We start from the raw sequence: 72,089 nt of genomic DNA, 5'->3' as shown, positions 1-72,089 counted from the left end.
CTATGTTTATATCAATTTCTCCCTGGTCGTTTGTTCTAAATTGCAATTTAGTCATCACATCTGTTAAAAAGGATAAAAGAAGTGATAGTGATGATTGTGTACTAAAAAAAAAGGAGAGGAATTGTTAATTTACTGCATTCATTGCCTGGCTAACTTGTAAATATTCCCTTTTTCCTAAGTTTTGTCTTTAAATTTCTGAACAATTTTGAATTTTACCTTAATGATTGTGTCTTGAAAAGGCTGGTAAACAGTCTAAATATTTGAAAAATCAGGTGCTACTTTTATCTTTGAGTGTCAACAGTCATATATAACAACAAGAGGCTTTTCAAACTGTTGGCCAAATCTTCAAGCACCATGCTAAATCAGGTAAGCCTCTTTGTGTCTGGACAACAAATGCTTATTAGCATATAGGTACCTAAGTCTTTCCAGTGAACACAAAAGAGAAGACACAAATAATTTCAGTGTGTAAATTATTACTGTTTATATTATTTAAAGTTGTGATTCATAGTTTGCAAATAAAATCAAAATACAGAATCTATACCAAATAGTTATCCATGCACTCTGTACTAATTAGCTGTCCATGTACCCAGACGCTGTGGATGTCTATTACTGCAAATGTTCAAAGAATGTCTGGATGGGATTTTAATAACCTCATCTAATGGAAAGTGTCCCTGGCCATGGCAGGGGGATTAGATTAGCATTAAAGGTCCTTTTCAGCTCAAACTGTTCTGTGATTCTGTGATTCTATGGTGATTCATCTGCTTTACAGGTAATGTACATGTTTCCAAAAACTGTGGAATTGCAGTATAATTTTAAAATGCATTTCATTAAAACAAAAAATCAAAAAACCCCAGCAATGATCAATTTACTGGAATGATGCAAATTATATCATTATCTTGAATATTTTGAGAGTTTTCTTCCCTCACTTAAGATGCAGCTAGAATTCTAGTACTATATAAAAAGCATATGGTATAGCAACACACCAAATGCCCTGATGGTGGTTACTAAAGAGTAGGAAAAAGAATAGGCACTGTCAGTGCCCCAGGGAGATCTCATGCTGTACACTCATGGAATTTTTCATGGTATTTACCTTTGGGATTTAGCAAGTCTATAATTTTTTACTCATCTAGCACATTTGTACCTCACTATCCCTCAACATTAAGTTCTATAGCTCGATAACTGCTTGTGCAAAATATCCTTCTTTAGTTTGTTTAAATTAACTCCCTCCTAGCTTTATCTGATGACCCACAGATCTGACATTGGCACTGAAAGTTCTTCCCCTTTTACCACTCCTGTCCTTTTCATGATCTATCAAACTCCCTATCACATTCCCCTCTCAACCATCTTTTCCAGACTATATGCCTACATAATGTCTTTTTGTTTTAGAAGCCCGACCACCCTTCCGTCTTGCTTATTTTTTATCTTATCAAATCTTAATATGTCTTTTGGAGGTAAGGAGTGGAGAAAACGGAATATTGATGCACCTATAGCACTCTAATTATAAACTGCACTGAGTCCTTACAGCGTAACCTAGTTTTCTGGTTTGTTCTCTACTCTTTTCCTAATCATTTTTACTACTAAATATTATTTTGCATTAGCACCTGCAAGTTTCAGTTTCCATCCATTCTCAGTATGAATTCTAATATATAACAATGGCTTGCTGTGTTACAAGGCAATCTACACACTGTTTAAACATCTATGTTAATCCTTGTTCCCTAAACACATATATGCATAGGTGTACTTAGAAATCCAAGTAATGCATGACTGTAAGAACAAAGATGCATAAATTATTATTTGAATAGACTCTAAATATCTGAAAGGGACTGTCTTATCATGTTTCTGATAGCGGCATTGCATTTCATTGTAGTATATAAAAAAGTATTGTCTTGTACATTGAAATTAATGCATTTTTGTTTCCCTTAGCATATGGCTCACAAAGATGACTAAAAACCAGACATCTCAGCTAAAACCCTTCCCATTGTCAGAGCTTTGACAAAACTCATTCCCTCCTAGATTCCTTCAATTATGTTCACATGCAAACTCCAATGTTCCCTTTTCTTTTTATTAAAATTCTGGCATGGTCTTTTGCTCTACCCAGTATTCGTTTTAGGAAATTAATAGTTTGAGACTCGTAGGTCCCTGATGGAATCAGTTGAAATTCACCACTTTATAACATAATCCAAACACTTGAAAATGATGTCTCAAAGAAGCTTATTTTTATGGAGTGTTTACAGTTTCCTCTTGAGCTTGGGGGGTTAGAGTTTTCTTCTTCATGCTGCAGTTCTTGAATTGGGACACAAAAACCTTTTGTTTACCTGTAGGTTGCCAGCTAAGTGCTTACACAGAAACAGAAGACAACACACTTTTTAAAGTATGACCCAAGGGGCCAATTCTCATTAAAACAAACCACATCTTATATGTCTGTGTAACTGGGGCAGAAATCTACTTTTTGGCTGTGCGCACTTTTACAAAGATTGAGTGTTTGAACAAGTTGGAAGCATGTTTCAGATGAAAACTGATGTGCAGAGCAGCTATCCAGATGAAAAAACCCTGGACAAGTCTGGGAACTGAGCAGGTCACCTTTGCTCTCAGTTAGATAATTTGGAAGAATAAGTGGTTTTCACAAAACAACAGCATAGAGGTTATAACTTCCCTAAAATAAGAGGGATATGCCCTTCCAGAAGAGGTGATAACAGATCCTGATTTCTAAGCAATGCTTTCTATCTCTACGAGCAACATATGTCCATGGGAATTGCTGTTTTCTTTTGTAGCACGTATTTACCCTGGGCGTTGCAAACTGTTTGTTTTGAGATATTTTTGAAGCCTTTTGTGGCTGGTAAAATCCTTATGCCTTCTTCACATGTACTATCCTTTTCCTGATTTTTATTACTTTTGCAGAGGTCTCATCACTTCTTGTAATGTTCAAATAGCCTTAAATACTAAAATTTTATCTTTATTTGTGACTTATGACAAGTTTGTTTAGATTTATTCTTTCAAAGAAAAATAACTAACATAATTAAGAAGCAAAAGAAACATGGCTGCTTTACGCAGGATTACTTTTGAGCAAGCCTGATTGTACTTGTTGTACTGGAAGAAACACTGAAACTTTCAAAAGAAGAAGAAAAATTTTAGAACACTAATATTTCAGGTCAGACACCACACACACACATCTTGGCAATATTTGCTACGAGTTTTGAATAATTTGGGTTTGATTTTCATTCAGATATGTTTTAATATTGGAGTTTTCTTATTTTTCTATTGAGATCTGAAGACAGCCTAAAAGCCAGCACTTCTCTCTTTATGTCAGCTGCCTTGGGTAGAAATCTCGTATGGTGATACAGTTACTGTGTTGCTCTCAGCTTTAGTTTGTTTTGTAAAATTTTTAGTTTGCAGTTTTACATACCTCAGGTAGTAATTTACTTCTGACAATAGTTACATATCTGTGCCTAAACAGACAGAGCCAAGACAGTGTAATATGTGGACCTACTCTACTACACAAACTGTTTTCTGTCATCAAATACTCCTTGAAGCAGCCTGCCTAGGTCTGTACTCACAGCCACAGAATAATCAGTCACAAAAATTGGTAAAAACGTGACTTTATGGGGAAAAAAAGAAGAAAAAATGGTGACACAGATGCAAATCTTTCTTGCTTCTTCTGTATCTCATCATGACACCATAGGCTCATTTAATAATGCTTAGAACAAGAATGGGAAAAACAAGAGGAAAAGATACGTGAAATCTTCTTGCTGTCAGTGTTACAACAGCTCACATTAAACTCCTGAAAGCAGGAAGATAATCTAATAAAGATATAGTAAGCAATCTGGGAATTGTGTCACTTCAGAAGTTATTTTCTTTCATCCAGAGCCATGATATACATTTGAATATTAGGTCAAAGGATCTGAAGATTTTTTAAAATTATTTTTCAGCTTTGATACTAGTATTACCTACTTTTTACAGATCTCTTCTGCAAAAGCAGCTTTTACCAACTATGGCTAGTTTCTTTTCAAAACATTTATTATTTTCTACCTCCAGAATAAATATGTCCCACACCAGTCCTCGGTGATACAAAAAGGGCAGCTATTGAGCACGTGTAAATTGATAGGATATTTTTATCTGCTAATACTATTGTCAAAACATACTCTTCTAGTATGTAATATCTAAATAGATTTCTGCTTTCTCTGATTACACTTGCTGGTTTTTGATGAGCAGTCCAAGCTGCATCTTTTGCCTTGGTGCTGTCCTGAGCTGCAGAAGATGCTTGTCCTTCTTACTCAGTAGGACTCTTTTTCTCTTGTCCATGTCTTGATCACACAGGCTATGGCTCAGAAAACAGAAAGAAAGATTGACATTAACAACAGTGAACTCAAGGTTTGAGAGGTATTTAGTAGGCGGTTGATGGGGAAATGGCACAACCTGTTCCATGTTCACTGTTCCACCCAAACCACCCATTGCCTACAAGAAAGCTCTCTAAAGGGCAAGAGAAAAAGACAAAAGCAATCATGAAACATGCTTTAAGAAAACCATTGCCAAGGACATCAGATACCATCAGAACAAAAGAAAATTTAAAAAAAAAAAAAAATTTTAAAAAAATAAAAAATTCTAAGCAAGCATATAAAAAATTAGATTGTGCATGAAACAGTCTAGAAGAACCTATTTCCTCTACACTTACGACCCAGTGATAAGAAAAAATGCTAGCAAATTAAAAATTACTTTGCTATTTTAACTGTGACTTTAAACACCAATGACAAAGTGACATTTTAGACGCCAATAATATTATACAGTGGTTCTAGTGTATTGCACTATCAGATACTGAGAGATCGGAGATAAATTCTCTATCTTTTCACCAGTTAGGAGGCAAGCCTCTGTGTATTCTTTACCTACTTTAAGTCAAGTTAAAATGAGTACATTTTGCCTCTTGCTGAACTTCTCACATTCAAAACCCCAAGGTTTTTCCATTATCTCGATTACAGAGCTGTTCTTTCAATCACCCACCCATCCCCACCCCACCTCTTTCAAGGACAGTTGCAAATATGTTTTACCTGTTGTTGCATTTTAAATTTAAAAACCTAAATGGCTTCCAACAATGGTCCAATATAAAACTAAATAGATGTCTCTCTCTCGCTCTATTTCCTCAGAATGAGTCATCTAAATTGTTAAAACAGCAGTGACATACACAAGTAAGAGTAGTAATGTCCTTGTTGGTGACAATTCAATAAAACAAGCAAATTATTGGGGGTGAGTGAAGTGTTTTATATTTCCTTTTCCTTTTAGGCATTTTTTTAAAATTTGATGGCTCCCCTTTTTTTCATTTCATTAGCCTGATTATAATAATTTTGAGTCAAAAATTTCAAGTACTGAGTTGGCATTTGCAGATAGACATATGATCAGAAAAATCTGTAATTTAGTGTTCATAGGACAGTTATTCCCTCTCAGTGTTTGTACAAAACTATTCTGGTAGAATGAGTCTATAAAAACCTAAGTAAGGCACCAGAGTAAGCTGTAGAAACACATTGACTTGACACAGGCCTTCCACTGCATTAATCTCACCTTTCACTAATGATTTAGCTAAATGCCTACTGCATGTAATAAGCAGTTAGGTTGAAAAGGTTTTCCTGGGTTTGCCCTTCTTTGAAGTGCTTCCTTTTCACTCGTTTCCTCTGTGCATGTGTGCTTGCATGCATGTCCCTGACAGCTTCTGAGTTGAGCAGGTGATTTCAGTCCAAGTTTGTCCAAATAAGGATGGCAAACATTTCATTTGGTGACTCACAACTCCTTTCTTCCGTACAGCTCCTTAACTTGACCTATAAAGTGGCTCATGTTGCTGGTTTAGCTCCCAGACAGATGCTCTTGCTGGGATGGTTTAAGTGTGCACTGGTTCCCTGAGCTTGTTTAATGCCCCATGCTGTCCTTGCCTGTAGCTGAACTAGCACAACTAGTCTTGAATGAGTAGTAAGGAATTGTATAAAAGAGTGGAGGGCAGCTCCAAATTTCTGCATTGTTAATGAAAGCAGGTAGCTGGGTAGAAGATACAGGCCCTTTCAATGCTCTGAACAAAGGAAACAACTCCACATGTGAACACTTTTCACTGGACATGAGAAGTGAAGAAACACAGTTTGTTTCTCAGCCTAGGTATTAGTATGGGGTTTTACCTATTCTGAGTTTCTGCACTCAAATTGTTGTCTGCCTGTTAGGACATTCTTTCAGGTACATTGCAACTAGAAAACTGAACATGAATTGGCTGGGTAAATGGGCTGGAAAGGATACTAAAGGTCTTCTGTAAAATTTAAAAAATAATAATTGTTTCTCTTATACATGCTCAGAAGTTCTGCTGAAAGTTTTCTCAAATACAGAATAATGTGGAGCATCAGATCCAAGTGAGATTCTGTGTTGTTACCTCAGGTTGGCAGTGAAGTGGTAAAGAGTGGCAAACAGAGCAGCAATCAGAGCTTACACTTAACACATTTCTTTCAAACACCGAGGATTTCCATGCACTGGATGCTTCCTTCCTAGGTGTTGCTGCTATTCTCAGCCATGTAGAGGAACCTAGAAAGAACCAACAATGGAGCTGAATCCTGCAGTACCTGACCCAAGGATAAGTATAGCCTTGCTTAATTTCTGCAGGTCTAAAGGAGGGGTTTTGTCATGCCATTACCCATTCTTTAGCCTGGCCAAAATACGAATGACTGAGTTTGAATTTACATTTCGTAGGCAAAATGGCTTTCTGGATTCCCTTTTCTTACAGATGTATTTGAGACATATGCAATGCTGAGAAAGAGAGTTTGGAAACAAATGAGGAGAAAGACCTTTGAATCTCTGCTGTTGGAAGAGCACTTAACACACTTCTACCTCAGGCTGGCAGCTGCCAGAATCTTGGAGGCATCACTGGAGCTCTGGGTGTTTGATTCTTCCCATGTTCAAGCAGACAGGACTGTGTGCACACTTGTGAAGAACAGAAATATAGAGAATAGCCTAACCAAATTGCCATATTTTTCTTCTATTAGGAATACCCTGCAAGACTCTGGGTTTTCCACATTTATTCAATCAAAAATAAACAAATTCCAAAGAATAAAGTGATTCTATGGTTGTCATGCCATGTTGTTTATGGGCAGCCACTGGTCAGCAAATGTCAGTCTTGTTACAAGGAAGCTAATAGGAGAGTCCAATATTCCTACCAAAACATAGGAAAGGAAAGTTTCTTGTTTTTATGGTCAAAAAGGTGAGACAACAAAGAGATCTCTTTTCAAAGGTATATTTTTAGGGGAAGAACAATAAGGCAGTGAGGCTGTCTTAGCCACTGCAATTATGAAGCAATTGGGTTTGAGAGAAAAGGCTCAGATCTAGAGAAACCACACATAGCTGTTGGCTGAAACTTTCCAATTCACCCAAAATTGCCTTCAAAAGTCCCCTCATGATAAGGAGTACATTTGTAAGTCAACATTGAGTTGATTAATAATAACCACTGTGCTCTATAGTTTCATAATTCTCCCATCTGAATTTTTTTTGTTATCTTTCTGTTTGTTTTGTGATGGAGGAAGCTTACCAGGACGTGCAGCATATGAAATGAGTTTTCAGACTTCAGTATATACACATCACTCTGGCGTGGTAGAGGTTTGGCACACAGCCAGACTGGAAGTTTACTGAATGGCAGGCTGCATGTATGACCACAGTTGCCACTGAATGTGTTACTTAAGGAGAAAAAAAAGCATTGGGAACCCTAGTTTATGGTGTGCTAATGCTATCAAACTATGTGTCTGCAAGACACGTTTTTTTCTGTTTCCAAAAGAAAGAAATACAGTGTACAGGAACCTAATGAGTTGCTGTTTAGCAGTTGTTTGGCATATCCTACACAACGACAGGCGCTAGATAGTTTCCAATAGGTTACTCCATAGTGACAAATAGAGAAACTTCCTTATTTTTATCATTAAGTAAGGAAGGATCTGTATCACAAGGTTTGACAGGACGTAAATTCACACATTATTTATCCCACTATAATTTGTGATGTTGACAGTAAGTTTGGACATAGCAACAGAAGTTAAGGTTTTATTTTTCTCCTTTTAGAATGAGTTTGAAATATTTACAGAGTCAAGGGAGATCTTGATTTCTGGTAAACTATTCAGAATGCCTCTAATTGCATTCAATTTTAGTATCAGATCAGCTCACAAAGGAACACTGCACTTTGATTTAGCAGAATGAATGCTGGTAGATGGCCAGAATTTGAATTTTGTGAAATATCATTAGCTATCCTCAGAAGTGCTGTCTTTGTGCTATTCTGAGGTCTGAATATTTAGATGAATTAGAAGGAGATCTCAATTTGCCAAAAGAATATGCAGCTGGAGAGCGACTTGCTCATCATTGCCAAAAGACAGAGCAGAGCATGGCTCTTTATATAATAACATGGGGTTTTAATGAGATATACAGAGTTTGGTGATAACATTTTCTAAAATGGGTGCTATCAGCTCAACTTGTGACAAGAGAGCAGCTGATGGCAACTTCCAGATACTATATAGGCTGCCTGAGCCTGTCATCATTAGACTTAACCACAAGCATTTTGATTGGAAGCAGTGATGTGCATACAGTTGACTCACAGTGAACTCTGTATGTTAGCTTTGCATTATGGTTGCTATCTGTGACATCCAGTCAGGCTTTGACTTTGCTTAGGAGACAGACAACTGGAATTTTCCAGCGCCTTCTGTGTCTCAACCCTGTATAAAGAGAAAATTACAACTACAGATGACTCAGCCGTCTTCCTGACCCCCAAGTATTCCTGAAAGAATAGATCTCAGGCAGATTGTAGCAGGAGAACAGATCATCATTTTCCCAAAATTCCGGATATTCATATCAGTGATACTATGGGACATGGCTGCCCAGGGTCTGTAGGGTCAGGAGGCAGACAGACAGTAGAGGATATCCAGTACTTGCTATAGTCAAAGCACAGAGACTGGAAAAAGTAGTTACTGAAGTGGATAACTGAAAAGTTATGGGCAGATGGATTATGTTCTCTTTGTGGAGGTTTTTTTCTTTCCAGGGAAACAACAAGTCTCTGTTCTTAGCATGGTACCAATATAGAGCTCATCTCAAGGAGATCACTCAAGCAAATGCTAGCTTTGCAGTGAGAAACCTCTGAGGAAGAAGTGAACTTTCTAACCCTGGAATCATGCAAATGTTCAGCTAACTGTTGAGAAAGGTCAGAGTCTCAGAGGTCTGAAGTCACAGGCTCGGCTTCTCTTGAATCTGCCAAATCATACTTCCCCACTACTCAGCACCTGTTGTGGAGCTAGCACACAAGTGTCTGAATCAGAGGAATTCAGCTGAAATTTTATTCTCAAAGGGAAATTGTAATGAAGGAAATTTGTTTGAGCACACAGCTGCACTGGCAGAACTTTACTTCAAATGCTATGCTTCAACTCACAGTTCTTATTTGTGTTTTAAAATCTATGTGCCCTGACCTATAGTCAGGTGAGACTAGTCCTCAGGTCTGACTTCTGCTCTTGAAGGAGGACCATGGGATATAGAGAAGAAATAATTTCTCTGTAGGTAGTATTATAAAAAAACCCCACATGCTACCAAAACGTGGGTCAGATGAGATGACCCATTGTGCTTAGAGGCAAATCAACGCAGAACAGTCCCTCAGAAAGTACCAAGCAGTGTTCCTACAAAGGGTTATAGGGATGCTTTTTATTGTACCCGTCTCATTATAGAATGGAAAGTTTAAATCCCACTCACTATTGTCACTGAGCAGCTCACTGCAATACCTATAGAACTGACCCAGAACAATATGGACAGTCCTGAAAACATCAGTGATATAGAGGAATCACAAGAAGTTAAAGATAGTCTTCATAACCAAAACTTTAGTGAGATTGAGAAAACATCAAGCTCAAGAACTTGACAGCTGTAAGACCTGGGATATTTATCTAAATTACTTATGGGTGACATTTACTTAGAGAAAAGCAATGCTGGGACAATCAGCCAAGACAATTACTTGGGAACTAGCCACAAAAAATAAATTTCTGAGATGAAATCTGCATGTACAGAAGTTTGTGGTGCAGCAGTATGGCACCTCACACCTTATGTTTTGCCCTGGGTTGCATATTTGAAGCCTATTTGCCCCAGATGAGCCATGCAGTGGGACTTCTGTGTGAGAAGGGTCATCTGTCTTTGTGATCAGTCCCCACTTCAAGTGTTGGCCATTCAGGTTTTGTGAGCTGCGTTGCTACAACTTCACTGCCCATCTGGTACAAGTTGAATAGGATCCTTATGATTCAAATTAAAGTTTATTTCAGTGCTTAAGTACTGCCATCCACATTGCTCAGTGGTATGTCAGTGAGAAATAGCCCTCTGGAACAAGACACCTACCAGCAGGTGGAAAGCCTTGGTTCACTCACAAAAACCCAACTAATATCCTGCCAAAACCCTGTGCATTTCCAGCCCTGCTACTCAACAGATAAATGTTGATAAGCATATTATTCAGAATTGCTTAGTACTCGATTAACACAGAAGGTAATAGCAGTCCTGACAAAATTAAATCCCCATTTACAAATTTTAATTTTCAAAAGCTGTTCTTTTAAACAAATAACCATTAGTACAACAATACAATGTGAAGGCTCCCCACACAATGTGCTGCTCAGCACTCACAAAGCCCCCACAAAGCTCTCCAGGCTCCCAGCTGACCTGGTAGGGCAGTATTGTCTGGGCAGCCACTGCAGCAGCCCACTGGCACTAGAGTGGCACGCACATACATTTAATAACCAGCAAAGGTCCCCATCCTTTTCAGTGCACACCACTGTGCCTGCTTTGACTCAGCAGTGTGCTGAAGAAATTATTTATGTATTGTAAAATGCTCTTCTGTATGTAACCTTCCTACCACCAGTGGCAAAGAAAAAAGGAGAGAGATCAGTAAGATTATGTGGGAGAAACTGCAAACAGCAGGAAGAAACTGCAAACAAAGAATGAAAATATTATTCTGAATTTCTGAGCAATGCTGGGAAGAGTTAAGACCCCTACTTCTCCTACACTTCTGGGAACCACAGGCTGTTATCACGCATGTGCCTATGGAAAATTGATTTTCTGTACAATTATGGCACAACGTTCATGTCCAGTATGCAACTCCAGTGCTCTGACCATTTGACTGCTTGGTGCCTGCAGCTTTCATAGTGTTTCCCCAACCGGCAACATAATTGCAAGGCAGTCAAGACCCTTTGTCCTCCTTTTGTGATCTCCCTTAAGACTTCAGGATTTCCTTCGCAGAGCAGGCATTTACTTCTTTGCATTGTTTTGGTTTATCATTTTTCTTTAACAACGCATTAATCTGCAAAATTGCTCTCTGTTTTTCAGGCAGCAGGTCCTGACTGTTTGATGGCAATGACTGAAGTAGCTGTTTTCTCTCTATACAGAGGAAGCACTGTAATTTTCTTTCCTCTTCACCCCCAGAGGTGTGAGGGAGCGTGCTGCCCCAGCCCCTGCCCCTCAGCTGTCCTCGCAGCCCCCAGCCAAACACACCAATGCAGTCTGGGAGACAGGACCAGAACCCCATTAAGGACCTTCAGAGCAAGGGCATGATGCTCCCCTTGGCTCTGCTGGCTCCTCTGCCCTCTACCCCTGGGAAAGGCCAGGGCCAGGTGTGCCTTCCCCAGCTTGGCTGGATTTTCTGACACCCAGAGGAAGATCTTCATGTGGTTTGGATTCCGCCTCTGGGTTTTAAAAAAGGTATAGCTCAGATACTCTGATGTATGGATTCATTCATATGGCCTTGCTACCAAGAAGATAATTTATGAGCACTTTGATTTTGTTAGCTATAAGCTAATGGCAGTGTCATCTTATCTTTCCAAATTCAGTCTTCCAGGGAATCCTAAAGGAGTGTGCCAAGCTGCTAAGGTTATGGCTCTTCTCCAGAGGAAGCAAACCTCTGCTGATTGCCTTGTCAGCACCAGAGGGTGCAAAAAGAGGGGCATGGCTGCAGGGCCAGGCAGAGGAAAGCCACTCTGCTCCCCAGGAGTCACAGGGAGACACCTCAAAAAAAGCAATGACTGTCATCTTTGTTCAGGGACACCTCAGTGAAAGTGCAAAGCAGCAGGAAAACACATCACTACTGCAGCTTTTAGAGGATCATATGTTACACCGAGGCAAAGGAAGAAAATGTTAGCAAAAACTGTCAGCTTGTGTCAACCCTTGGCACTTGTGTCAACTAAAGGTAGCTCTCAGATGCGGTGTGACAAAGCTGTTGGAACGCTAGGACACATCGGTTGTTTGATTTTTAAGCCTATTTCTTTGTGGCCATCAGCCTGGACATAATTAATTACACCACCTGCAGTACACCTCCTCATCAAGGGAAGCTGCTCACCACAGGTCACCCTGCCAGGCCCCTCTGGCACGGGGCTGCACTGCTGCAAGCTGCAGCTAACCAGCAGGAGCCCTGCTCTGAGCTCCTCGCCTCCCAGCCCGGCTGCAGCAGCCAGTGGTGCTGCCGAGGAGTGTGATGATAGCAACCACACTGCTCTGCTCAAGGGTTTGTGCTATTGCATCTCTTGAGCCACCAGTTCTGCAGCCCCCTTCGCTTTTTCTTTGTCTCAGAGGCTGTGTGATAAAAACAACCTCCTCAAGGTTACACAGCTCACTGGTGATGGAGTCAGAGAAATAAATTAGTTTTTTGCAATTGCTGGCAATACTGGTCCCTGGCCTCTTAGCTGTTCTCCAACTTCCTCTCAAATTTCACTAAGTCTCCCTTCAGTGAACCTAAAGGTTTGCAACTACTGGAAAGGGCAAGCAAGAGCAAGCCAGAGATAAGCAAAAGGCAAAACAGAGGGGTGTCGTTAGCATTCCTCCTCCCCACTGATATTCCCGTGTTAACACTGCAATGCAAAAATCTGAAGGCCCCAAGTTCTCCTGCAGAGTAGCTGGAACAGCCCCTGGAGGTGGAGAAAAGCCTACAGGGAAAGGCCAGCAGGCAGTTTGGTTGATAATAGAGCAGAGGAACAGCAAAACACAAGTCTGCATGGACTGTAAAGGCAGGCATCAGCAAGCATTGCTCTCATCACTTGCAAATACCCCATGACTCTGCTGAGCAGTTCATATGAATCAGTCCATCTTCTTGTAAAGTGTGGAGAAAAGCAATCCCATCATCATCTTTTCAAAGGAGAGTGAAAAGCAGCTTTATCTAAATACAAATATTTTACCAGTGATTCGAGTTATGATTACACTCATAAACTCTTCATATATACATTTGCATAATGAACCAAGATTACTCTTTTATAGTTTACTCTGCAAGACAAATTAAGAATATTGTAATAACTAATATATACCAGTCATTCTTAACACCAGCATGAAAATGAGAACACATTCAGACTATGTCTACTGCTAATACAATCTGTGAATACACCCTGCTACCGTAGTATTTTTCTAAATTCACATCTTCTCTTAATCCCCTGTAGCTGTGCAGAGTTGACTGAGGTGATCTGTGAGCCAAATAAATGTGTTGCATTACAAAACCTGCTAACATCCAGGGCATTATTTACAAAATGGTTTTGGTTTCTTGCTTTTTTTTCTTCTGACACTAAAATAGCACAGTGACATTAGGGCTAAAATATTACATCATATATATATATATATATATATATATATATGTATGTATGTATGTATTACCATATTTTCTTTGTATCTGTGATATACAGTGTATATGCTTGTATTACATATGCACTATTTTTGGTATATTAACTGGTTTTCAACCTATCTGCACACTGAGAAATATTCTATAGCAACATACATGACCTTGCCTTTCAAAGATAAGGGTCATGCTTCTGTCACACTCACTTTCGCCTTTGGCAACTCAGCCCTAATTAGCTCACTATGAGATTCTCAGCCAAGTTCAGAATGCTTAAAAAAACACCACATATACCATGGGCACTCTAATTAATTTCAATAATACAGATTTTAAAATTATTCCCTTCCAGGTGTACTGTATCATCTTTGTGAGGTTTCATTAAAAACTTTGTCTTGGCCACTCACTTCATAAACAATGAAAATAAAACTAGATTGAATCTCAATTCTAAAAAGAATTTTTCAGGTCAATGTTGTGCCTTAAGAAATTTAGCATCTTTTCTACAGATGGTTATAAATATATACAAAGAGATGGTTTACTACGAATGAGAGCTAATTATTAAAAAAAATAATAAGTTTCTCTGAAACTTTAATCTGAGAAAAACATGGTACTTGGTACCTTGCAGGTATGCCTGTTATTTATGTTTCCGGTGTGATGATGAAAAAAATTGTCTTTTTATTTGGTTTGTGGTTTTCTTTGACCTTACTATGCACTGCTTAACACTCAGGGAATTCTTCAGTTGTATATAGTACATGCATTGCTGTTGTGATATATGATGCAGCTTCAACACAGCTGACATTAGGAATTGTGGCATCCTTTATCATTCAAACACTCCCTTCATATGTCTCTACAGCTTGAACTAAGGAAACAAGCTTCTCAATGAGTGGACTCATATTCGAGATACATCAAGCACATGTCCAACAAATAAATTAGGTAAGTACAATGTTAGGGAATCTAAACTAGTAAGAGCTTGTGGTATATCACTTTCATATTTGTTCACCCATTGCCAAGCAACTAGCAATACCAATGAGAACTGATGAGAGACAATCCACTGCATCCTATGCAACTGAGCCTCCAGCTCCTTTGAGCTCCTGTCAAATTGTTGTCCCTTCTGGTCCTAAAAATAGCCTTTGACTGTGTGGTAGGTCCTGACAAGCAGACGGAAAGGGCTGAAATTATTCTACAAACACTCAGGGCTTTCTTGTCAATAAATCTAATCAAACTGAGAAACAGTAATATGTCTACAGGAAGTAAGTGCTATTATCCAGACAGAAAAGCACCCTGACTGTGGAAGGCCTGAGCCCAGAGATTTTGGCAACGGGTGAAAAGCCCTCAGCAGCATGGCCTAACAAGGCATGCGACACATTGTGGCAGGTAGCTATGCAACCTAATACTTGTCCTGGTTTCAGCTACAATATTTCTCTCAGTAGCTACTACAGTGCTGTGTTTTGGATTCAGAATGAGAATGATTACTCAAAGATTTTTTGGTATTTTGTTAAGTCATGTTTATCCAAAGTCAAGGACTCTTTTTTTCCCCCCCTTGTCTCATGCTCAGCCAGTGAGGAAGTATGCAAAAAACCCAACAAAATGGAAAGGAGTTTAACCAGGACTGGTGACCCAAACTGGCTAAAGGATATTGCACATCACAGAATGTCACGCCTAGTACATAAACTGGGGCGAGTCACCTAGAAGCTCGGCCAGTCTGGGTTCATGAGGTGAGAGGGGGTTCTGGCATCTGTCAATGGGCAGTGAACAATTGCATTGTATATCACTTGTTTTTTTCCATTATTATTACTATTACTATTACTATTACTATTATCCCTTATTATTATATTTAATTTTTAATTTTTAAATTGTTATTTTCTCAACATACAAGTTTTACGTTTATTCTCCTTCCCATTCCATTGGGATGGTGGGGAAGAGATAGAGGAACATGAGTAGTGGCTGCATGGTGTTTCTTTTCCAGCTGGGCTTAAAACCACAGCAATACTTAAGATGAGTCTACCTACCTACTAACCTGAAAAGCATGTTTTTGGAAAGGATGTGGACTTGGAATATTGTTATTAGCAAAATGTCCCTGGCCATATAGAATCATAGTGAAGGACAACTGAACCTCAGGGAGCCTGAAATATCCCCCTTTGCTCCAAAAAACAAAGACTGAAAATGGGCATGAGAAAGAGAAAAGAAAATTAAAATACATGTGAAATCCACTGCACTGAAAACCAGCAAAGATCATAAAGATTTCTGGTGCTTTAAAGGTACCTTCTGTTTGTGTGGTGCTGCTGGCAGTACCTCATTACAAGCAGAATAATGAAACTTTTGGTCCTTGAGAAAATAGGTTACTGCCATTATCCTTGCATCCTCTTCCAGGGCTTTTTTTTTTTTTAGTGCATCAACTGATGACTGTAGCAGACATCCTGCAGCTGAATATAACCTTGCTGGCTGGAAAAAACCCATTTTTATAATCACAGTCCAGCTCAGAAGTTAAGAAGAACTTCCACTGCAGAATGACTTTTACCAGACCTTCGGCTTCCACTTTGTTCCTAAGGAAAATGTCATTAACAAGGTCTAAGGAAAAAAATTATTTCATATTTCATGTGCTTACATTTCCAGAACTTTAGTACACCTAATCAGCAGCATCATTTTCTAAAATCTTCTTTAAGGTGTTTTTTTATAAGTTGCCTATAACTACCTGTGCTTAATCTCAGTATATCAGTTTAAATAGGGGTGATCACCAGTTGTTTAACAAGAGGCAAATTCCCAAGGCACAGAACACATTTTCTTCAATTCTTTCTCTTTTCTAGTTCACCCCCTCTAGTGGTTTTACAAATGGTCCTCAGTTTTGTTCTTTTGGGCAAGAAAGGTGAGTGCTAAAAATACCTTTTTTGTTGGTTTATCTCTTCAAGAGGTCACAGTAGTGGAGAGGATTCTTCTTGATACCAGCTTGAACAAATAAATGGACTCAAGTGCCCTCTTGTGTTTCTCTGCCTAAAGCTTTGAGAGGCTTAACAAAATACATATTATTTCAATAGTGAATAAAAAAAAAAAAAAAAACTCTTAAGAAAATATTTAATAGCATGTAGATCTTAAAACACGAAAGAGATATTCAGAAAATATTTTTGCCTAATCTTTCATGCAAGCACGATCTCATTTCACAGCATGAAAATTATGCTGAAATACTTCTTGTCTTTGGTGATCCTTTGTCAATCCTTTGTCCTGTACTGTACTGCTCAGCACTGCTGCATCCATATCTAAGTTACATCATAAATCAAGAAAGCATCAGCAGAACAGAGTTACAAAAATATACACTCGTAAAACAGTCCAAAATAGGACATTTTTGCTTTAGTCCATTTCCTAAAGTAGCACCTTTTAAAATGGCAAAAAGCAGGATTTTATGCAAAAAAAAAACTTTTAAGAAGCAAATATTTAGTAGTAAATGGACATTCTTTTTGTCAGGTGAATGGGATTACTTCTATTAGGAAGGCTTAGGACCTTTTTATCAAGACTGAGGGGTCAGGCCTGATATGTTTCTGTAGCTGGCTATGTTTCACAGTAGGATATGTGTGTTATATGCAAATGTTAATGTGTATACTGTTTTAGTGTCCTTTGCTTGGGAGAAACAATATGAATGATAACAACAAACTTATCGTTCATTTTTGAAGGAAAATACTTAAAAAACAAATTCACTTTCAAAAAATCAATCACAGTTTGAATGCAATAGCTTGCAAAAAAAACTCTCAAATTTTCATTTGTCTTTTACTAGGCATATTCCTGACACATTCGGCTTAGTGAGAAGTGTTGTGGTTTAGGAATGGTGTTCTCCAATTTCATGCTCCCACTAAAACAATGCTGCCACCCATTTGCTCCCCCTCTCTCTTCCACTCCCTCCATGGGTGGCTGTGGAGGAGAACTGGAGGCACAAAAGGCAAAGATCACAGGTTGAGATAAGAACAATTTACTGAAAACAACGAGATAAGAGCACAACTAGTAACAGCAGCAATATTAATAACAAAAGCATTAAATAAAAGAGCGAATGATTCACATGAAAAATGCTCACTTTGGAGCTGGCTGTCAGGAACCCCTTCTCAAAACATACTCCCTTTCCCCTGCCTCTGACAATGATGTGAGGGGGTAAAGAATAACTAAAGAATAACCTCCAGGTCCTGGCCATGCCCTCTCCTGGCTATTGCAGAAATAAACCCTGTTGAGGTCAGAACCAGGATAATAAGATAAAAATCAAAAGCTGTATACAAAGTCCATGGAGTAAATTCAGATAACTACAGCAGGAACAGGCATCTGCCACCTGGAGTGGCAGAGACAGTGCTCATCACCTGGGTTTTTCATCTCACAGCACAGCATTCCTGTTCAATTACTGCTTTGCTTTCTACCCACATTTTTAACAGGCAGGTCTCTGAAGATACCTTTTTTAATATATAACAGCTATAATGGAGCAGTTGTTTGGGGAAAGATGTAGAGGTTCTAGGATCTTGGAAATTTTGCCTGGAGATGAATGAGTGTCTCATTGAAGTAGATGGCTTACACTTGCAAAGATTTAAATGTTCATTTTTAGGTTGCAGTTTTGGTCTTTTCTTTCCGCCAACTACAAAGTCGCACTCTGAAATGAAAGATAGAGTTCTGTTACAAGGCACCTATTTGATGTCCATCAAATTTTAAGTTAAATGGGCCTCTAACCACAAATAGGAATCTAAAGCAGACAATGGGATGGGATTGGGCTGGTTTTGGATCTGTCAAAATTCAAGGCCTGATATGAGTGCAGAACTGGGCTATCTGTGGAGCATTGCTGTTTGATTTCCCACAACTATAATTTGTCACATATATGTTTTAGGCACAATCTAAGGCAGATTCCTGCTTGCCTGAGCTGCTCCACACAGACACACACTGACACAGCCTCCGCTGAGGAGAGTGGAGCAATTTTTTTGGCTGTCAAATCTCCCAGAGGACTCTGAGCTCTGCAGCAATCTACACGGGGTGCCTCAAAACCCACAGTCCTGTCCCATCCCCTCCTTCCTCCCTCTCTCCCTCCCTCTGCTCTAATGGATGTTTTTTGAAAGCTCAGATTTTCACAGCCTGTTATTTTTCTCCTTCCCCCTGTAATACCACTTTTATAAGCCAAGACCTGGCAAATCAATATGTGTTTCACCACGACCAGGTAAAAATTCAGGAACCCTGAGGAGCGTTCACTGGTTTTGTCTCACCGATTCCACCCTACAATCTCTGAATACTGATTTAGACTTTGATGACAGAAATCCCTTTCTAAAAGATGGCCTGGCTTACAGATGCAGGTGTTTGGGTTTATTAATATTCATAACTACAGCCATGAATAATAGCAGTGAATTACTGCCTCTGCTATAATAGTATTAATCTAGTATTTTTCACTTATTGTTTTATTATAGTCCTATCTATTTGGATGTCTTTTTTATTTTATTTGTTAGATTTTGTCTTTATTTTTTTCAGCTGCTCATGAATTGTGCATACACCCTAGATAAAAAGCTGTATGAAACTCCAGAAAGCATGAAAGAGCAATTCACATCAGATAGTTGACTAGCATGACCTAGTAACCTGCTTTCTTCACTCAAAATTAGAACTAGTATGCCATTTCTCTTCTCTTTTCTTGCCATTCCCCGCACTGAAGATTCAATTCAAAGACTTCAGCAGAGTTGTTCCCAGTGGCGTTTTTTCCTCTGGGCTGTCCATCAGGAACCTGACTGTGATACACAAGTAGATCACCGACCACTGCAAGTTCTTTTAACAGCTTTGAAGAAATAAAACATGCCTGTGAACTAAGCATTGAACTCACTGGCTGAAAGACCAGGATTGCCAGCCATGAAAAGCAGGCAACTGTGTTTTCAAGAGAAAAGAGCACAGAAGCCATAAGCAATCACTCTGTCAGGTACTGAATGATAAATCTCTGCTATTTGTGGTGTCTTTTTCTCTTTGTAAACACAGCCACTGATTTGAATAGGTAGATATTATAGCTATTCACAAAAAGTGCTCAAATACAAAATATGTTATGAGTTAGAAAATTACCGTACTGAAATCAGGCAGTCTCCTGAGTACAATGAATGAAGATGCATCTTGCAAGATTGACTAGTGATAATACATGTGATGATCTTAGAAGTGCGTAATATTATCTTCTTTAAAGTAAACTATTACCAAATTTTATGATAGTGTGATTATGCAGAATTTTCTACTTTTGATTGTCATTTTGTTTAGAGAAATGAATATGCATTTTGCGTATCTACTCAATACAGGTAAAAAATTCAGACTATGACTTATTAAACACATTCAGCTATCTGTTCTATTTTACTGCAGTATAAGATGACAGGGAGTAAGAATAAGAAAGGATTTAGAGATGCTGAACAGAGGACTGTGTTATGGTAAGTCACAGGATTTTTCACATAGTATTTTGCTATGGATGCAATACCAGCAAAAATCTTATAGGCCCTCGATTTAATTGGCTCTTTCTATTCAGGTAAGTTTTCAAATAAATTTGAAATCAGAAAAATTTCTGGGTATGTGCTTATTTCTTACAGTCTTGAAAATTGTAGTCAATATATTAGTTCTATCAGTATCTATAGGAATCTCACTGAAATACAGCACTTTTCATGCTCTAGATAGATGTTGCAGGTTGCACTTCCAAAGGGATTATTCTTTCAAATAGTTGCATCTTCTGTGTGTTTGTACTCCTCTGTCTGTATCAAATATTGCAGAGTTGACAGAACAGCTGACTGTCCTCTCATATCTTTGTTTCTATTTTATACTAAAACATTAGGTACAGTCAAAGTATTAGCTTAAAAAATGCTTTGGATGATTAGAGCATAACAAAGGGCCAATTATTTATTTCTCTTTCGTCATGTTTGGATTTGAACATTGAATTACAGGGGCACATGACTAATAAATGTAGTCAGCCATGTTGTGAAACAATAATTGAATAGTTACTGAAGTTAGAGGGAGTCAAGGATTCTTTTTGTTCCCCAGAGATGACAATCTTTAAAAAAAATTTTCATTTGATGCTCAATATAGATAACAGAGATAAGTGAATTTCAAATGCTTGCCTTGAAATGACATGAATTGGCTTCTCATAAGCAAAATCAAACTGGTGTTAATGACTGTAGCAAAGACATGGTGATAAAGACATGGTGGTAGTGCTAAATAAAACCTTAACAGCTGAGGATCTAACGTAATGCATGCCTTAGTATGAGCTTAGGCATGTCACTCAAGAATCAGACTTGAGAAGATCAGTACTTCTGTAATTATTGGTGGATGCTTACTGCTGTAGGTTTGATCAGTTCATGAGTGTATTCAAGTCAAAAATAGCAGAAGCTATGAAAGGACACCAAGTATCTTGTGCCGGAAACCTAAAAATTGAGGCCAATCTACATATATCCTGTAGAAAAACACCAGCCAGCTGGCGTACTCCTCATAAAATACTGACCTTTTATTTACTTTAGCTTTTGATAGGATTATTCAAGGCATACATTTTCTCATTCACTTTTATGCTCTCTCATGATGATTTTCATGAGTAGATTATAAAAACATAAACAGTTAGATACAATACCCCAGAAAGGACTTTTATATTATGAAAGAAAGCTAGAGACCAAGCTGATAAATCTCCCTTGGCAGGGCCATTGATCAAACTCCAAAACATTCTCATGGTGCTTTCCTAACCTCACACACTTTCACCATCCATTTCATTGTGAGAGCACCTATATTCAGTGTAACCTGAGTCACCAGAACAATCAATATGAGTAACTGCATCCATGCTACCTGACAGAAGAATATATCGCAATTTCATGAATAATAGTTGCTAAAGGAAAATTTGCTGTGATTTGCTGTACTCTAAATGGCTGCCTAGCTAGCTGGGGTTCTCAGGGAAGGCATCTGTGGCTTACAGGCAAGGCTGCCCTCTCAGCTGCATGCCAAGGCTCAGGCAGCTACAAATAAAGGCTACCAAACTACAGACAATACCTGAAATCTCCACACAATCCTAAAGCAGACAATGTCAAGGCTGGGGAAGCAACATAGCAAACTGTCATTTGTCCAAAAAAGTCAAGTCCAAGAAAACCAGTATATTTCTAATCAATTAAACCCATTATCTAAAGCAATTAAATTAAGTACATTTGGCAAATCCTATTTTATTTTAAGCCCTATTGTCTGTCATTAATTCTGCTTCAATCTTTTAAACATTCCATCTTATGGCCACAAATCAATGCAAGATTGACCTAAAATTACTCAGATCGTTTCACTTACCTTTCTAAAAATACTGTCATGACTTTCATACTCTCCCTTGTCCCTTGGAACACACCCAATTATAACTTTACAAGAAATTGTAGACACAGCTCAGTCTACTACAAATACAAGCATTTTCTTGTCATCTTGGTACCCTTGTTGAACAGAAGAGACTCAGAACTCAGACCTCCAAGCTGTGTTGTCTGATGCAGATGGAGGTGGTATCTCATTAATCCCTACTATTCTCATACACCTCACTTGGGCATTCTCTCCTCAAAACCTTGATGCATATTTGGGAACAGTCAGTCCTGTGCTAAGGAATTTGCAACCTGTACTTCTGCAAAATTCCTCAGACTAGTCACTTGTCCCTGTGAAGAAGAGTGTGAACACCAGGAAAGCAGTATGAATTAATATTCCCAGCTGGAGGAAGAGGATTTGTCCCTGAGGATGTGCTGTGGATTAGGAGAAATGTAATACTGCTGAGTAAAACAAGCAAGTCACTCTCAAATATAATTGGCCATGACTCTGGATTATATACTGCTTGCATCATATTACTCTTCTAAACCAACACTTGAATCTTAACATCTTTTGGCATTATCAGGCTGTTTGTTCTTGAATTCATCCCTCTCCACACACCTTCCTTCTGGCTGAAGTAGTCCTAAATTTCTGACTTCTTCTAAGATTATTTTCCTTTCAGGACCCTGGGCTTTGTCTTCACTTGATTTTGAACACCATCTCATTGCTTTCTCAAGAGCCTTTCTTATTACAAATACCTCAACAACTGCAGCCATCAAAACCATCCTTTTTCCAGATTTAACAGTGCTGACAGCATTAATAGGAAAAAAATCAGTGTATCAGGAAGAGTATTGGGAAGGGGAAAACAAACTGGGGTAGCAACTAGTCTCTATAAAATAGTTAGCACTTATGATAAAATGCATGTCAGAAGGCTTCAAAATCTCAACCATTAAAAGAAAGTGAGATACATAGGTATATACTCAGGTATGCCTAGCTACTATGTTTCCCTGTGTAGTGATTCCTCATGCTAGACTTAACTTTCAGGACAGCCCAGAAAACTGAGCATGCTACTAACATGTTCAGAGGGCATTTCACAAGTCAGAGTCACTTTGTTACATAATAGGAAAGCAAAACTACACACAGTCATGCAGCAAAGACATGCTAAGATATTAATTAAGCCTAGCACCAAGGTCCCAATGCCATGGTGTGGTATGTCTCATTTCACCCAGTAAGGCCAGAGGGAGAACAGTGAGGAGCATCTCAGGCACAGTAAAGTTATAGGTGAAACTCTTTTCTGAGACCTTTAAGGCCCAAACTTCATGTTTATTTTGTCAGTATCTGGTAACTGCAAATAAAATGTATTTTTCATTGTAAATCATTGCTTGCTGTCTGCTTTGCAGACAGCAGCTGGTTCAATGGTTTTATGATGATTAGTTTTCAATCTCTACTTAAAGATATGGACAGTATTGACTACCATGCACTAAACATCTATTTCAACATAATGGTATATGCACCCTTTCAGACAGGGGAGGTTCTCTCTTCAAGTGATCTGAATGGCTGAACATTGCTTTTTAATTTCTTTTTAGTTTATCTAATAGGCCACTATGATGTTCATCTACTTTGTAGGACAGTGGCCAAGTGTACAGCATGACTGCATGTTGAAAAAGATGTATTTCCGCCTTCCCTCCATCTTTAAGAATAATCCTAATAATACAGAGAGATCTGAAAGGTAAAACACTAGGGACTGGCTCTGTCTGCTAACTTAATGGCTGTGATCCCAACTGCAGGAGGCCTTCTTCCTTAGTTAATAATCATTCCTGTGCTCTCAGACACCAAGGGAATGTATGGACTGCCAGGATAATGAATTTCGCATAGTTGTACTGTGCCAGGAAGCAAGCTAAGGAGCAAAAGTATTGAAGTTGGTCAGGTTGGCTGTTCAGACAGACATGCTTGTCTTGGCCAATTGAATTTTGACAAGGTTGTTTGAGGGAAATGACATTTGCTGATAATGGATTGACTTAGTCTCTAAATTAGGAAATAGGAGACATGAGCATGGAATTTCACATTAGGCAGAACGAGAAGTAAGAGAAGAACTTCATTTTTTTCTGCATTTAAAAAGAGCCCCAGAGTACTGACAAATCTATAGAGAGCACCAGCACCCAAACTGAAGATCTGCCATGCAGAGGTGCACAGCCATCAACAAAACAGGGACAAGTTCACCGTTGTTATAAATGGGCACAGTCCTTTGTATCTCATAGATTTACTTTTAACCATCAAAGTAAACAATACTTCTCAGTGTCACAGCACAAATACCTATTGCTTACAAAGTTGGTATTGTCCCAGGGACCCTTTCTGTGTTCAAGTCATTTTTCAGAGAGTAATCAAAGTAAACTAATCAGATGTCTTCACTCAAATGGAAGGGGTGACTCAGCTCTGTGCACTGGAGGACTCTGCCTGTTCTAATGGGAGTGTTGAGCCAAATCCTTTGATCTCACCCTTTGACTAACCCCTTCTGGACAGGCTTGCTGCTGGACTGGGAATGCCCTGAGCTCCCTGGAACTCATGGAGTACATGAAGAGCAACAGGGAGCTCTCCCCTTCCTCACTACAGTACTCTGTAGTTCTATGGGAGAATTTCCCCCACAGTTAGCAGAAAAAACTCAGGTGAGTTGGACAGTCCATCACCAGCTGAATTTGGCCATTATGACTGCAGGTACTGAATTTTAGGCCTATTCTGAACACTACAGAAAACTCTGTAGATCAGTCTTAAAACATCCTGACTTAGTGGAGCCGCACAATGAGTGAGCACTGCATTGTAGCATGGACAGCTACTAGCAACTAGGAAGAGAGGGTTTGGATCACTTCCACTGCCAGGAGAAACCTACTGTGGAATGATACCACAGGACCCTCCAAGGTAGGGAAATAAGGGAACAAGCCTCATCATGAAAGCAGAACATTTTTTTCCATTATTCCTCATGAAGAAGGCATTAGTTAAGGCCATGACTGACAGAGAACCTTATATAGTTATTATCCAAGATGGAAGTATAGCAAGACGAAGAAGCACTTCAGCCTCCAGAACAGTTTTTTACTACGAAAAATCATGCCAGGACACTAAATACTTAAAAGACAGCTTAGCAAAGCAAGTGTCCCCATCCCATGCATCTTGCTTTATCCATAAACTTATTTAAAAGGCCTTATTAAAAGGCACCAACCTTGGTAAGTTCATCAGCAAAATACTAACTGGCTAAGATACAGTGATTGTAAAGCACTGAAGTAATCTATTTCTGCGTACAATTAGGCAACTGCCTGGCACACAGGTACTTGATCATGGGATTACAAATTAGTATTTGTGAAACCTGAAATATTGCCTCTTGTATTTGAACTGTGAATATACCCATTAATAAACAAATTGAAATCAGTTGTGTGTTTGTCCTTCAAAAAAAGCAACAGCTTCATGCAATCATTTTTTGTGGAAACAACACTGAAGGATGTTAAGACATGTCACTGCAATTCAAGCAAAGACCAAAGTCATACAATGCAAGAACCTTTTTTTAAAAAATCCATTTTTATTCCTCTTACCAGCTACTTTCATAAAGCAGTGACAATATCAACTCCCAGAGCAAAGAAATTATGTAAATGTTTTTTAAGTTTCTTTTGCCTATCAGTCTGGAATTAGAATTTTCCAAAGATAAGTGAATTATAGCAAATAGCCCTAATTGCTAAAGGAGGTGATTTATTTAAAAAGAAAAAAAATATGAAGATATCTTTATAAACATCCAAGAAAAAACACATCTCACAGAATTAGATGTATTAAGTGATAAGCTCTTCTCCTCACACAAAAACACATATGAAACATCTGCCTTTATGTACCTCTGCAATGTATAAGCAAATTTGGAACCTGACCAGCATTTAGTTGTTTCCAGCTGTTTTCTGGCTGCAAGATCCCATTTTTGTGATGCATGCATGTGAAAATATGTGGATCTTAGAACTGCCCTGAAAAACAAACCTCACATTTCTATGAAAAGTCACAGACTGGGAAGCTAGAGGTCAAGCTTACTGGATTTTTCTGTTGTGTATCCCTCCATCACATATACACACACTAAATGAACCTTCCCCTCTATGGAAAGGGAAATATCTCTGCTGCAGGACATCGACTGTCACTGCCAGGTTCCCTGGAGCCCTTTTACATGACTGTCATTGCCTTGTGCTCAGGCAGTGCTTCCTGACAAGGTGGCCTCCTGCAGCCACTCTTGGCCAGCCAGGACTCATACAGCCACTCCACTACTCGCAGGAATCAACTGCCCCAGCTTAACAGTATTTGCATGGATAGGCAGGATTCCTTACAGAGCCTGCAGAGGCTTGTTTGTCTCTTCCACCCAATCAGGATTATTTTAGCTCTACTTCCCAACACAAAATAACTTCTTAGCCATCCGTGGAGGAAATCCTCTGCTGCACCCTGATTCAGAAGCAAGCATAAACTGTAACCAAGCCGTCCACTATCTGATGGGCTGGCATCAGCAGATCAAAAGAGTAAGCATTGCTAAAAATCACTGCCAGGGGAAACTTTCAAAGCACCTATCAAAGCAGCTTTGGGAATAAAATCATTCCCAGTCTGTTAAGTAATATATAAATATCTATTTTTAATAAAATAAGGCTTCCAGACTTTAGAGAGGACTCTCCTCTAGAAGTCAGTGCTGATCACTAGTGTTCAGGCTCCCAGTAGGCTTCCTAGGGTGACTATAAGAAAATTGTTTATCTGGTTAAATTACAGCATAATAATGGAGAGAATTCCACAAACCTGGCAGCATTGTTTATCATCAAAGACAACCAGAAGAGATCTGAATAAAAATAAATAATTTAAGAAAAAAAATTAGAAAGAAGAAATCATTCTATGCCTCTTCTGGTTAAAGAGTATCTAGATCATTATTGCACATCACATTTTCATAATGTGGTTTAATTGCCAAAGATATTCACCCTTTCCCACTACATGTTGCTCATGCTCACCCATGTAGTATCAATCTCTGTCCTTTTAAAAATGTCTGCTGGGAGTGTGAAAAATGCAGTCAGGCAGCTGGTAGCAATGTGATCAGAAGTATCTTAAATCAGCTTTGCTGCTTAAAACTGTAATACAGAATTACATCACTGCTCTTTACAGAAAATGTGACTTAGCAGCCTTGGCCTGAAACACATCACTTCTTCACTTAGTCATGACACAGCACTGATGGCATAGTCCTTAAACAAGGCACAGATGATTCAGAGAAACCAGTGTGCATGTCCGAGAGGAGAAAATTATTACAATGTTTGGGCTAAATGTAGGATAAACTCATGATGCTATTAAATGAGGCTGAGGTAATAAGCCATGAAAGGAACCATAAAGGCACAAACAGCAGATAAAACACATGAACAAATAGAGAGTTGGCATGCTGGATGACTTGGAAATGTGAAATACTCAGGGACACTGCAGAGCTGAACGTGTCAAAACAATCTATTCTTCTCCTATGGCCATCTTCAAGCACATAGTTTATAAAAACTGCAGATATCAAGCCCTAGATGTTGTGAAACTGGCTTAGTAATGCCAGGTGAACAAACAGTCTTCTGGTTGACACCTTCAAAAACAATAGTATAACTTCCATATGTTTAATTAGCTAGAAAGTTTCTGGACTCCCCTAGAGAAGCAGTGTCCTTCTCAAATTAGTTCTCTTTCCTCTTTGAGGAAAAAAAAAATCTGCTGAAACTTACAGGCAAGAAGCTATTAAGAGTGTGAGAAAACAGACATATGTCATTCAGACTCTACATGGCATGCTTGCAAATATGAGATGTGAAGCACTTGCCTGCTCCCCCTGGCTCTGTGTTCAGTTTTGGGCCTGTCTTTCCATAAAAATAGGAGCTGCTTGAGAGGGACTAGAAGCATGGAGAGGGTGGAGGAATCAATGAGCAAGCTAGAATGCATGACTTTTAGAGCCAGATTAAAGAATTAGGCAGAGAGTGTTGTACTTAAAAAGAAAGGACAAAAAAAGAAATTATGTAATAAGGATCTTTAAAAACTTAGGAAACTTCTGCTTAGGAAAGAGGGTGATTTGTTGAACTCCATCATACATAAAATTAAATCAGCCAAGTTATGCTGCTGTAGGAGAGGGGGACATCACCAGTTCTGTCTCAGGAAACTCTCATGGGAGGAATGGTTAAGGACACATTAGGTGACAGCACATAATTATCATTGATCAACTCACACCATGACTGAGATGCTTCTGCATCAATTATTCTGGTATTTGGCTCTTTATTACAAAGGAATTATTTACTGAACTGATCATGGAAAAAAATTCATCTTCTATGTGTTGCATAAAAGAAAATATAAAAAAAATCAAAGATAATCTTGCTGATATACTTGTCAGTACAGAGCCTTTCCAAAGCTGAATACTTGCATGGCTTAGTAGGAGATCCAGATATTCAGATACCCAAGAAACTGCTTTAGATGGCTACAGCCCCATCCAGACAACTGTCTTGGTTTGAAAGACAGGTGTCTCCTAAGGAAGGCAGGAGCCTCCCTCAGAACAGAAAGGCTTCCTTCTCTCTGAATTAGTATAACTTTGAAATTAAGGGGTTCTCAGGTGAAGACATGATGATAGGAATAACAGTTCTTTACTAGTGTGTATAACAAGGCAAACAAACAAGAACTGCAGCACTGACAACCAGAGCAGGAACCCAGGGACCCTTTCCGGCCACGGTGCAGTTCCGGGCACGGCCAGCAGGGGGCGCTGCGGGCTCCCGGCGGGCAGGGCGGGGGCGGTGATTCCTCCAGGCCTGCAGGGGGCGCCCTGGTAATGGCGGCTGGGCCCAGACGGGAAGGGATGGAGGAGAGGCCTTGGTTCATAAACCCCTCTGGGGCAGCCGATCCTGATGCCCAGATGGGAAGGGATGGAGGAGAGAGAGCCGATGCCGGTACCCTGCAAGACTCTCGGAGCAGCAAGCTGGGCCAGCAGGAGGTCTCGGCAGGCAGGGAGTGCGGGGGTACAAGTGCAGTGAAAGCTCGGAGAGGTGCTGAAGAAGTGAAAGGAGCAGAGCAGCGGTGGCCCAGCTCCAGCAGGGCAGAGAGAGACGGGCTCAGGAACCTGGGAACACGAGCAGATGGGGATAGGTCTCTCTTTCAGTGGGGTAGGTGCCAGATCAGTGGCTGCTCTCACAAGCAGAGGCTCACCCCACGGCAGAAACAGGAGCTCTGGGCTGGGCTCCGGCAGCAGCAGCGAATTCTCTTCCCCAAGCAGCAGCTCCGACCGACCTCCTCCAAAGCCCAGAGAGAGAGAGCTAGCGGCTGTCCCAGACCCGTCCTTTACCTGCCCAATTCCCATGGTGTCTCTGCCCCTTGGAGAGAAAGTCCCAGGTAAGAGAAGTGTAACCAGATGCCCTCCTCACCTGATCTTGGCCACTTCTTTTGTTTTCCTTAAGTACTCAGTCATTAGTGTTTTCTTGCAACTTATGGGGCAAAAATGGAACAAAAATAAAAAGGAACGAAAGGAAAGAAACCTAACCCTCAACAACAACGAATTTTTTTTAATGTCCTCTAGCCTGAGAAGTCTGTTGTGTAAATGGGCGTTGTGTCCTCTTTCCACCTATGGATTCATTATCAGATTAAGAAATGGTAGTGTGATCTTCTCCAAGTCCTTTGGTTTTACAATTATTTATAGTCTCGGATGCACAGTACCTGCAAATTGAGTGGTCAGTATTAGAACAAGCTGTATGTCCTTCTGGGAATGTAGTGAACATATGCCAAGAACAGCCTCCAGCTGAGATAACCAGAGCTCAGCCAGAGGAAGGCTCTGCTTCACCTCACCTGGGGCGACTTGCTGCCCACAGACCATATTGTCCCCCTGCACAGGGCCGGGGGAACAAAGGCACTGCGTAGGCGTTGCCTAGGCACTGTGAACAGGACACTGCCTCTCAACTACAGGCGTGGGAAGGATGCAGAAGGAATGCAGTTGGCATCTGTTCAAATTTAATCCTGAGTGAATAAAAAACCCAAAACGGTGTTTCAAAAGCATGCTTGGAACTCAGCACTCTTTAAGGAAGGGAAAAGGTGTGTCATTTTTTGGTTGGCTCATGTACTCAACACAAGCAACCCCAATCACCTGCTGATCCAGCAGTCAAGAAAACAAACCTAGTGCCCAGTGCAGCACTTCATTTTAGTTGTTCCTGCGATGGTGGCACGAAGCTCAGTGCTTCTGGCATTGCTAAAGAGATCAGAACTCTAAGCCTGAAGCATGTTTGGTAGATGCATTAACCAAGTGCAGATAGAAACATCTTTTTGTGTACATAGGCCTGATCCTCAGCACTGCCAAGTGACACATATGCTTTTTCCTCAGTTTTATTTCACTACATCTGTCTTATGTTTTTGCCTTTTGGCTAGCTTTTGAAATCTTTCTTATTTATATCATCTAGTAGGGCACAGCAGATTTTTACTCCTATAAAATACATGCCTGATATATACAGGCTGACTAGTACCTAATGTATACCTAGTGCATGCATCCTACAATTTGTTCTTGCACTTTGTTGTCTTAGCAACAGTGCAACAAAAGCAGACACGGTGCAGGGGTGGTAATCCTGCATCTCCTGTCACGCCTAGAAGGCCCACAGATGGCCAGACCACCATAGTGCCCAGCTCTGCCAGCGACACAGACCACAGATTCACCTGTCCCACTTCTGCATGGGGAACCTGGGTAAGCAAAGACTCGGCAGCTCTTTAGCAGTCCAGCAGCGACCTGGCCTTTGTTGTCCTCTGTTCTGTGCAGGAACCTGCTGGCAAAGCATTCCTCTTCTTCCTCAGTTCTTGGAGAGGCCGCAGGACTCCCAGGTGCTTCCTATGGGGCTGGGGGTCTCCCCGGGCATCCGGCCATATAACCAGTGAGAACACAGGTGAGAGCGGGCAAGGCGGTGCCTCTGCTGCCGCTTGCTAGCCCTGCAGCTGCTCTGCGAGCCCAGCCGCTGGGGTGTCCCGGCTGTATCCCAGGGAGGCGGAGGGTCCTGTTTCCCCGGGGCAGGACAGCCCTCGGCAGCGGCAGCCCCGCTCGGGGCAGTGCTGCCCTCTGCCGGCGGCGCCGCGCCACTGCGCGCCGGGCCGGCTGCTTTGGGCTCGGTTTGTTTGGTTGGTTTGGCTCGCTTGTTTGTGCTTTGAACGGTGTTTGTTGTTTGGGGGTTTCATTGTTTTGTTTTGTTCTGTTTTCGATTGATTTGTTTCGTTTTGTTTCGGGTTGTGGTTTGGTTGGTGGGAGTTTTTTGGGCACGGGAGTATCAATAGATACCCCTTGCTGCTAGACAGGAATTTCTGCTACGCTTACAGACCTGCTACTGGGAGTTTCTGGTCCCTTGAATCAAGATTTGGAACAGCTGGCTCTGGTTATGGTAGGATTTCATTTCAGGTACTCCTCAGCAAGACCTGTTTGGGGAGCCACAAGTTTTGTTCACATGACTCCTTCCAAGGTCACTGGAAGGGGCACATTCCTAAAACTCCACATGTCTCATCCAAATGGATGGCCAAACACGCTGAAGTTGAAGCAGACATCTTCTGCTCTAAAGCAACAGAATTTTTAACTGATTCATACTGTGGGTGTTTGAGACCAGACATTCTTTGGCACAGATTATTCAGATAGTCAGTTTCTGACCTTCTAAGTGCTGTTTTCTTTTTTTCCTCACTGACATTTAGAAATATTTTGCCTTTATAGCAGCAAATTTGTATTTGTCTGCATTGAAATACACCCTAACAGAGAGCTTCCTCTATTCCTGCAGCACAAATTAATACATCTATATCTCTACCACCTGCAGCAATCCCATAACTCCCTTTGAGCAGTGCAGTATATTAATTTCAGCTGTAGATTTTACATTTAAGCAAGTATGCTTTTTCCAACTTCCCCTTTCTTATCCCAGCCTCCTTGCCTTTCATGGTAGTCCAAGCAGAAATACATTTTCCTTGGTCTTTGTGGATTTTTCTTTGTGGCACTATGGTCTGTCATCTGGTCAAGCAGAAAGGAGATGTATCTAAACCTCAGCTGCTTGTCTGCACAAATCCACAGCCTTTCTCTGGGTTCTCCCCTTGAGAAGGGGTCACTGGCCCTGGCCTACCAGTGCCCCTCAGCTGCTGGCCAGCCATGCCATGGCCAGGACACAGGCAGGGCCCCAGTGGTACGGTTGCAGAAGAGTTTCCACATACTCTTGCCTAATCTTTCTCTCATAATTCATCCCAGGCATCTTTCCCATAGACACTCTGGGAAGGCACCCAGTACAGTCCCTCTTGTTCAGCATGGACGACTCTGCCCCCTACTAACTTCAGCCTGGTAGTGAAAATGGTAGTGACAAACCAACCAGAGGAAGGTCTGCAATTTTTGTGTGCAACCTGCAGTGGGCAACAACACTGCCAGTAGCTCAGAAAGTGGACTCTGGCCCTCTTTTAGCAGACTTCACTGCTTGCTTTCCTCAGGATATCAATTGTCATACCTGGAAGACTGCAGTTAGCACAGTGCCAGGCTTTTGGGCTGAAAAAATACTTATTTAAAACAGAACCAGAGTGTTTCAGTAGAAGCAGAGATGATCATGCTAACTGCCATGATTTCCGAGGTAAACTCCAGCCGCCTGTCACCACTGTGTGTAAAAATGATCATACTATGAAAAGTAAAACATGCAGGTGAGGAAAAAGGGAAGCAGCCAAGAATTTTTTTTTAAACATAAAGAAGCCCAAGACTATTTCTTTGCAGGAATCTAGGTTTTCTTTTTAATATGATATGCTTTTATGTCTGTTGTTAAGATCTTCACCATTCTGTGACATCCATGTTGGCATACACTTGCATCTCTCCAGCAGAAAACTAATTAGGAATTTAATGAAATGCGTTGTTCATGTCTTCTTTTGGAGTCTATTCAGGAATTTATGAAGCTATGGAAGTTCAGTGGTAAGGTCTTGAAACTAATACAATCATGACAGGTTTAAATTATTTTCTCAAAGCTGTTTTTGTTCCATTTGCTTGGCTTTGTTTTTGACAGCCTTGTTGTATGGAACATGGTTTTTTTGCAAAAGGAAATGATCAGTCAGTATTTTGTAAATGGAATACTTTCTTAAGTACAGTATAGCTGTGTTTCAAAATGAGAAAGATTATTTGGTGTTTCCCTGTCGAGGCTCAACATATGTTTTTTTCTTTCTTCTGTTGAATCCAGCAATATTTTTTAATAATTAAATGTGAAAAATTTAACACAAAACTTAAATAATCGAAAGATTGTTGATGTTAACTGTGTCAAATGAACTACCCAAGGATCAGATGAGATCTTGTTAATGAAGGTGTAAAACAGAGTTGTCCTTCCTCTTCAACAGTTTGGTAACTTGCAATGTTGTAGTCTTAGCACTTTGTTAAGATAGAAAGCCCTAGCTATTAAATGAAGCAAACTAACGTTAATGATCTGTTAAGTATTTCTACCACTACTTGTGTTAACATATACAATATTTTGCAAGCATTTAGACTAAATTTTTTATGAGAAGGGTGAGAAGAGAAGAGAGATAAAAATATTCTGCTTAGTTACAGAAAAGGGAAGTAAAATGGGCAGGTTCTTGTACAACAAAGTTACATTACCTAATCTTTCTGCAATATTAATAATCATACCCTGTATTCATTTTTCAGTATCTTGGCTTTCTTCTGATCTATTACTTGCTTCAGCAAGCCGTGGAAGAAAGCCCATTTTGTAGCTCCAACCAGTTTGGGACTGAACATCTTGTCACACATGAAGTAAATGTGTGAATGAAACCTAAACTTACTTTGGAAACTGGGTAAATTCAGGCCGGAAAGACAGATATGCTGGGTTAAAGAACATGGTTAAAATTCTGTCTGCACTGAAAAGGAGAAATAATTATGTCTGCATCAGATATCTACTTCCTTAGTTTCAGTTCAGGAAGATATAATTCATAGATCATTCAGAGTTTTGTTCTTTTTAAAATTAAATATAATTTTGTTTTGAAATTAGAAAAAAATTGTAGGTTTGTCCATTTGTTTTTTTCTCAGTAGAACCTGCTTTTCTTTTCGTTATCTTAGACAAATGAGGGAATCACAGTGATAAAAATGTTCTGTATCACTTATAAAAGAAATAATCCAGTGTAAAAAATCCACTTTTTGCTAATTCCACAGCAGGAACAAATGGCAACTAAGAAATCATTTCTTAGTGACTAAGAAATCTTTTTTGTGTTGATAAAGAACGTTTTTCTCAAATTCCCTAGTGATGACTTAAGAACTTGGAGCAGATTTCTCAGTGTAGAAGCTGGCAAAGCCAAACCTAAAATTTTTTCTGAAAAAACATTGGAAATGGGAACAATATTGATGTGAGCAGAGAAACACACTACAATCATCCACCAGTCACACTGGGGAGGGGCAAGTTTTTAACTTAATTTTCAACAAGTTGGTCTCTTCAAACCTACTTGTTGAAGTCCATTTCAACAGGCTGTGCATTGCTTAGCATAACAGTTGTGGAAAATAAGAATATGATTTCTTTTTTCCTTTGCTTCTCAAAGCCTTTTGATAGTCACTCTCTAGCATACATTTGCATTGTATGTGCCATATCAAAGGGAGCAGAAAGGCAGTCACTGGAGCAATGGCTTTGCCATTGGGTTTGCATTTCAAAGGAAAAGAACAATTTCCTAGATTTACTTCAAAGCAGCCAGCCCTTGTGCCTTTGTGATTCTTGTGTCTGTTGAGGACAGCTCAGTGCTACCAGCAGCACTGGGAAAGCCTCCTTTGGTCCCAAGTGAAAGAGCACTTCACACAGCTCTACATTTTTGGCCTCTCCCTCAGAAGTAAATGGATACTTGTGAGATTGCAGATTGTATAATGCAAAGAACGCATTGACTGTACATGAAGCAGAACAAAGAAGGCTCAGCCTGTCTACCAGGAATTACTACTGATTGCTGCTGTGAAACCAGATAGCCCATCTCTCCTAACTATTTTTGTTTCTACTTATGCATCAATATATTTTGACTATGCATTCTTAAAAATATTTCAACATTTCTTTCTTGCTGCTGTATTATATGTTCCAGGCTCACTAATACACAATTTTATTAGGCTTTATTAGGATGAACCTGGAGCTAGCCCAGGCAGGCATGTCCTGGAGTAGAGGATCACACCAGGGCACCTTGGGGTCTTTTCATAAACTGGCAAAACCTCAGTGGTAGTACTGACAGAGGAGTCCCAGACCCCTGGGCAGGGAAAGCTGAAATTCTGAGGGACAGTGGCCATCCCCCCACATGGACAACAGCGGAGCACAAGCTACCAGGATAAGAGGTCAGGGCATCTGCTCCCTCTGCTCCAAAACCAGCAAAAAACATGGCAGAGCCCCATGGAAAGGCTCAACAAGACAGTGCACCCTGTTGAACTCACTCTTCTCACAGCAAGTCACGAAAGGGTACTGGGAGATAAACTCATACTCAGTTACTCTTGAATGCATTGACACTTCGCATGCATTGACACATACGAGTCTGTATGCTGTGTGTTATTGCCCCCTGATTTGGAGCAGGAAGGCACCTTTGTGGGTGCTGTGCCTGCCAGGTGCACAAGTGCCTGGCGAGTGCATGGGGCACTGGAGGGGCTTAGAGCTGGTCAGCACCCTGCCTCCATGCGGCCTCATAAAATGCAAACCACATAAAGAAAATAAAAATAAAAACAAACAAACAAACAAAAAAACTGTTTGCAGGGGATTTTAGGTATTTGAACAACAAATAGAATTTACATAGAAAAGTCCTACTTTTCTCTCTAGTGTCTTGAAAATGCATTTCCCATCATTTTTTTTATGCCTGGAAAAAACAAAGTGCTGTGAAATAAAATTAAAATAGTATCAACCTGGTACTATACGTGATTTTTTTTTTCTCATAATAAATCCCAGCCTTTTCTTTCTTCATCCTTATTTTTCTTTCTCAATGGCTCTCTAAAATGATCTCTATTGTCATTTTTAAAAAGATAAATCAACACTTTGGGCTACATTTACTTTGTGTAAGGGTTTGCCTGTTTCCCTGTGAGACAGGAAGAAGTCAAAACCAGCATGAATGAATTCACACCTGCATAAATATCCTGGAGTATCAGGAGGCACCTGATTTATAACGTCTTTTAAATAGAAAAAGTGACAAATTCAGCTCAAGTCTGGAATGCCTGTGGAAAACCTGCTTCCTCTGCTAGTTAGCTCCCAGGCAGTCCACAAAGAAAGCTTCTTCCAGACTCTGAATGGGCATCCTGTGGACATGGCCACAGAAAATTTCTGCCAGGTTACAGGAATACAGGAATTGCACTTGAAAAGTGCTTCCTAACATCATTCCCAACTCTAGAGTCTTATTGTAACTCCCAAGAAACAGCAGGGAGGGAGCTGAAAGTGTCTGTGTTGTCTACAGGTTTGGTGAGGGAAAAAGTGAGGAAAAGTAATCCTGTCAGCTCCACTGGCATACAATGCCACATCCTCACATCTTCTTCTGGCTTAGTGTTCACAGGTAGAGGGGATGCACCACTAGCACTGGCCCAGGTCCTTCTGTCTCAAGTAAACTCTGCCTTCACCCTGTTCACTTCCAGGTGAGGAAAGGAAGGGACCGTCCTCTGTCGTCTTGATAATTTAAATACCTGGCTGCAGTGAGGACGCTTAGCCCAATATGCACAATTCTGAGTAAGATGGGCCTAAGAACAATTATCAGGATTATTTTAATAAGTCCTAGTGTCTTCTGGCTTACCTAAAAATGTCGTGAGTAGTCAAATAACTTTCCAGAAAAAAAGATACATGCACTTAAACACAAATATAAGTACATTTACCCAGGATATCTATATATAAGTAGGTTCTGTGAGAAATGAAATTAGTTTTTCCTAGCTGAGTATTTAGTTCAAATCCCTGCAATTCTGTTATGAAATGACTTCTCAAATGAATTCTCATTTTTTAATCTTCTCGTATTGCTTACCTTGGTTTTGAAGTATTTATGAGGTTATTTCTCAAGCTTTTGTCTTCCACCAGTTTAGTTATGGTGTTTTTGTGGCATGCTACATAGCAAAGCATGATGACTTCTACCCTTGAAAGTTATACCACAGTTCTCTTTTTAAGGAAGGATGGATAGATATGGAGACAACGTTTTTGTTGGAGATGGGCATCTTTTAAATCAACTAACACAGACAGTCTGAACATATCACGAGGTTGCAGTGGGTTACCAGCCCCAGAAACAGTTCTGGACAATATGCCAGACTGTTTTGTGAGTTTTCCGTGTTTACAGCACCAGTGGGAGCCTCCTCTGCCTGCCTAGTTTTCTTCCCTGATGAACCACCCATGCAGAATGGTCACTTATAAAGTCCGAAGAAGAAAATAGTTATTTTTCCAGTCTTCTGAAATTACTTGTCCTTTTTTTCCTCTTCTTTTTTTACCAAGTTGCAAGTTTTCTGTTCTGCCTAGGTCACTTTCTCTCCATTTTGATCTGCGAGTTTAAATATAGCTCTGTATATATTTTTCTTTCTTTTCTTCATTAGTCAGAGTGAACATAGGAGCAGAGAGTACTGCTGCTTTAGTTGCTTTCAGGTCTGAGAAAAGAGCAGGCAATCAGCCATGATAGAACAAAAGAGAGGAGTAATTTAATAAACAGATAGGAATAAAATAATTTTGGAGAGAAGTATTTTTATACTGTTTAAGCCCCCTACTTCTCCCATCCAAATATCTTATGGGAAACAGGAGAAATAAAAGGGTTAAGAACAAGGACTGAGCCTGTCAAACCAGGCAGGCTTGCTAAAACAAATGGATCCTTTCAGGCTAAGTTGGATCTTCTCAGTGCAATGTTTATAGTTAGGCAATAAATACACAAAAAGCCTTACTATTTTGCCAAGGAGCTGGAAATATACTTCAGGCCAAATCAAAGCCACTTCTTTCTAATTTGAGACTCCAGTGCAAACTAAAATTCTCTCTTACACAGATGCACCATTTGTTATTCTGAACCTCAAAATAGGCTTTCAGACACTTGGTTCTGAGCAGGAACTGAGCCAAAGACCACGGACCATCTCAGGTTTCCCTTGATGGCAAACACCCTGGGAAGCAACAGACAGCTCTGCATTCATATCTAGTGGGATACTCAAAATATTCTTTACAGCCCTTTTCAAGTGCTTCCTCAGACACCCTTCTGTCTGTTTTACTACATTTAAGTCAGAAAAAAAACCTGTCATTTATACTTCTGACCAACATACTAGAGAATGGCAGCCAAAGCAAACCTTACTCATAGTGGGCAACTCTCTACTAAGGGGCACTGCAGGCCCCATCTGCCAGCCTGATGGAGAGGCAGATCTGTGCTACCTACTGGGGGCTAAGATCCAAGAGAGCAGCCCAGATTGCCAAGAGCATGGACTAGTAGCCGCTACTACTATTTAATGTGGGTGAAAATGATGCCAAATATGAGCAGGATCAAGGAATACTGTAAAGTCCTGGTAAGGCAGTTGGAAAATATCAGTGCCCAAGTCCTCTTCCTGTCTGTGCTACCAGTTGGAGAAACAGAGACATAAGAGAAAGAAATAGAAAGACAGAGAGAAAGAAATAGAGAAGCAGACCCATAGTGCAGATAAAGACCTGACTTCGTGACTGGTGTCATTGAGGAGTTTTTGGCTTTTATGACAATGGGTTGCACTTTAATGATGGGAGAAACAGGAACCATCTGTCTAAAAGGAGCAAGAGAATCCTTGGCAGCAGGCTGGCCAGTTTGGTGAGATAGGCTTTAAATGGAAGGACTGAGGGCTGGAGATGCCTTGTGTCTGAAGTGGCAATGCTCCTGACACTGCTGAGCCAGTACAGTGAGTCCCTTGGCTGCTTCTCAAGATGAGAACCAGAGGGCAAACCACATCAAGGGTGTGTATGGCTTTGGTAAATCCTCTTATGCCCCTTCTAGGGAACCTGGATCCTGGATCACCTGTCTGAAATGCCTGTACACAAATGCATGCAGCACAGAGGAAAAAAAAAAAAGAATGACAAACCTAAACAGGGCCTTGATCTCATTGTTCACATTACTGGAATGTTGTCATGGATGCCTGTGTACTTTATAGAAAGGACAGGTCAGTGCAGCGAGGTGGTGGCATTGGCCCATAAGTGGGAGATCACTGGGAATGTATTGAGATCTACCCAGGCACAGATGAACAAGTTGAGAATTTATGGGTAAGAATTCAGGGACAGGCTAATGAAGGTGATACTGTTTTGGGTGTTTGCTGCAGGCCACCTGCTTAGGAGAAGGAAGTTGATGATCTGGATGCAGCCTCAAAATCATAGACCCTGGTTATCCTGGGGGACTTCAACCACCCTGATACTGTTGGAGGGAAAACATGGCTCAGCACACCCAGTCCAGGAAGTTGACCATTGACAGTAACTTTTTGACAGAAGTGGAAGAGAACCCAAGAAGGAAAAGTGTGTTCCTGAATCTTGTACTAGCAAACCAGGAGGGACTGGTCAAAGATAAGATGGCTGGGAGCAGTCTTGGCTGTAGTGACCATGAGATGGTGGAACTCAGGATCCTTCATGGAGGAAGCAAAGCACTAAGGACTAGAACTCTGAACTTCTTGAGAGCTAACTTCAGCCTCTTCAAAGAGGACCATGGGTTAGGGCTCTAGAAGATAAGAGCGTCCAAGAAAGCTGGACAATATTCAAGCATCACTTCCACCAAGCTCAAGACCAGAGTATCCCCATGATAAAGAATTCAAGCAAAGTGGGCAGGAGACCTGAATGGATGAGCAAGAAGCTTCTAGTTGATCTCAGACAGAAGAAAGCAATTTATGGGATATAGAAAAAGGGATAGGCCACATGGGAGAACTATAGGAACATCATCAGAGTATGCAGGGATGCAATAAGGAAAGCCAAAGTCCACTTGAAATTGAGTCTGTCAAGGGATATCAAGGACAACAAGAAGGGCTTCTGCAAGTACATCAGCAGCAAAAAGGAGCATCATGGAAAATGTGGGGCTGCTGCTGAACCAGATAGGTGTCCTAGTGATAGAAGACACAGGGAAGGAAGAACAACTGCATACCTTCTTTGCCTCTGTCTTTACTGCTGAGGCCAGCTCTCAGGAATCCCAGACCTCAGGGTTAAGAGAGGAATGCTGGAAAAAGGAAGATTTCTTCATGGTCAAAGAGGGTTGGAAACTGAGGGAGATGGCAGGGACATCACTGTTTAGACACTCTCCATCATCTTTGAAAAATCCTGGAGAACAGGAATGGTGCCTAATAAGTGGAGAAACGCCAATGTTATCCCCCTTCTTCAAAAAGGGGTACACAGGAAACTACCAGCCAGTCAGCTTCACCTCCCTCCCTGAAAAGGTGATGGAAGAGATCATTCTGGAAGTCATCACCAAGCATGTAAAAGAAAAGAAGGTGATCAAGAGTAGTCAACTTGGATACCAAGGGGAAATCATGGTTGACCAATCTGATGGCCTTCTGTGATGGCACAACAGGATGGGCTGGTGAGGGAAGCCGTGGATATTGTCTAGCTTGGTTTCAGGGCTTTTGACACTGTCTCCTATAACATCCTTGTCGGTCAGCTCAGGAAATGTGCATGAGGGGAATGAACAGTGAAGCAGATCAAGAATTGGCTGAATGTCAGAGTTCAGAAGGTCAGCAGAGTAGAATCCAGTTGGAGGCTTGTGGTCTGTAGCATTCCCCAGGGATCACTACTGGATCCAGCCTTGTTCAACTTACTTATCAAGGATCTGGACAAAGGTGTAAGAATGCACCCTCAACAAGTTTGCTGATGTGAAACTGGGGCTGATATGTCAGAAGGCTATGCTGCCATTCAGTAAGTCCTTGGTAGGCTGGAGAGTTGGGTGGAGAGAAACCTAGTGAAGTTCAGCAAGGGCAAGTGTAGGGTGCTGCAACAGGGGAGGAATAACCCTAAGTATCAGCACAAGTTGGGGGCTGACCTATTGGAGAGCAGCTCTGTGGAGAAGGATCTGGGAGTCTTCATGACCTGGGCTGCATCAGGAAGAGCACTGCTAGCAGGTCAAGAGGAGGTGGTCCTGCCCCTCTACCTGGCTCAAGTGAGGCCACATCTGGAGTGCTGTGTCCAGTTTCTCAGTACAAGAATGACAAGGAGCTAGTGAAGAGGGTTCAGCAGGGGCCACAAACATGATTAAGGGTGTGGAGCATCTCTCTCACAAGGAGAGACTGCAGGAGCTGGGCCTGTTTGTTCAAAGCAGGGAAGACTAAGAGGGGATGTCATGAATACAAATATCTCAAATGTGAGTGCCAAGGCTCTTTTCAGTGGTACCCAGTACAGGAAAAGGAATAATGGCCTTAAAATCAAACACAAGAAGTTCCACATTAACATGAGAAAGAACTCAAACTAAGAGTGGGAAAGCAGTGGAACAGGCTGCCCAATGAGGTTTTGGTGTCACTGGAGACATTCAAAATCCACCTGGAAGCATTCCCATTCTCCCTGACTCTAGGAGAATGTCCTGGTTCCATCCAGGGAAGAGTTAACTTTTGCAGCAGCCATGAGGGGCATGGCCAGTTTACTCTACACCAGCTCACACCCTGTGCAGTCGGGACAGAGGGGTGTGAGGTTTTTCACCAGGGTGTGCTGGGTGTGCCCTCAGGTGGCACTGGCTTCCATGTGCTGAGCAATCCCATCTCAGTTATTCAACTGTCTTGTACACTCTGTTATTAGTATTGCTGATGTTGCTGTTAATTTTCTTATGACATTGCTGTTTCTAGTAAATTCTCCTTATGTCAACCCATGATCTTTACGTCTTTGTGCCTCCAATTCTTCTCTCCATCCTGTCAGAGTGGGGAAGGAAGGGAGAAAGCAGCACGTGTATGGGCTGTTTCCAGGGAAACATTTAATTGTGGAGTACTTAATCGGTTCCTAAACCATGACAGTGACCCTGCCTTGGCAGGGGTGTTGGACTAGACGATCTCCAGAGGTCCCTTTGCACCTTAACTATTCTGTGATTCCATGAAAATGCAGCACAATACTGCTCTTGGTTTCAATACTCCTGCTTCCACAGGAGTGTCAGTCTGCTTTTCCTAAAGCATACACATCCACATATTAGCTGCTTTAACTGCACTGGCACAGCTCACAGGAGATTCCCTGTGAATACAGCCTCTCTTGCTTGCATGTGCACACACAGCTGGCCTGAAGGCAGCAACCACCAGAAGCTATACTTTAAAATGCCCTGCAAACAACAGCATCCGTAAATGTCAACATTGAATGAAACAATGGAATGGAGATTCAAGCGGTGACACCAATTTTCAGAACTGAAGAGCCAGGCAGGTCTGAGGTCTTTTGGCAAAGCTGTTCAGGTTGGAGAGCTAAGCGCCATCTGCTTCCTCTCTTAGGGAATGGGTCAGTTCCCTTGAAAATGCCCAAGAGTCAAGTTCCTTCTGCATGCACATTTTCCTTCCCTGACTAGGGAGGGAGGCTCAGGCAGCCAAGTTCCTAGCATCAGCATCTTAAATAAAAGCCTGGTATTCAGTCCCAACTATGCTTTAGTCCTCCTAAAATCAGAGAAACTGGTATGTGAGCACACTTGAGAACCAAAGCAGTGCTTTCTCCCCACGAGTCACCTATTGGCATGTTTTGTAGGAAAAACTATGTCAACCAGGATACTTAGGAGCTGGATGTAATAATGTGAATGACTAAGATACTGTATTTCAGCTTTTATTAAAAAAAAAAGAAACAAACAAGACATCACTTTTACATTTCAGAATATTTTCAAACAAGGCCTTTCTGTTAAAGCTTTAGGTATTATCTAAAAAGTGTCTACATGATTCACACCTGCATGAAGCTTTGCAAGTCACACCATAGTCACCAAACAGCTATATTGCACAAAGATCCACACAATACCACACCATTTTAAACTTAGTCTACATTGTAAAGTGCTGTTTCATAGGGAGAAACTTGAAAAAATAATTATCTGGATAGGCAAGTACTGCTGAACTGTATTTCTGAAAGTTGACACTTCCGTGGTAGTGGAAAAAATATCACAGCGTGTTGTCAGTGCCTCTTGACAGTGTGTTTTTTTTATTTAATAAGCTGGAGTAAGCACCAAAGAGTACTGTCTGGAATGCATACTAAGTATTCAAGTAACACCAAAAGCCAAATCAATTTTAAAACTCAGAATGAGATAAATACAAACAGATATATCAAAAGGTAGATAAATGTTTAAAGTAGCCTCAGTTTCTGTCCAGTAGAGTAAGTAATTGCATAGCAGAACACATGTTAAATGAATTTGAAACTCTAGTAGAAAAAAGCCCCTACATTTTTAGTTTCTTACTTCTATATTCTCAAACCAATAATCTTTTTTTAGATCAATGAGTCTGAGACACTGTCTTCATATCTGCAATAGAGTGTTCCATTTATGAATATTTCCATAAAGTAACAAAACGTCTGGTGATACCAATCCAGATGCTAATAAAAAATCTACATGTGGAAATGTGGAGGGCTAACCATGACATGAACCCTCTAATTTAGGCCAGTTTCTGAAACAGAGGAATCAAAAATGAAACACTTGTCTATGGAAGGAGATTTGGTCTGGAAAAGAAAGTTCAGCCCTACAACCTACAGTTTTAAGCCAATAGGCGGTTTGGTAGATGAACTGACCGTTGCCAGTTATACGAGGGGAGAAGTCACAGCTCCTGAAGTGAGAATCCTTTCTCCTGGCTCTGTCTGACTGCTGCACTCACATGCAAGACCATGACTCACCTACTCAACAGACTAATGTAAGAGTTTTAAGTGTTTGCTTGACTTGTGGTTTAACAAATATTGGGGGGGGGGGGGGGGGAAAGTAGAAGGAACAAAAAATCTTAATAGCAGAGAGATCTGCTGAGTCTCACTACAAACTCAGTTTGCTCCAAGACCTGGAAAAGCAAACCAACAAAAACGTGCATGTTTGTGTTACCAATGAAGCTACTCGGGAACATCCAAGTCTAGAAGTGACTGAAGAGCTGCAGAAGACCCTCAGAACTTAGTGACTAGGTAAACAAGCATTATCAACATGAACAAATGCAACACAGCACATCAGGCAGGGAAAACCCTGAGTGCACAGCTAACCATCAGGACTGCATGTAAAACACTGCAGAAGAAGCTTCATCATGAGCCTAGTACTGGGTATAAACCAAACAAAAAGGCAAATATGGTTTTAGGACTACAAGAAGAAGGAAAACACAAAACTTTTTCATCCTTCACAGCAACATAGTGTCTTATGGACAGACTGTTCAGTCAGCCTCAGCAGACAAGAAGAGAGCAATGGCTTCAATGCAGTAAGAGCGAAGATGAAAGGGAGGGAATGACAGAAATGAAAGGCTATAATGATAACCATCTAAACCAGAATAAATTACCAAAAAGCTAACTAGTAAAAGACAGTTTGTCTTTTCTCCTGCAGGAGAAAATTCCAAAAGATACCCCATACTTCACACCTGCTGCTGGGACATCAAAGTGTTTCTCACATAACTCAAACTGAATCTGTGGAGTGCACTTCCACACAGCCGTACCAAGACAGAAACATTTGCAAGTGAGATCCAGACAAGAACCTGCCCTTGCTGGGCGTTTCTAGCCTCAAAAAGGCTGTCATGCTTATGGTGGCATAGACAACCATTTCTGACATTTTTTTCCAACAGTGGCCACAGTAAGAGCTTAGGAGAGAAGACACTGGGAGAGGTGGACTCCAGGTCAGATCAGTGAAACAGTTCAGACAGCCAAGCCCACAAAAGTTTTGCATTATGACCTACATTCACTTAACTATACTGTGATTTTCAGGTCTCATTTCACAGCTCTATGGCTGTATACATGTACTTAGTAGCCATACTTCACACACATTCAAGATGCAACACTATCCCCAAATTAGAAAGCATATCCCCAAATTAGAAAGCATATCCCCAAATTAGAAAGCACCAAGTACTTATTAGAAACATCCTTCACTTTAGATCCTTATTTTTCCACAAGTCGACAGTGCACGCACCTTACTTTTTTTATACATAAGTTTCTATAAAGAGAGGCAGTCCACCTCTATTCCCAGTAAGATCATGTAACAGATCCTCCTGGAAGATAGGTTCAAAACTTATGGAAGACAAGAAAGTGAACAGGGACAGCCAGATGAGTTCATCAAGGGCAAGCACTGCCTGACTCACCTAGTGGTCTTCTGTGACCAAGTGACTGCACCAGTGGGTAAGGGAAGAGCTGAGATACCATGTACCTGGACTTCTATAAGGCCTTTGATAGGATCCCCCACAGCATTCTTACCTCTAAGCTTGAAAGAGAACGGTTTAAGTGGATAGACTGTTCAGTGAGTAAGGAATTGGCTGGATAGCTACATCCAAAGAATCACAATCAACAGCTCAATGTCCAAGCAGAAACCAGTAATGAGCAGTGTCCCTCAAGGGTCTGTACTGGCACTGGTGTTGATGTGGATCTCATGAGTTTCCCGAAGACCAAGCACAGGGTCCTGCACCTGGATCCAGGTAATCCCCAATATCAATACAGACTGGGGGATGGAGAGAAGCTCTGCAGAGAAGGACTTGGGCATCCTGGTGGATGAAAAATTGGCCATGAACCAACAAAGTGTGCTTGCAGCACAGAAAGCATCACAAGCTGCCCAGTGGCCATCAGGGCAAGGGAGATGATTCTCCCACTCTGCTCTACCAAGGCCCCACCTGGAAATTGCATTCAGCTCTGGGGCCCCCAGTACAGAGTGGTTCCAGAGAAGAGGCACAAAAATTATCAGAGGGCTGGAACATCTCTCCTGTGAAGACATTGTAAGAGATGGAGTTGTTCAGCAGGGAGAGGGCTCCAGAGAGACCTTATTGTGGCCTTTTAATATATAAAAAGGATTTAAAAGAAAGATGGAGAGAGACTTTTTACCAAGGCCTGCAGAGACAGGACAAAGGGCAATGGTTTTAAACTAAAAGATGATAGATTTAGACTGGATATAAGGAAGAAATTTCTAACAGTAAGGGAGGTGAGACATTGGAGAAGGTTTCCCAGAGAAGCTGTGGATGCCCCATCCCTGGTAGTGTTCAAGGTCAGGTTGGATGCAGCTTTGAGCAACGTGGTCTAGTGGAAGATGTCCCTGCCCATAATAAGGTGGCTTGGACCTAGATGGTCTTTAAAGGTCCCTTCCAACTCAAGCTGTTCCATGATTCTATTATTCTGTGAAAAACTACTGTGATACAGTTTTTAACATTAGAGGAACTGAAATTTGAAGGGAGACATCCTTTAAGGCAGAAATTAGGTCTCAAAACTTAACCAGTGCATTTTGAACATTCTTACTAAGAAAAATCCAAGCTGCTACTAGATTAAAAAATTAACCTATAAAAGCAAGTATTAAAAGAAATACCTGATTTTTTTTTTAATTCACATATGATTACTCATGTCAGCAACTCATTTGCTTTTGCCTAAGTACCAGGTACTATTATTCACACATGCAAACATTTCTGATTTTTTACTTCAAATTCTGACATTTAAGGTACAATTGCACTTTCTTTTAGATAGCTTATAGTAAAAGCCTGGAAAAATAAAAAACTTACCATTATGCCACCAACTATATGACACTGAGTGTCACAACTTGAGTTTTAACTTACAATTACATTAAGGGTATACAACATGCAATCAGATTCAAGTTTACCTTCATCATTCCAAGTATAACTTAAACATTCAACACCACTTCTAATTTCTTCCTCTTTTAAATTATATATTTTTATATGCTATTTTGTGCTGAAAGGCCCAACTGGTGCTCAAGGGTTAACTGGAAAGCATTTTACCCTGCAGAGGCATTCAGGCAGATTTCTTAAAAGGAAAATGGCAATCACACACCGTCAGCTTTGACTTCATTAAATACAAAACTGACTATGTAAGGATTTAAGTCAAATAAAAGGCAGATTTCTACCCCGAAGAGTAAGTTTTGGTTGCTAGTCCTGAAAAGCAAATTTTGGTTGCTAGTCAGACTTCTTCTCTGCTTCCCCCAGGAAAAGAAGTCTGTGGAGAACAGCATTGCACAGGTCACAAGAAAGGCAGGAGAATTCCTCTGATGCAGGAAGCACCTGGACCATTTATTTAAAAAAAATCACAGGCCAGAGGCTTGTGTGCAACATGTAGAATATAATTTATCAGGACTAAAAGCTAAGGTAGAATTCTTCTGCTTTCATTTTCTGTCTCAGAACAGCAATGGGAAGAGATTACTGCACTAGATGTCGTCGTGGTACTCCCTGTACTTGGCTGTGACAGCTTCCTCAAGATGCACTGCTGCACCACCCATCAAAGCAAACGCTGGGTACATTAAGCCAGAGCAATCCACCTCACACTCATACAGGCACTTCATATGGCCTGCATCATAAAACCCCACCCTGCCTCTGTCACAGTCAAGGCAAATGCCCAAGCACGACGGCAGGGGGAGGATTCTGCTTGCTGGATCCTTGGGAGCAGCAGGTGTAGCAGGGATAAAGAACTTCTTCATGCCCAAAGTGACCAGTGTGCAAGGCTGCGATGAGTCAAAGAAGGCATCTTCACTCCCACTGTCATGACCGCTATCTTGCTCATACCTGGAACAGAAGAAAAAACATGTGCTTTTGTCAAATGTTGGAGTGGGATCAGTGATGTGAACTGGAGAAAACATTTTTGTAAGATACACAACACCACATGATCACCCAAAAAAAACCTCTGTGTGTTAAAAAAAAAATCATAGAACCATAGAATATCCTGAATTAGAACGAAACCACAAAAACATCAAAGTCCGAGTCCTGGCCCTGCACAGGACAACACCAAGAGTTACACTGCATGCCTGAGAGCATTGTCCAAATGCCTCTTAAGCTCTGGTAGGCTTGGTGCTGTGACCACTTCCCTAGGGAGCCTGCTTCAGCATCCAACCACCCTCTGGGTGAAAAACCTTTTCCTAATATCGAGCCTAAGCCACCCATGACAGTTTTATGTCATTCCCTTGGGTCCTGTCAATGGTCACCAAAGAGACGAGATCAGTGTCTTCACTGAGATCAGTGAGATCAGTGCCCCTTCTCTTCCCCTCAATCTCCTCTTCCCCAGGCTGCGCAAGCCAAATTACTTCAGTCGCTCCTTTAAAGGCTTCCCCTCCAAACCCTTCCCCATCCTCATGGCCCTCCTTTGGACACTCTCCAACAGCTCAATGTCTTTTCTGTGTTGTGGCACCCAGACCTGCCCCCAGCACTGGAGGTGAGGCTGCCCCAGAGCAGAGCAGAGCAGGACAATCCCCTCCCTTGCCCAGCTGTGATGCTGTGCCTGATGTTCTCCAGGACACTCTTGGCCCTCCTGGCTGCCAGGGCACTGCAGGCTCATGTTCAATTTGCCATCACCCAGGACCCCCAAGACCCCTTCTAGAACATTGCTCTCCAGCCTCTCCTTTCCCAGTCTGTCTGTAAATCCAGGGTTGCCCCATCCCAGGAGCAGAATCCGGCACTTTCCCTTGTTGAATTTCTTACAGATGGTGCCTGCGCACTCCTCTCATTTGTCAAGGTCTCTCTGCAGGGTGTCTCTGCCCTGGAGGGAGTAATTTTTTTGTATTATTTATTATGTGTAAGTGGTTTTTGAGTAAAGATAATTTTATGAATGGGTTTGTATTTGAGGCAGAATTGATTTATACTTTTTTTTTTAATAAATTTTTTAGGTGTACTATTGGGACTTTGTTTACTATATGTAAGGACTCAGACTGGGCAGGGTTTGTTTGGTTGGTTGGGTGTTAATTAATTAGGTGGTTTTGTTAGAAGTTGTTTTTAATTTTAGAAAGATTTTTTATTTAAGGTTTTTAAGCTCCTCCCAGTTTTGTACTATCTGTGAACTTGCTTAGTATCCTGGCCAGTCCTGTGTCCAAGCCATTTATGAAGGTGCTGTAGAGCACAGAGTTGAGGATGGAGCCCTGTGGAACACCCCCAGTGACAGGTCACCAGTCTGATGTCTCCCCATTCACTGTAATCCTTTGTGCCTGACCCCTGAGCCAGTTGTTCACCTCTTGCATGCTGTGTTTATCCAGCTGAACACTGGATATTTTATCCAGAAGGATAAAATGTGAGAGAGACAGTATCAAAAACACTGATGAAATCTAAAAAGATTACATCCATTGGCTTCCACTACTGATATCCACTAGTGACAGGTCACCAGTCTGGTGTCACCCCATTCACTGTCACCCTTTTTGCCCAAAACACGAGCCAGTTGCTCACCCATCACATGATGTGTTTTTCCAGCTGTGTGCTGGACAGTTTGTCCAGAAGGATCCTGGGAGAGATAGCATCAAAAGCTTTACTGAAATCAAAAGAGATCACATCAACTCACTTCTCTTGGCCAGCTCAGTGGGTCAGCCTTGTCATGAAAGGAAAGGCAAGTTTTTCAAGCAGGACTTTCCCCTCGTGACTGCATTGCCCTTCAGGTGTTCTTCAGTAATTCCCACAATTATCTTCTCCATAAATTTACCAGTCACTCAAGTGAGATTGACAGGTCTATAGTTACCAGGGTCATCTTTCCTGCCAGTCTTGAAAACTGGGACATTTGCCAGCTTCCAATTGACTGGCACCTCCAAAGACCATTGAAACATCAGAGAGGTCTCACAATGACATCAGCCAGCTCAGTACCCTAGAATGAATCCCATCAAGCCTCACAGACTTATGGGGATTGGAGTGGAACAGCAAATATTGCATAAATTTGGGGTTGACTGGCAGTCTATCATTCTCACAGTTGTGGTCCTTGAGTTTTGGGACCTCCAAAGCCCACCACTAGTGTTGAAAACCAAGGTCGATAAACCATTGAACATCCCTGTCTTGTCTCTGTCCCTCTTAGTGAGGTGGCCATCCTCTTCCTGTAACAGGCCAATGGTATTTCTGACTGCCTTTTGCTATTAATGTATTTTTAAAAACCTCTTTTTATTGTTCCCCACAGTTCTGGCCAGCATCAACTCTAGTTGTGCTTTGGCCACGGGAATTTTCTCCCTTAAATGTCAAGCAGCATTTCTTTATTTCTCCCACATTGCCAAACCTTGCTTCTATTTCTTTTTTTTTTGCCTTAGCTCTAGAAGATCTCTGCTCACCCAAGCCAGCCTTCTGTCTCACCTGCTTGACTTATGACATTTTGGAATTGGCTGCTCCTGTGCCATGAGGAGGTGGTGCTTAAAAAGTGACCAGCACTGATGGACCTCAGCAGCTGCAACAGTGGTATCCCAGGGAACTTTACTGACTAGTACCCTGAGCAGCCTGAAGTTTGTTCTCCTCATGTCCAGAGTTGATCAGAGTTGCTGTGGCCACTCATCTCCACTTTGCTCACAAGATCATCTCTGTTGATAAGGAAAAAATCAAGGAGGGCACCTTTCTCAGCTGGCTCCCTTAGTACTCAATACAAGAAGTTATCATTCAGGTGTTTTAGGACTCTTCTGAACCTATCTGTATCATCTATGTGGTACTCCCAGTTAACATCTGACAAGCTGAAGTGCCCTACAAAGACAAGAGTGATTGATGTAGAGATATTCCTTCGTTCCTTAAGGAATAATTCATCAGTGTCCTCATCTTGGCTGTGTGGCCTGTAGTAGATTCCTAAAATGATATCCAATTTGTTTGTCCCTTAATCCTTATTCAGAGGTCCTCAACTGCAGCATTGCCAATTGCAGGCTCCATACATTCCAGACGTTATGTTACAGATAGTGCCACCCTCCCCATTTGTCCTGCCTGTCCCTCTGGAGAGCCTGTAACCAACAGGGCACTCCAGGCACAGCACTCATCCCACCAGGCTTTGCTTACACCAGTGATACTTAAGCCAGGAAGGAAGATGCATTTAGTAGGTAGAGAAGACTCACTTGGGTTATGTCAAACAAATAGTAACATCTGAACTCCAATAAGGACAAGATCACAGAAGGCTTTACTAAGGAGTGGATGTATCTAAATACACTTATGCTAGGCAATCACTCATGAACCTACAGGTACAGTAAATTAGTTAATCTGAGAAGTAACTTAGCAAATATGACTAATCCTTACAGACAAGAACATGTCCTGTGAGTTTTCCATGATGCTGCTATGTTACAGTACCTGTAAAATTCACAAAACAAAAGGTAGTGTTTTAGTGGTTTAAGTTTGGGGGCTTTTTCTAAAGTGCTCTGTTTAAAGACTTCCCTGAACAATTTCCCAGAAGGCTACTGAAGAGTCTGCAGACATATTTGGTCAGTCTACGTGCTTTTCCCTCTACCTCCGGCCCCAGATAAAGACACATGGAGAAGCACACATCCTTCAGTACAGACATTCCCTACTTAGGATTTCAGTTTTGGCATGCCTGTGGGGGCAGTTGTCTCTGTGTCAGCTAAAATTTTGCTGATATCTATGTGGAGAAGGAAATGAAATCAGGAAATTTAGACCTAATTTCTCACTTTGCAAATGGCTCCATCTCACTTTAAGCAACTCAAGATTGTGCTGACACATTTTCCATGTGTTATACAGGAGGAAACCAAACATTTGTTAAATTTCTGAAAAAGAGTCCCCAGGAGACAGCCTCTCTGCCTGCAGTTCCTACACACGTTCAGGCTTGCTACAACTGTAATTGTGAGATGGAAATCTTTTTACTGATTTGTCCACTACACTTTGGCTTGTGCTCAATAACACTCCAATATTATATGTAAGCATGTAGCCTGGGGTAAGCCAATGACTTGGAATTCACAGCTACTGCAAAACATACAAATATATACCTTCTTGCTTTAACTGACATTCCTTGGCATCTACAGAAACCTGACTTCTTTCCCAAAAAGAAAGAAAACAGGAGTCTGGATAATTAGGACACCTTTCTGCTAACATTAAGAGAAGAACAGAGAAACCTGCTTGCACTGTATCCTTCAAATTTTTACTGGTTAGGTTCACCTTGTGTACTAACAGAGACCAGACTTGCTCTTAATTTACTATTTTTAAAAGCCATCTTCTTATTTAAAACGTGTATTAAAGCAAGAGTATGCAATTTACCTTGGACTGGTCACATCATGGGTATTGTGGAACAATTTCTGTATCTTGTTGCTAGGAACGACTCCCACTTTCACCAAGTATGAATAGGATTCCACACTAAAAGCCCAGAAGTGCTTCCCTTTGGCAATGCCAGTGTCGCCAATGATGTAATCCAGGGTTGTATAGCACCCAACCTGCAAGCGCTCAGATCCCAGAAGCAGAGGAAATCCAGCCCTACTTTCCACAGAGGTTCTTCTTGGGTTCAGCTGGAGATGTTCATTGTTGTACCCACATTTGTCATCGAAAAGAAAACTGAAAACTGAAAAACAGTAGCAAAAAAAATGCTTAGTTATGTATTTGGCCTTCTGTGCTTATAAACTACATTTTAAGTCATACTGGCATTAGAATTTGCTACTTTTAAAGGCTACCAGGAATGTCATGTAAGCTAAGAGTCTCTGTATTTTACCTACTTAACCTATAACAGTGCTTCTAAACGTTTATGAAACTGATAACAGTGTAGGAGACATCTGGGAGCTACTGGAAACTACTTTCAGCTCTTAACACTGATGGACATAAGAAAACCTCATACCTGGAGCTGGAGGAGTATGCATAATAACTTCTCGGCTCCAAGGGCTACAGATGGACCCTTTGTATCCTCGAACTCTAAAGGCATAGCTGCTGTCATCATCAAGATCAGATAATATTTTGCTCTTGCCACAAACTTCAGTCTTCTGCCATGTCACACTCTCTTCTTCTTTATTAAGCTTATGATACTCAAGAACATAGATATCAGCTGAATCTGTCTTCTCAGGGCATTCCCAGCTGATCAGAGCTTTGTTGTACATTCTGCACTGTTCTTCATTGATTTCCGGTATTTCTAGACCTGGAACACATGAGAAAAAAAACTTCAGAAATTTAGATACATGTTGTTTTGGAGTTAGCCATAGAATCAGTCCTGGGTAACCCAAAATGTTATTGTATTCCTCATCTATCTGTGCCCTTGTGAGATTTCAGCCACTTTGTAACTAGGGACTATTACTGTTATTTTTGGCCCGTTGTTATTTTGTTTTTTTAGTAAACATTTCATTTTTTCACTTCTCTCTACTCATATTTGTTTTTACTTATTGGTGAAAAGGGATTGGTTAAAACTGTGTTGGGAAAAAATTAATTTTAAAGCATCCACCTCTTAATACTGTCTTAAACTAAGACATAACTCCTCTGTTCAGCTATAGTGCTGTTAAAGGGAGGAATCTGACTCTCACTTAAAAGAAGTAGATGAGGATGGTTCTCTGTTCATACACTTAAAGAAATCCCCTATTTTCTGTTTTTACTTTGAAAGGCTTGAGCCTTTTTTTTTATAGCAGCTTTAAAAACTATTACTTTCTGTCATGCAATAAAAAGCTTTTAGAAAGACTGAGTGTGATGAAACTACACTATTTTGGAAGCCAGTGTAAACTGGCACTGAAGGCAATGTCTTTTAGCTTCTTTATGAAAGCTGAAACTAACACTGGTGCTAGGTAATATTTTCTGAGTCGTGGAGATAAAGGGAACGATGCAAGTCACAACACTGAGCTCTTCAACTGCTGCCCTGTGCAAGTCTTTAAAGCTAAAACTTGAGAAAGACATGATGCTCTCAGAATTTACCATTGGAATGGAAGGACAAGTCACCAAGGATGTCTTCTTGCTTGGCAGTGTCCACCACAAAGTCTTCAAAAGTCGTTTCAGCTGCTGGCCTAAAGCTCTTCAGAGACTCAGTAGCTTTTTGGATTCTGAAAACAAAGAAGTGGGATAGCACAAGAGAAATAAAGCAATTCAAGTTGGACATTCCTTAAAGTAAAAATGCTAGGTTTTGCTTTAAAAAAAGTTCTGCTTTTATGTACTTACTGACGTCTCCCAGAAATTTTTGTCTGTTTAGAAAGGTTCTCAAATGCAAAATTTAAAGGCCTTTTGTACACGGGGTAAAGATAATGAACAGGTAATCATTTAGTTGGCAAAGCATTTAAACAACTTGGAACATTATGTTCAAGGAACAAAACTGATGAGGCACTAGTAGAGAACACAAAGATCAAATAGCTTAAAGCCAGAAGAGACCTGTTACATTAACTTGCAAATACCTGATAAAATCTCTGAGACAAGGAATTTGTCAGGGAGCTAAACAGACTACCCTTGCACTGCAGTCTCACTGAACAGGGCTAGGCATTGTGGCAGGACAAGAGCACTCCTGAGTGTTGTTTCCTAATGCACACTCTAATGCAGGAATTCCAACTGAACATGACCAGGACCATCTCCCAGGAATACAACTGCATATCCTGGAACATCCTGGAATACACCTAATACACCTGCTCTTCAAACAGAAGATATTTAAGATACCTGACATGAAGTTGTTTTGCTGTTTGAACGAAACAGGAGGGATCAGTTTCTTTAAGCACTTCTTGAGCATATCCTACAAGGCCATTATTTTCCAGGAGCCCTTGGTATTCTTCCACTTGAGTTTGCAATTTTTCCAGCCTTATATTCTTAGAAGTTTCAATTGCCCTAAGAGCTGCAGATTTCTTCTCTTCCAGGACCTGATATAATTTCTCAAAACTCTGAGATGCTTCTTGTTTCGCTCTTTCACTGTTGCACTAGGAGCAAACAAAAGACTTTTCAGACAGATTCCGTATCACAGTGGCTCTGTACAGAAATATACTTAAGGTTGTTCAAGACATCACAGTAGTCTAGTCATCCATTTGACAGACAAGACTAATGAGCTTTGTTATGCTATTCAGCACCAAAAGTGAGATCAGCACACCACCCAAGCTAGTAAGCATTTGCTGTCTTTAACAGAGAATGAAGAGCAGGAAAGTATTCCACTGATTACGCCTTGTTATGCACTACATTTGTCTAGACAGCTCATGAAAAAGCACTGTAAAAACATATCAGTCTCTGAAGTCTTCAAGTCTTACCAAGAGCTAGATGCTCTTCCACCTTCCCCAATCACCCTGAACTGAGGGTCCGTGTACACCCTCTGAACCATAGTGCCACCTCTGACTGCTGCCCTGGATAAAAGAAACTGCAAAACACAGAGGCAATCCGTAATCAAGATATACCAGTACCAGGAGCCTCTGCAATTTCTGCCTTCGTGTTTTTCAGCTTGTGACTCTTCTGCAGGGAGATTTTGCCCTTAATTTTGAATTTCTCAAGGCAAACAGGCAGCCTAAATAGTGCACCATCATAAATACACAAATGCCCTATATTTAACCCACATTGGCTAAGGTATCAAGTAAAGTTTATTTCATTCAAATTTACAGCAGCACCTAAAAATGAACTTCCCTCTGTCTGCTTCCCATACTGGCAGGACTAGGTCTAACCATGAGTGATTCAGTACTACCATAAACTGTCCAAAAATTGTTTCAGTACTTAACTGAAAAACCCAACACTTGAAACACTTCCGTGAAAACAGTTTTGAATCCTTCTTGTGTCTGTACAAAGGCTAACCCCAGACAACCCACCAGCCACTCTTACCTCTGTTTCTTTCAGTAGCAGATCCAGCTGTGTTATATGAGCTTTCACCTGGCTCTCCTTACTGATGAGGTACTCGATATCTTTTGAAAGCTTCTCCTGATGAAGTAAAACAGTAAGAATAGGGCACCTCACACAAAATGACAACCAGCACAGGCAGGTCATCCAGCTAGTCCTCAGTTTATCTAGCTACAAGGACAACAGGGTGACACCAGTTATGAGCAGCAGTCCTGTGGAGAATTGATTGGTGACCTGCAGTGACTGCAAAGCAACAGAGTGAGACTGGTGGCACAGGCTCTAAAGATCAGAGGTAACAGTGTCAGCTGGCTCCCAATCACCCAGGAATCACCCTCTCTTAGATCAGGAAAAAAGAGGCTTCAGGACATTAAACTTACAGAAAGGAGTTGATAATTATTAACTCATTTGTAGAAGAGTTGGTAGAAAAATGAGTAGCTCAAATCACAGATTTAGGAGTGTCCCTGTACTTCCTTAGCTGCAAGAGTTAGCAGTTGTACAGGAAAAGCCTTGCAAACTGGTGAGGAGGCCAAAGAGCACAAGGCAGGCTAATCTGGTCTTTTTTTTTTCCTCCTGAGAACAAGAGAGGAAGAAAAGGAAGAAGAGAAAGTAGGTGCCCTTTTTAGCAACAAATTGATGTTTGCAAGTCTTCTCTGCTGTGCTTTGCTTAGGAAATTAATTCTGAAGCTGTGCAGCTTCAGAAACATACAAAGATACATATAAAGATATCAACAGATACTTCAGATGCAAATTTTTGAGAAGTGCTTCTCAAGTATCCTCTACCACAAGCTACCTGAACACTTATATTAAAAAAAGTTGATTGTAAAGGTAACTGCTTAAACCTTCTGCATTGTCTGTACTGCTGTAAAATTAGCTGTAATAAGATGAAAGCACTTATCAGGGGTTATGTTTAAAGCATCATAGCAAACACATTTTAGTTTCTAAAATATGCCCACATCACTTTAATACATACATTAACCATTGTTGCAAAACAACAGGCCTCAAGACTAGTTCAGGGTCTCCTAAACACACATCCTGGCTTCTATCCAGTGGGAGTTTGCCCTCACATCAAAAGTACTCGTTCCCTTCTTAAGGCCAGGTCCAATGATATTTTCCTTTACCTTAAGAGTTTTGTAGGCAGTGCTCATGGTTGTTACTCTATGGTTTGCATGACCTCCACCCAGTTTGCAAAGATGACAAACAGGCCTTCTGCAGATTTCACAGTACATGTTTACTCTCTCCATTTCATGTTCTGGACACATCAAAATCTGTGAGGGGGAGGGAAAAAAAAAAAAAAGAAAAGACCAGAGACAATATAGGTGTACTAAAAATGGAGGTCCTAAAGAAAAAAAATCAAAAGACCCAATCAACCCAAAGCAGCATACGATTTCATCAGTGAATTTTTTATAGACAGTTTATCTTCTACCTTTTATATTTGTCAACATCATTGAAAGCCAGCAGATGAGCACTCACAGTTTCACAAGGTTTACAGTAAATAAACCTCTAGCAGTGTCTGTGTAGCTTCCATATAGCAATCAATCTTTTGTTAAACCCTACCCATCTTGTTCGTAATGCCTCCAGCACCCTACACTCCTGCTCAGAGCTGTAAATGCAATATATAATACACCCAGCCTGTCACACTTAACCATGCTCACGCCAGCATCCCATGCAACAGCTATGAACTGTTTCTTAAACCAAGAGCTGACATAATACTGTAGCAATTTAAGTCTAACCTATATTTTGATAAGCCACATTGCCACTGCTCTTGGAGCAACTAAGTATAGCCACCACCACTGGTACAGTTTTGAAAGACAAAAGACTCCAGTGTTTAAATCTTTCCACCCAACTCCAATTACAAGCTGTTCACACTGAGTTCTACTTCCAGGATTAACTCAAGCACTGCAAGAAAGCTGGTGTTTGCTAAAAATCATCTTTCAAAAACTGAACTTATTGAAATAAAAGCTCAAAGAGTTTTAAAAAGTGCTGCTCAAGTCCAAGCTCAGGCAACAGATTAAACCGTATATAGCGTGTGTGTATGTGTGTGCATTGGTTTGAAAAAACAGTGCTTGCCTTGCCTCATTCTAGAGCACTGAAAGACAGCATTTGGGTCATCTATTCCACAGAAGTTACCAAAGAGGAGCTTTTGAGGAAGCTTTTCAGTTTCAATATGCCCCCATACAAGAAAGATCAGAAAAGGGCATAAAAGTAGAAAATTGTCAGCAGCACAAATATAGACACAATGAGCTAAAACCTGAACCAGCTTTCAAGTCTCAAGTGTTATCTTAGGCTATGGTGAAAAGCCCAAAGACACCAGTCTCACCAGCACCTTAAGTCTATCATTAAGCCAAATTTGCAATTAGCAATCTCATTTGGATTGACCACTGGATTTGGAAGGAAATAAAAAAGGGGAAAAAAGAAGCTGCCAAGAAAATCAGCTGTGCAGGCAAACATCTCCAAAAAACTACAGCCATTCAGTTAGTTTGTGGAAGTAATTTTTCCACAGCAGTGTGTAGCCACACCTCACAGAAAACCAGTATTTTTATTCATCTTTTCATATAAGCAAGAATTACAGCCTGCAAGTGAGAGACAGCAGAGGTCAGCAGACTGCTCCGTATTCTCTCAAAACTCAAGAACAATCAGCCCAGTACGTGCTTCTCCCAACCCCACCACACACGCTACAAAAGCTCTCCAGCCTAGTTGTAAATTAAAACGGAAACTGAGAACATTGTTTAGGAAATCAACGAATATCTCATGCTTTCAACTCAGATCTTAAAAACGCAGTGCAATTAAAAAGGCACTTTTCCTTCTTTATATTAAGCTCAAACACTCCTCAGAAAAGTTTCTGTAAGAGCACAGTAAAGATCAGTTTATCACTATTGGGAAGTTTTTCAAAAAAGTAGATGGATCTAAAGTTGACTATGCTTTTCTCCTTTTTTCTCCTCTTCCTGTCTTCACATATAATTAGAAATTCTAATTCCCACATGCGCAGACATACATCAGCGTCAGAATAATCTAAAGCACTTCACCCCGTTTTGCTCCTCTTCAAGAGAATTCAGCTTTTGCAGACTTTTAATCCTGAATTCAATCTGCATGTAGTATAACACCATAGGGCACTTTTAGGAGTGCACAGGGATCACAAGATGCCTTTGGTATTTTCAAATAGCAATGTTGCAGCTGTGAGGGTTTAGATGCTATAGAAGTGAAGTTTTTAAGGAGCTGTATAGCATTTTAAAGCAAGGACTAGAAATATAGTACACAAACACCCTTCTCATTTATCCAATAGAGGGACATTTCACACAATGTATGTGCAGGCACATTTGAAAGCATATGAAGCATGTGCTCACTTTTAAATTCTAGACTCAAGGAAAACACCACCAAGTCAATTTCTGGATGTTCCCTATATATCAGCTTGCTAACTTGAGTGGGTCAAATTTTTCCAGTTTCAGAAGGAAGGTACACCAGCAGTCAAGAGCTTCTTACACACTGCATATTAATCAAATTTACTTAATCATAAGTAATCAGGACTCCTTGACCATCAGCATTTCTGGCATCTGTGGGACCTCCAGCAAGAAGGCACAGCACACAGAATGTGCTGGGACATCAAGGCCATTATTGTGGTCCCTGGTTAGTAAGATGGCATCTGTGGCATGTAACATCTGTGATATAACAAATTCGAAGAGGCACTGCCATGTATTGCACCATGCTCAGCATGAGACACAAAGCTAGTGGAATTTTGCTATCACTGTTTTGTCTGAATGCTGCAACAGCAGCACCAGTGTACAAAGTAGAAATGTCGCCATAACATTTTTATCTCTTCTGATATAGATAAAAAAATAATGGTGCTATAACAATGGAGACCTTAACTCCACCTTCTGCTCTTGTTAGATGCAAGGAAGGAGAGAAAGAAGATGCTTAGTGATGAATCAAGTTCAAGCACAAAGCATCCAAAGGGGGCATGGAAGAGGCCAGGTGTGTGTGTGTTACCACACACAGGCATCCTCCCTAGGCAGTCCCATTCTAGATGCTTAATAGCAAGGTGCCAGTAACACCAAGAGGGATTCAATCCCTGTATGAACTATTCACTTAAAAGCTGATGCTTGTGAGTCCTTTCCAACTTAGAATATTCTGTGACCTGTGATCATGAAGCCTTCAAAAAAAAAACCAAAAACGAATTACTCAAATCACAAGTAACACAACCCATTCCACGAACTAAAAACCTTTATTTTTACAGGACCCTTCAAGTATGTTCTAATTGCCCCCTTCAATGACAACCATTTGACCATCAGCAAGGAGCAAAAGCTTGTGGTTCACTCAATAAATAACAGCAATAGTCAATAAAGCAATCATGGTCCTAAAAAGCAACCATCACTGCACAGATATGTCTGCACCTACATGAGAATGCTGCAATCTGAATTCTGTAAGGTACGGTATACTTACCTTAGGTCTGAAGTTGGTGGTTGGTCCTACATATTCATGCTGGGCTTTCACAGTTCCCCAAGGATGGTGTATTTTGAAACATTCATTGCAATAACTTGCACTGCAGTCCATGCAGCTCTTGGTTGACTCCTGAGGTGGAGGTTTGCAGAAATCACACATAATAGCAATGGCTGCTCTGGCTGCCTGTCTGTATCTTTCCACAATGGTTTCCAAAGTGAAGTTGCGAAATAAGCCATTGATGCCACGCTCTCCAAGATCAATATCCCGCTGGCAACTCGGACAAGGAAACAGAGTCGATCTAGGAGTCAGTGAATTGCGTTTTCTGCCTGTGTAGACACCAAAACCCAATTTAGGATGAGCATAAACTCAACTAGTTTAGATTCTAAAAGAAGCACAGGAATTTATGAACCAATTCCAGACTGTACGCATCGTCCAAACCAGTACAACACCAATTCATATGTAGTCTGCCAAGCCAAAGAGAATACAATTGCCCTGACAAGGTAGTGTAATGTCTGACTCCAAGGGACATTACAAAGTACTACCCTAAAACTTGGTTTTATTTAAAGATAAATTTAACTCTTGCAATTCTATCTTCTTTAACTAGTTTTGGATACACTCAAACTGTAACCTTTTGAAACAATAAACACAAAACCTCGTTGAAACCATGTGGTTTTTTTTAGACTAACTGGTTACCCCTATAAAGAGCAACAGCTTCCTAACATATTAAAGTGAAAGACACTTACTCTCAGAGCAACAGAAATACACAGCCAACTTTGAGCTCCCTGAAGTTTGCTTTGGCTGAGTACAAACTTACTTTACTCATCCCAAGAGGCATCATAAAAAAACCCAGGAAAACAAGGGAACTGTGTGACATCCATTTAGTCAAAAAATGCTGAGGCTGACTTGGCCCCTCCTGAAAGGCCTCAATAAAGGAGGGCTGCTAAATAAACCCAACACACCAAAGGGGAATCTGAGGTAGTTATATTTGAGAGGTTACTCTACCCTGCATTGAGGAACCACAGATCTCCACAGCAATGTGTTAAACAGCATACATCTATCTTTATTAATTTCTAAAGGGGGAACTGCAGAGAAGCTGCACTCCTACAAACAGCTACACACAAATTTCCTCCTCTCCAATCACATGCTCAACAAAAGTCACTAACTTAGGAAGCCTTTTGAGTCTGTTAAGCAGATGGCTCACACAGACTCAGAGGTTATTCACAAGGTAATATTCCTGAGGTTATCAAACCAGGAGTGCATCCCGTCTCACTCACGAACCCACTGGCTGCAACTACCAGAAAGAAACCTTTATATATTTCAAAAGCAGGCTAAGCCAGTCTTGAGGCTTAACTTGTATCCCCTCATCTTCTCCTTACAAAGAAACAAAAAAACCCGTCTTCTGTAGTGCTGGTGCATTGTTTTAAGATCTCTTTGAGAGCACTGCGTATTGGTATAACTAACTGTCCTGATTTCATCTGGGTTAGAGATCATTTTCTTAGTAGCTGGTACAGTGCTGTGGTTTGGATTCACTATGAGGTTATTACACATTGATGCTTTGGCTGTTGCTAAGTAGTGCTTACCCTAAATCCAGGACTTCCCAATTTTCTATGCTTCACCAGAGAGCAAGTGCATGAAAAGCCACGAGGGAAAACAGCCAGGACAGCTGACCCAAAAGGCCAAAGGGACATTCCATAGAATGTCATGTCCAGGACATAAACTAGGGGCACTGGATGAACAGTTGTACTGTACTGTGCATCACTTGTTTCTCTTGGATTTTATTCCTCTCTCTCTTTTGTATTACTATTCTTTTATTATTGTTATCCCTCCACTATATACTTCAGTATATAATTAACTCTATTCCAACTGAAACCAGGACACTAACAAATTTGTAAATGGAGGTATGACTAAAAGCTGAATTCTTAGTGTTGAAATTGGCACTTCTTCAGAAAGGGAAATTTGTTCTTCTCTGTATTTAATCAGTATTTTCCCATCAAAAAAGCTAATGCTTTATTTCTTTCTGAAGTGTCCTGTTATGCTACCCAAAATATACTTGCTTTGGGCTATTGTTCCTTCACCTAACAATCCAAAACCTTCATTCCTATCATGCCCTTTCCAGTCTTTTCAAATAAAAATACCAAATCAACACTTCTGTAAGGAATTAATTCCTTTAAATATTTTTTAAATTTGACCCATGGTAGTTATGCATGACTGTCAGCTAAGAAGTCACAATCAGAACATGGATAAGTGTGCATGCACTGACAGTCTCCCACCCAGCTTGATCTCATGCCTTTCTGTAAGATGTGAGCAGAACAACTAGGCTGCATTTACAGAACAGGATGGGTGACACAAGGCACAGGTATGCTACCCTCTGCCTTAGGGAGCAGAGATTTTTGTCTGATTTCACATTTTTTTAGTACTTACTTTAAGTGAATTACTGCACATCCTGCAGTACCTATAACTTGGCATACACAGCAACACAAGCATGCAAGGCACAGCAACAGCAGTGAAACAAACTATTTCCAGTGTATGCTGCAAGCTAGCACTGCACACAGGAACACAGAGAAATCTTCTACACAGACTTCTACAATGTCCTAGACAAAAAGATGACTTCACATGCAGTGCCATGCAGACAACAGCTACAAAAAGTGATCTAGAATACATACAATTGCTGCAACAAAGAAAATAATCATACAATGCGGCACATATTGGGACTGCCTACAAGTAGAATGCTAGAGCAGAGAGCAAACAATGACAAAGCAAGATAAAAAGGTTAAAAAAAACATGGTGCAGTGGTCAAGTTTAAAAGTACAATCTGAAATTCATATCCATCCCAATGGAGGCCTTTCATTCTGCCTGTGGTGGACCGAAATGAGACTGTCATCATGAGCCATGCTCTGCAAAGACTGGTGACACTGTTTATGAAAAGCAATCCAGCATCAAGGAAGTCCTGCACACCTTCAGATGTCTCATCCCTTTTCACTGACAGCATTCTGAGAATCTAGGCTGGGGGTTCTTTCCTGTTTTAAATCCTGGAAATCTATTTGCTAACTTCTTGGCATGTTCTGCCACTTCAATACTCAAAAATAAGGAAATACATTCTCTTTTTGCCTAGTGAGTGTTAAAAAATTAATACTCTTGTTGCTTTCTGCTTAAAGGATTTCTACACTCATATTCTAAGAAGAAAGCACTGATGAAATAATTAATTTACTTTGGACATTGTCTTTCCTATCTGTGTTGTGTCCAATTTGCTGAAACTAAATCCTGGTTATTAAAAAAAATCCAAATAAACAAAAAGCACACACACAAAAAAAACCCCAAAAACAGAACAACAAACCCCCTAAATATTTCGATGTGTAGCTCTGCAGCCCAGAGAAACTTAGTTCCTACCCACATTCTCTTTTACACTTTGCCAGTTCAACTGATAGCAAGCAAATATATATTTTGTGAAATATTAGTAATCATCACACGAAATTTTCCACTGTGATTTATAAACTGATTGCTCCACTTGCAGTAAGTTGCTCAATCAGTTACAAAAAAAAATCACAACATAAACTCATGCTCAGACTCACAATTATTACCTTACAGATTGCAAAGACTCTTAGAGCAATCTTAAGCATGTCCTTTAAAGACAATGTTTAAATATTATCTTCCCAAGGAGAGGTACAACTCTTAAAATATTTAAAAGTCCAAGCTGCAGTGAATAGTTTGCAAAGGGATAAGACATCTTAAAGTTGTGTTTTTCAAGTAAACAGTATTACCAGAATTCTATGGTTGTGGAAGGCACAGACATTAAATGTGTGAAACTTTAAAAAAAAAAAAGATTTAAAAGTCAACTGGATTCTCTTGAAAGGTTGGGGGTTTTTTTGAAACAGAAATGTATATTGCCACTCCATAAATCAGATAATATTTTGGATGGGCTTTTAGGGGGAAGGAAAAAGGGGAAAAAGCAGATGGGGATAGCAAGGGGAAGGGCTAAAGAGGGAAGCAGGAGAGCAAAAGGGGGAGGGAGGGAGGGAGGGAGGGAAAGGGTAGAGGGAAGAAGGGAGAGGCCTCATAAGAGAAGCCAGCAGAGCTGAAATGTTACTTTCTGATACTTTAGCTTTTCACAAATCAAAAGAGCTTTCTGCAGAAAGAGCAGACACAGACAGCTTTCCAAGAGGTCTGACGTAATCGTATGGTATCTCTGTTTTAAGACACTTTCAGTCTTCAACTGCGGCAATTTAAACTTCCTCTTTCCATCAGCTGCTTTGTCCTCCACTGAATGTGAAATTCAGATTTGTGTTTAGCTCAGTTCACATCTTTCTTGAAGGACACCATATTCCTATGGATTGCTCATGTGTCTGTCCATACTGTGGCAACAAGGAATTTGGGGACTTTTTCTCCCATTTTTGACCAAATATTACATTAAAAAAAGTAATCTTTTAGAAGTATTAAAAAACTCCATGTGGAGTGGCTGAGCTGCCCAGACAAGCTCAATTTTGGAAATGAGATATAATTAAAAGACTGACTATCCTTCAATCTGATTGTGTCATTAGGCACACCAAATATTACAAGTCTGTAAGTGTAAAATGTTTTGTTTTCTTCACATATTCATGTGCTGTGATAAACTGTGAGATTCAGAACTACCTACTCATATCAACGTGGTGTAAATTTCAATCTGTTCTTCATTAAATAATCAGGCCTAGATACAATAAAGAACCAATATTGCATTCCATTTAGAAGTGATGGCCAAACATGACCTGTAAACATAAGGAAGATCAATCCAATAATCACACTTCATTACCAGTAAGGCAGCAGTTTCATTGAAACTTGAGCATGTAGCTCCTGAAAATTAAAAAGCAGGGGTTGGAGGAGGTGGTATGGTGATTGCTGGGTTCTGTGTGCATTTTTGTACCTACCAATGTACATCCAGTCATACACACACAAGGAAAAAATATAATCAAACCCTTAACTGAATTCCAGTCCAGTTGACCTTTAAATCAGTCTTGCATAGAATGAAAAGCTGTCCTTGTAGAACTTCTTTGCTGTACCTTTGCTCACTGCAAAAGCCTTTTTGTGGACTTGACCACTGACAAAAAGCTATATGCTAACCAACAATATTTAACTTGAGATCTAAATGCTAGGCTATCTCTAGCCAACACAAGAAGTGAAGCATTTCTACCTCTGCACCCAAAAGACCTCCTCTGTGAGGCTGCAAACAATGAACAGAGAGCTGTTTAGACATCAAAAAAAGAGATATACCATTGGTTTACAATGGTTCAAATGAAAAGCATCAACTCTTTTCTCTCCTGTGGCTGTTAAACTCCTGCAGGATTGAAAGGCAATAATGTTTAATTTCCTAGCATATCAAACAACGGTAAGACTTATCAGAACAGGAAAAGGGAGAAAGAAGGCATTGGGGGGAGGGGCACAGGGAGAGATACTTCAAACATTCACACGAGTGTCAACATAACCACATTACATGCCTTAATTACACCAACACTGTAATTACAGTAACATTAGAGATAAGGGAACAGCAATAAGAAATAGCCTTCATTTTCATGTTACATACAGCAAGATTTTGTTAATTAAAAATTATTTTCAATACAATATAAAAAGAGGAGTGTTTTGAAACCAACACACTGGATTTTAAGCAGCACTTACACTCAATTTCAATGAGTTCTGTTCTTTTTACATTAATATAAATTCTACTTGTAAATGCAAGCTGTGTGTGCACAGCAAATACAGAACATGACCAAATACAGATCAGCTTCTTCTGGCATACAAAGAATTTAAATGCCAACCCATTTTAAATAGATCATATTCCTTATGGAGACATCAGGGATTCTTTAAGTGGGGGAAAAAAAAAACATAGTGGGAAGAAGGTGTCATATGCATTTTGAAATGTGACACTAAGGTCTTGACACTGACATGCCCTGCACAAGCTTCACAGAAGTTCTAGTGGGTTTCTGTTATGCATGTGAGACCTCACTTTGGATCTTTTCCTTACATTTTCTCTCTTACGGATCTTTCTCTCTTTCTCTCTTATGCAAGGCAATGAACAGTATGAGTACTCCAGACGCAAGACAACAACTATGCAAATGTAAATTGCATGCTGGCGACCACTGCTGGTACCAAACTGATCCAAGAGCAAATCTCACACTCGATATAGCACTGGAGCTATAATGCCTGTAACATTAGAAGCAAAGACAGTATAATCTCAATTTTAAAATTTATTCTTTAATGCTTCTATTTCCATGCGCTTTTCATTCTGCAAATCTAAACTGTCTGAGATGATAATTTTCCTGTGATGTGCATCTGCCCAGCAGTCTTTGAGGTAAGAGGGGAGAAGCTCATTATTTCCAAATCTCAACCCTCTCTGGCTACTCATCAAACAGGTCTTTAGGCAAGAATCACTTCTCTGTTATCAGGTCAGATGAGGAGATATATTTCCATTAGTTTGCTGAGATGGTGGCAGAGCACAGTGGATTTAAAGATTACAACTCCTGCAATAACTTATGTATATGTATCTGAGGACAGGGTGGTGGTGGCAAGGGGAGTACCAAGAGCTAGTTGGCCTTTTGCTTAACAAACTGATTTAAAAGAGTATCAGTATTAACAATTCAATACTATACAGTACTAGATAGTTGTTTAAAAGAAGGTGGTGAAATTACGCTTTTGATCTGTGAAAACTGGGAAGGATGAACTTTAGTAACATGAAATGTAACATAGAGCTTTAGAGTTTGTCTTGTTGGTAACTCTTCCAGATCACAGGGGAGTGTGGTTTTAAAGTGGATAATTATGTCAGAAGAAAGCCTGAAAGCCAAGATGAGGTATCTTTCAAGAAGTAAAGCATGCACAAAGCACTTTCAATGCATCTGCATAAAAGCAGACCAACTCATCCGTGGATTACAAAAACTGCAAGAATCTCTCTAGCATGATACCAGAAAGAGCATGAGGAGTCCCAAAGCTAAGTACTCCTTAAATCTTCAAGCAGACACAATGCAGGAGGATGTTAGGGCTGTCTGCTTACAGTCGTCTGTCCTTCAAATCTGCAATCGTGCAATAATCATAACCAATGGAAAATTATTTACTGCACACGTTATGAAGTGGGCAGGACAAAACTAGCTTGCAAAGTCTACACAGGCTCAGAAGGAAGTCAGAACTACTGCATTGGGGCTAGCTGAAGCCAGAGAAAAGCACTGACAGGCAATGAAACCGCCAAAATCTACATCTCCATGGTACTGAACATGATGATATTGCATGTCCATGTAACTGAAATACAGAAATAAACAAACACAACGGTTATAAAGATTTATAGAATGCCACAAAGACTAATCTATTATAGATGAAACAGTGTGCATTGTCCTTAAAAATATTCCCATTGTTCTTGACACGAAATGAACAAGAGTAGCACTATCTCTAAGTCATCTCTATAACTGCATCAGGAGTACCAGGAAGACATTTTACCAATGCAAACACCATTCAGCTCAAGCCAGTGTAATAATAAAATCAGGAAAACATGCAGAAATTCTGATACATACCTGATCTATTAATTCTGTCAATTCTGTCCATGCTAGAAGCAGTGATTCTAATTCGAGGGCTACTCTGATTAGAGGATTCAGAGCCTCCATCAGCAAAGGAGTCTTCAAATGCAAAAAGTATTTCTTTCACACATTTGTGACAGACATTGTGCTGGCAGGGAAGGATCAGTGGATGGGTAAACAATTCCTTGCATGCTGGGCAGATAAGCTCTCTTTCAATACCCTTAATGGCAACCTTCATGACAGAAAGAGAGAGAAAAAAGTGTAAGCGCAGCAAAACACAACCCACCAAGACTTATGGCACTGCTCTGTGTCACCAAACCCCAGCTCTGCAGAATAAATGCACGCAGTTTTATCTGGTTTGGGGCACTTCTCTGGCTAAAACAAATCTCAATTAACATTTATTAAAGCACTGACAGCATTCATTTCAACTGAAGTGAGCACTGCCACTAGGCAAACTCAGTTCATCTTTAGGTCATGTCTGCATTGCAGGGGAGGGAAGTAGGGGAGTAGTCTTAATTCCACTCAAGGACCTAGTGAAACGAATGCAACCATACTTCTTAACAATAGGAGTCCATATGTTTAGCTTGCTCGCCGGCTTACGAAGAGGGAGGAGGAAAAAAAAAGAAATTAAGTGTTAGGTTAAACAACAGGCTTTTCCGTGTAATTCACGTTTAAGGGCTGAAACTGTCTTGACTTCATTAGGATAATAGTTCCGAGTCGAGAACATTATTTATTTATTTATTTATTTATACGTTTATTTACGTCTTTTATCTGTGGCACAAAGAGCCGCCTGTGGATCGGTGCGGCTCTCCAGTAATTCTGTGACCCCGCGGCCGCCGCCGTCAGCGCAGAGCTCTCTCCGCCCGGCGCCCTCCGGGAGCGCTTCCCCTGCGCGCACCGCGCCCGTCGGAGCTCCCTGCGAGCCCTGCCCGCCGTCCCGGCTGCGCTGACAGCTCCACAGGGGCGAACCTGTCGGCGCACGCCGGGGGACTGACAGACAGACAGACAGGCAGGCAGGCAGGCAGGCAGGCAGGCAGGCAGGCACACACCCTATAGCCTCCCGCAGCACACGAAGAGGACGACGCACCCGGCCCGGCGGCCGCGCCCCGCCGCTTCCCCCCGCGCTCACCGGGCTCTCCAGCTGATCGCTCTCCATCCCCGCGCCTCCTTCTCCTCCTCCTGCTGTTGCGCCGTCAGCCCGGGCCGGCCGGGACTGTGCAGGCTGTGCAGCGCCCGCGGCGGCGCCGGGCGCAAAATGGCGAGCGGGCGAACAGGCGGGCGAGCGGGCGGGCGAGCGGGCGGGCGGGCGGGCGCGGGGCAGCGCGGGCGCGGCGCGGCGGGGCGGGGCGGGGCGGGCGCGCCCCCGGCAGCCGCCGCTCCGCGGAGCTGTCCAGCCGCCCCCGCCGCGCAGCCCCCGCGGGACACCGCCGATGTCGCTGCTATTGTTTTGGTCCTTTTCACCGGAAATGCCGCCCGTCCCGGCGGCCGGCAGTGCTGAGTGCTTTCACGCTCAGCCCCTGCCTTTGACCACCTCCCGTGGTACCCGTGTCGTAGAATTGCTGAGTCGTGGAACGGTTTGGGTTGGAAGGGACCTTAAAGGTCACAGAATCACGGAATCCATCAGGTTGGAAAAGACCTCTGAGACCATCGAGTACAATCTGTGTCCTAGAGCCATCTTGTCAACGAGACCTTGCCCTAAGTGCCACATCTTGTCTTTCCTTAAATACCTTCATCACCTCCCTGGGCTTTGAAGAAATTCTTTCTCATGTACAACATAAATTTCCCCTGACTGAGCTTAAGATAATGTCCTCTCATCCTAAACATTTCATTCCAATCCCCCTCACTGTGACCAGGGACACCTTCCAGAAGAATGGATTTCTCAAGTCCCCTTCAACCTGGTCTTACTCCAGGGATGGAGCATCCACAGCTTCTCTGAGCAACCTGGTGGTCTCACCACCCTCTCAGCAAATAATTTCTTCCTAATATCTAATCTAAACCCACCCTCTTAAAGTCCAAATTCGTTACCCTGTTTTACGCTACCTGGCCATGTAAAAACTCCCTCTCCCTCTTTTTCATAAGTTAGCTGGTAAGTGCTGAAAGACCACGATAAGGTCTCCGTGGAACCTTCTATTCTCCATGCTCAGTAGTCCCAACTCCCTCAGCCTGTCTTCACAGGAGAGGTGCTATAGCCCTCTGATAATTTTTGTGGCTCTCTTTTGGACTCACTCCAACAGTCTTGTCTGTCTTGTGCTGAGAATCAAAGAGCTGGATGCAGTACTCCAGGTGGGGTCTTAAAAAAGCAGAGTAGAGGGGGATAACCGGATTAACCTTCCTCAAGCTGCTAGCCACACTTCTTTTGATGCAGCCCAGGGTAAAATTGGCTCTCTGGGCTGCAAGTGCTCACTGTTGCTTTATATCCAACTTTTCATCATGAGAACCCCCAAGTCCTTCTCTTCAGGGCTGGTCTCAATGACTTCTTCTCCCAGTCTGTCCTCACGTTTGGAATTGCCCTGATCCAGGTGCAGCTCCTTGCACCTGCACTCACTGCACTTCATAAAATTCTCATGGGCCACATCTCTGGTTTGTCCAGGTCCCCCTGGATGGCACCCCTTCCTTCTTTTGTTTTAGCTGCTTTGCTCTGCTTTGTGCCACCTGCAGATTTGCTGAGAGTGCCCTGAATCTCATTGTCCACGTCATTTATTAAGATACTGAGGAGCACCAGTCCCAAGAGAGAGCCTTGAGGAAAACCACTCATCACTGGCCTTCACCTGGACACAGAGCCATTGACCACAATTCTCTGGCTCCAGCCAGCCAGCCAGCCAATTCCTTATCCACTGAATAGTCTATCAATAAAATCCATGTCTCTCCAATTTGGAGATAAAGATGTCATGGGGGACTGTGTCAAAGACCTTACAGAAGTCATCTCTTGGTCTTCCCTTGTCAACTTTTGCAGTCACCCCATCATAGAAGGTGACCAGTTTGGTCAGGCACAGTTTGCCCTTATTGAAGCTGTGCTGGCTGTCTCAGACCACCTCCTTGTTTTTCATGTGCCTTAACATTTTTCCATGAGGATCTGTTCCATAATCTTCCCAGGCACAAATCTGTAATACCTCAGACCTTCCTTTGTCCCCTAATTAAAAATAGGTATGGTGTTTCCCCTCTTCCAGTCTCCGGGGACGTTGCCTGACTGCCATGGGTTCTCAAATATTATGCAGGAAGCATGCACCAGGCAGCTTTTGTGGTAGCTAGGATGAAAATGAGGTGGGGAAGTGGTTATGATGGCCAGCACCTCCTATCCTTCCCTTATAGCATTTTTCCACTGGAAAGGGGGTAGTAAATACCCTTTTCACCATCCACTAGAACAGACAAAAATTACTTTTGAATTCCCAGCACCTTCAGGTTTTGGCAGGGGTGCAGACACAACCATTGCAGTGGCAATAGTTAACATAGCATTAGCCTAAGGGAGAAAGAACACCAGTTAGCAAGCTTGGAGTGAAAGCATGCACTGTCCCCTCACATTACACAGTGGAAGGAGGTTTAGTTAATTAAAATACATGAAGCCTGGGTTATGTGAATGATGAAATGTTGTCACTTTGACAAACACCATATTTGACCTACTTGCCTATTTGAAGAAAAACATCAGGATAAGAAGTTCTCTTTTCCCCTCAAAACTACTTTTCACACAAGTCAATAAAACAAACACAGTTGAAATGCCTTACTTGGGCACAATTTACACCTGAGTTTCAGTGGCCTGGATGTGGAACTCTAATGGAAATTTACGCTCAGAAACCATGAAGACAGAGGTGATTTTTTACATGTCCAGTACTACAAAGAAGAATTTTCTCCAGAAGACTTATAAAGATAATCTTCAGCTTTTACTTTGGTAACCAGTGTCATAAAAATACAGAGTTCTCTGCTTGAAATTATTCTGATAATGCCAGTAAATGTACAGTATGTGTATTCAAACTGAAACATGTCACTTGACTGGGCGTGGGGAGAGCAGGTTGGTAAGGTCATGTGTTGTCAGCCTTCCAACTATGCTTTGAATAATGATTTGCAAGCCTCTGAATAAGTATATTAGCTCTTACCCACCTCTACTATTCCCCAGCTTTCCTCACAGGCAGATAGCTTTTAATTAGCACTTGTCTGCAGTAGCATGCTACCCACCCTTGACACTGGGTTGTGGTGGATGCAGGACCAAATAAACTACCAGCCTCAGACTAGAACAAAGACCCCTTGGCTCCAAGGCTGCCTTTGAAACAGTAGGAAGAAATTTTGTCCTTGGTGGCTCAGCAAGGAAAAGCTCCATGGTGGAGGTGTAGATGCCAGCACAGATGCGTGTTGCTAGCACAGACAAACATGAAGCACACATTTTCCCCTGTCCTCCTGAAGTCTTCACTTGGACCACAGTGCCAGCTGCTGCTACTGCCTTGTGCGTGATTCTTTGTTCAATCTCTTAATGGATTGTTAAGGTATTATCTTGTTTGTGTACCTGTTTGCTCTGGCTTCAGAGTAGTTTAGAGCAAGATTCTAATTACCACCTCCATCACATTAAGATATTACATGGAAGAAAATGTCCTTGAAGGTCTCCAAAGAGCAAAACTCCCTCTTCTGCACTTACATCTTTTCCCTAGCCTTTTGATCCTCCCCTGAGCCAGGATTACTAAATTTGCAGTGCCAAAATTCTCGTTAACTTCAGGTACTGAGAGGAAAGAGCAACAGCTAGGAATGACTGATACATTAAAAAGATACGAGCACAAACCAATGTCAGAAAAGACTCCTGCCCTTAGCTTCTGAGAAGGGGGTTAATTAGATCAGCATGACTACAGAAGTGAGACCT

The 72,089-nt window shown here is 41.1% G+C and overlaps 1 protein-coding gene across 2 annotated transcripts; it reads right to left on the bottom strand.

The window, feature by feature from the left end:
• Positions 1–42,493: 42,493 nt before the first annotated feature.
• TRIM36 (tripartite motif containing 36) lies at positions 42,494–68,476 on the bottom strand. Of its 2 annotated transcripts, XM_088156040.1 has the most exons (11): positions 68,379–68,476; positions 67,247–67,481; positions 64,885–64,914; positions 59,724–60,049; positions 56,408–56,554; positions 55,275–55,370; positions 54,141–54,394; positions 53,415–53,539; positions 52,360–52,653; positions 51,792–52,089; positions 42,494–47,381 (listed from the first exon to the last, which is right to left on the bottom strand). In XM_088156040.1, exons 1-11 carry the CDS (start codon positions 68,403–68,405, stop codon positions 47,027–47,029), a joined length of 2,187 nt encoding a protein of 728 aa, XP_088012166.1. In that variant the 5' UTR covers positions 68,406–68,476; the 3' UTR covers positions 42,494–47,026. The 2 variants fall into 2 exon arrangements, with proteins under 2 accessions (XP_088012166.1, XP_088012167.1); XM_088156041.1 differs by lacking the exon at positions 64,885–64,914.
• Positions 68,477–72,089: the final 3,613 nt, after the last annotated feature.

Source organism: Sturnus vulgaris, chromosome Z (genome assembly GCF_052056855.1).
Source record: "Sturnus vulgaris isolate bStuVul1 chromosome Z, bStuVul1.hap1, whole genome shotgun sequence".
Lineage (NCBI taxonomy): Eukaryota > Metazoa > Chordata > Aves > Passeriformes > Sturnidae > Sturnus > Sturnus vulgaris.
The sequence above is the reverse complement of the archived record's forward strand: the minus strand, read 5'-3'. Positions and strand labels throughout refer to the sequence as shown.

Bases quoted from the DNA above. Each gene is read 5' to 3' on its own strand.
- TRIM36 (XM_088156040.1), bottom strand. From the start codon at position 68,405: ATGGAGAGCGATCAGCTGGAGAGCCCG. The intron at 64,915-67,246 runs GTATGTATCAGA...CATTGTTTGCAG, and splicing joins TGACAGAATTAATAGATCAG to CCTCACAGAGGAGGTCTTTT. The intron at 60,050-64,884 runs GTAGAAATGCTT...GTGTCTACACAG, and splicing joins GAGGTCTTTTGGGTGCAGAG to GCAGAAAACGCAATTCACTG.